The sequence below is a fragment of the Ambystoma mexicanum genome, chromosome 2p, assembly GCF_040938575.1.
Source record: "Ambystoma mexicanum isolate Mex_15411 chromosome 2p, UKY_AmexF1_1, whole genome shotgun sequence".
Lineage (NCBI taxonomy): Eukaryota > Metazoa > Chordata > Amphibia > Caudata > Ambystomatidae > Ambystoma > Ambystoma mexicanum.
In genome coordinates this window covers 900,485,130-900,557,218 of record NC_090923.1, presented here as the reverse complement: position 1 = coordinate 900,557,218, position 72,089 = coordinate 900,485,130, and the positions used below count along the sequence as shown (strand labels likewise).

The window sequence follows — 72,089 nt, the reverse complement described above, 5'->3', positions numbered from 1 at the left end:
CCTGAAGTCCTGTTAGTTGACATGGGGAGTCCGGTTACGTTGCGATGGTTGAATTGGGGGTAAGTCAATAAATACACAGAGTGGGTGCTTAAGGTCAGGGCTTGAGCTGTATTTTATGGTTCAATCTGGATTCTCAGGAAGATAAGCAGGACAATATGTTAGAGGGTATATGATTTAAGATGGAAGTCACAATGTGGTGATGTTATGGAATGTAGAGGGAGCCATTTGGGACGCCTGCTTGTCTGGGGCAATAAGGCAGCTCAGAGGAATGGTCACTGTTTTCTATCCCCCCTCTAAGTTAGGAAATCCTATTGATGCTATGCACATCAAATACTGGTTTAAAGTTTCTCTGACAAATTGGGCAAGTCAACTGTTGAATTGTTTTGAGTTAATAAACTAATTATATTTCAGGATATCATGATTGATTAGAATGAGACCACGTGCATAGGGGATTGTGTTTAGTAAATGTATCCAATGGGATTAGAGAATGTAGGGGTTGATTAGATTTCTTTGTATAGGGTTAGCCAATGGGGATTGTGGGATGACGTAACTGGTATGTGTAATTATATATATGATCTAATTTTGTGTATAAAAACTGTAACTTTTTTGAGCATGGTAAGGAATTGTTAGTATTAAGCTTCACGAGGCTGACGAACACCTTCCGCCTGTTGCATGTAATTAAATTCACTTTTCCAACAATGTGCATTCACTCTCTTTTTGGAATTGCTTTTCATATCAGGTTTTGGGTTAACCCTTCTACATTTGGTGACCCGCGACGTGATCTCCAGGCCTTCCGAGATTCCAGGATTTTCCTTGCTACACAACTCGGCTGCAGTGCTTCTCTGCAGGGACCAAACACATGCACGTCAAGGAGGGGTTTGCAGGTGCCATATTATTTAAAGTCCTGCCTGTTCCTCAAAGGATGGGTGCTATGGCCCAGCTGTTAAGGTCTTTTGAAGGGAAACAACACCAGAGAGATTCACAGGACCTATTTTATGTGAATGCAATTTGTGGGAAAACAGAGGGGAGGAGGGACAAGTTATTATTTGGGATTATCGGAGTGTGTGAGGTTGAATGCAGTCAGAGAGGTCATTGAGGATGAATGGGGTCAGAAAGGAAGTTGAGAGGGAATAAGAGAGAGAAGGGCAAACTGTGAGGGTGAAGGAAATGCATGGAATTGTGAATTGTTATATGGTGCAAGTCGTTTTTCCATTTTGACTTTGTTATTTTCTTTTCTTATTGGTAGTCAAAGTAGTGAAAGGAGATCTTCTCGTAGTCAAGGAAAGACAGCATTGTAGTTGAAAGTGCTGTAGTTGCGGTCTGCTATACGAAAGATCCGTGGTACTTCCCCGTCCCTGTAGAATGGTGTGTGTGCAGGGGTACACTTTGTCTTGAGTGAAGGAGATATGATGATCAGGAATAATGGTATAAGTATTGTGTTTTTTATTGATGCTGTGTTGTTCTTCTATGTAGGAGTGTTTAGTGTGGGCCAGTGATAGCCCAGAGCAAGGGGATTGTGGTGTGAGTGATTACGAAGTGAGTGATTACTGAGGGGTATAAAAGGTGGGGGGGGGTGTAGCTTTTGTTTAAAGAGTCATAGAATATTTTGGAGTACTGCAGGAATGGCCTTTGTGAAAGTTGAAGATCTATTTTTTAGAATAATAAGATGGGGAGAAAAGAGACTCTATTGAAATATGTGTCAGTCATCTTGAAGCACCACAGTGAGTAGGCACAGGAAATGAAAGGTAAGATGTTTAAATCTTGGGCCGAAGAAGGCACACATGCCACAGGTTTTCTGGAGAATATGTATACTTATTTATCAGCAAAATGCAAGGGGAAGATATTTGAAAACAGGGAGAGCATCCTTGAGATGTGGAAAATACTGAAGGGGAAGCAGAAGTACCAGAAGAAGGAGATTGGGTAACAGTTGAGGAACAGGGGGAAGCACCAAGCAGGGAGCAGCTACTGCAGACCGGCAGATTTCAGAACAGCTTTCCTGAACGAAAGGTAAGGGGAGAGCATGAGCATCCAGAGGTGACAGAACCTCATTCCTGAACAAAAGAGAGAGGGAAGAGACTGAGCCTTCAGAGGTGGCCAAGAAAAAAAACACAGGTAGCTGAGATTTCCCTACCTTGGGGAGCACTAGGTATTTTTGATGCCGAAAATAATTAAAACAGTGGTATGGGTGATATTTCAGTGATTCTTTTTTTGCCACATCAAAATGATTACAAAATGTTGGTAGTAGTACCCTTAAATAATGCATGAGAAAAGGTTATCTTGAAATCATGGCCATTGCCCTAAACAAAGATGTATGTATTTGCAAGTGTAAAACAAGGGCATATGAACACAGACACACACACACACATAAACTCATAACAGTACACCAATGCCCATACATGATATATCACATCAGTAGTTTTGTAGGAAAAAAAAGAATGTATTTTTATTTAGTGTTGTATTTAAGGAACTCATGGTGGCAACAGTAAAGACAGACACAAGTGATCACAGTTCAAGGGTGTTTATTTAGCAATAAATCGAGGTTCGAAAAATGCCTAACCTAAACCTAAAGCTAAGATGGGAGCAAGCGTCAAACCATCAAATGAAAAAAAAGGCCATTCTACTGGCGTTGTGTCAAAATAAAATGGCCTAAAGAAAAACCTATTGCCAGTTCCTTACAACTAATTATAGAAAGAGTGTGGAATATAGTTTGAATAAAGAAAAGAAGTGTTCCAAATAATAAGTCAGGATGTGATTGCCAGGGGTCTCCCTTCCCAATGATTTCAGCATGGGACAAGGTGGGACCTTGGCGCAGAGCACATGATTGAGCTTTCTCAGCACGAGCCGACAGTTCAGTTCCAGCTAGCACAGTACAAGCTCGAGCTGTCTGAGCATGAGCCGACAGTTTTGTTCCAGCTATCAGGTTCTTTGATGGTAAAGTCTCTTTTCATTAAAAAGTCTCTTGCCTTCAAGGCCTGATGTATCCAACAACGAAACACAAACAAAAGGTTATTTTCCACAGTTGACATTGGGTGATGGCTTCACGCCTGGGTCCCCATCTTCTGGGGGCTGACCTCTCACGTATCGTATTCAACCAATCAATTGAACAGTTTCTTTCTCAATGAACTTTGGGTGACAACTTTGCACCCTGGATCTCCCTTTTTCGGGCTTGGACCCCTTCTTGACCTTCGCTTTCCACTGCCAGGTTCACTCTTGCCAACTTTATAACACACTGTTCATAGGGACTTCAGCAAACGGGACTCATTTCCTTTAGCTTCTCAATCATCTGTCGGTCAAAGACTTTCGATGGTACAGAGGATTTTACAAGACCCCTGTCTGACCACTTTGACCTCTTTTCACCTCTTCCCAAAGGCTTCTGTTTATGGCAGAGCCTACCATCGGGTAATCGCCAAGAGTTTCCTGCCTGAGCACCCACATGTTGCGGAATCCACAATCGCTGATTTTCCCCGCTCTCGTCAATGGTATCTTTTTCTTTCAATGTTCAAATTAGCTGTTGGCTACTTTTCGTTCATCATAGCTTGGTTTCGTATCAATTCTCCCCTCGACTCACTTGCTGTGATGAACTGCTTGCCTTTCTTTATCCTTGGAGTCTAGGTCGGTACCACCTAGACCAGCGTCCTTCAACGGCTTGGTTATCAGCAGAGGAGGGTCTTGCATACCCAAGACATCTGCTGCAACATACGCTGGCTATTGTTTGCGGTCTTTTGATTCCTTCTGTGGAGGATTCATAGACCTTAGTTGGAAAGGGCAAGGTTGCTTCTCTCCTTGTCACCATCTCAGTCTGAACCATGTTTCTCCTCCTCTTGAACTGCTGCGCTGAGTTAGCTATCACGTGGTGCGGTCTGCCTTGCTTGTCCTGTGTTCTCGTGCAGCACCTTTTGTTCCTTTGGGGAAGGGAAAGGGTCATCAGGTGTGTGTGATTCTGCTCAATTTCCTGACTTTTCCTGACCCTTGTATTGGGACATGTCAGGTAAACAGCTGTGGTGTTAGTCCGTTTTCGTTCGTGTTGTGCAAAAGTGTTCGTATAGGAAAAGGGTGGGGGCAGTGTTTTGGAATATCCTATGTGGCAGGATGTGGAGAAGGTGTTGAAAGAAGGGGAATTCTGCGTCTCATCTGTCGGTGTTTCCCTCCCAGTCCCCAAGGACCACCCATCCAGATGATCCTCCCTCACTGGTCCACCCCGAGGAACCGGATCCAATAGCGATGGCTGTGTCCTGGCCACATGGATGACGGATCCAGGGGGACTAGTTAGGGAGACACCTTCCAGTTTCTCACATACCCTTTCTCCATGTGATGTAGCAGCATTTTTTTAAAATCCACATTTCCCTGGTCTTTTCCTTTTCGGTGTTCCATGGTGAAACAATGGGGTTGTAGGTCTAGCAACCATTGCATGACCCTAGGGTTGGAGTCTTTGTGTTGGCTAATCCAACTAGGGGTCAGTGGTCTGTAACGAGTGTGAACGTTTGTCCCAATAGGTAGTACCTAAGATGGATAATGGCCCACTTGATGGCCAGGGCCTCCAATTCCAACACAGAGTAATTTCTTTCACGTGGGAACAGCTTGCAGCTGGTGAATAATATGGGATTTTCCAATCCATCGCAAACCTTCGACAGGACAGCTCCCAACTCTGTAAGGGAGGCATCAGTCTGTAAGACAAACTCCTTAAAGAAGTCAACTACCTTTAGGAGTGGGTTCTGACACAGAGTCTGCTTCAAGGTGTTATAACATATCTCATCCTCGTCATTCCAATGACGTTTCTGGGGTTTGGCATTCTTAAGTCTATCTGTTAGCCGGGCTGTTTTGTCTCAAAAGTTAGGGATAAACCTTTGGTGATATCCTATTAACCCGAGAAAAGCTTTAAGACCTCTTTTGGTCTTTGGAGGTGGTGTATCTAAGATGCCTTTTACCTCCTGATGTTGTGGCTGTACATTCCCGTTCTCTACAAAGAAGCCAAGATATTTTTATTTATTTATTTTTATTTGTTTTATTTTTGAAATTTTTTATAGCACGCAAAACTCTGAGGTATGTGGGCGTTTTTTGCTTAAGAATATGGTTACAGTAAGTGTTTAAGGTTACAGAAGAGGAAGCGTGTGAGGTGAGTTGCAGCATTACAACGCAGAACATACGCCAAGTGCAAGAAAATATTACATAGTGATCACTTCCATTGGGCCTGACCCGTGTAGCCAGGCGGCAGCAGCCAACCGATGAAGGTCAAAATCAGGGGAAAAATACCACAGCATGGTGCCTACCCTATGTTGCTCGGAGACAGTAGCAAACAGATGCAAAGACAAAACCAGGGGCAAATACATGGTGCCTACCCCATGTTGCAGGGAGGCAGCAGCAGCAGCACACAGATGCAAAGTCAAATCCAGGGGCAAATACATGGTTCCTGCCCCATGTTGCAGGGCAGCAGCACAGAGATGCAAGGACAAATCCAGGGGCAAATACATGGTGCCTCCCTTGTGTGGCAGGGGGGCAGCAACACACAGATGCAGCATAGAGACAGTTTTGTCAGGTGTGGTTAGGGGGGAGTGAATGGGGGGGAGTAGCAGGATGGGAGGAGCGGGGCACACATAAGACACACAGGCGACCATAGGGAAGTGGGGGCACTCATAACACACAGGCAATCATACGGGGGGTGGAGGCACTCATGACACACAGAGACCATACAGGGGGTAGGGGTACTCATAACACACAGGCAACCATACGGGAGGGTGGGGGCACTCATGACACACAGGAGACCATACGGGGGGTAGGGGCACTCATGACACACAGGCAACAATACAGGGGGTGGGGGCACTCATGACACACAGGCGACCATATGGGGGTTAGTGGCACTCATAAACACACTAGCGACCATATGGGGGGTAGGGACACTCATGACACAGGCAACCATACGGGGGGTGGGGGCACTCGTAAATACACTAGCGACCATACAGGGAGGGTGGGGGCACTCATAAACACACTAGCAACCATACGTGTGGTGGGGTCACTAATAAACACACTAGCGACTATACGGTGGTAGGTGCACTCATAACACATAGGCAACCATATGGGGGGTGGGGGAACTCATAACACACAGGCGACCATACGGGTGTGGGGGCACTCATAAGACACAGGCAACCATACGGGGGGTGGGGGCACTCATAACACACAGGCAACCATACGGGGGGTGGGGGCACTCTTGACACACGGGCGACCATATGGGGGTTGGGGGCACCATGACACAGGTGACCATGCAGGGGTTGGGGGCACAAGCAGCCATAGGTGCCAATCCACATGTTGCAAGGCGGCAATAATAGGCAGGTGCCGAGACTGGTGCAGGATGTAAACAAAGAACATAGATAGTACATATCAGGTTGACTAGAAATTTTACGGCTGATTGGACCAATCTGCACTTAGCTGGATTAGTCGTTATTCCCGCGTTTCTGAGGACTTTCATGATGATATAAAGGGGGGAGAGATGATCCTCCCAATTCTTACTATAAATGATAATATCGTCAATATAAGCTCCACAGAAATCAGAATAGGGTTGTAGGATTCGATCCATGAGGCGTTGGAAAGTGGCTGGCGGACCATGTAGACCAAAAGGTAGGACTTTACATTGGAATAATCCTAGCGCCATTGAAAACGCAATCTTTTCCTTATCTGGACCGTATACGGGAACTTACCAGTACCCCTTGGTTGAATCATGGATAGATAGAAAGGGGAACTAGGAGCTGGTTTTCCACTGCGCTTGATGTTAAATATTCCGTCATAATTATATTGTAGTGGTTATATAGCAAAGCAAGTGGAAAAGTCACAATAATCTAAAGTGTACTAGGAGCTGGTGTTCCACTGCTCTGACGAACCCTCCTGATCAAAAGAACCACTCATTTAGTGAATCTGGCACTGATAGGCTGCAAAGTGTAGGGAAAAGGGGATAGCTTTAAACCCTATGAAGCTATGTCAGTCAGAAATTAAACAGACATTCCCAATTACCACAATGCCTAATTTATAGTGAGTGGCACACTGATAGTAAAACTCAAAACCAATTCAACAGTCGCTTGGAATTGTCTTTAATTTTCAGTCTTCAAATAAATAGTGGGCTTTGCCGACACATGTTTCGAAGTTGTAACTAAAGGTCCTCCTCAGTGCTTTTGCCACCACACTAACAATAATTAAATACAAAAGAATATAATCAAAAATGTACACAGACAAGTGGCCATCCATTAGTGTATCACAACATAGTGGAGCATAGAGACAGTACATAATATTCCCAAAATAATAAAGAACAAAAAACAAAACAAAAACAGACACAAATGAAAGATTGATCTAACATTCATCACATCTTTCCATTAAATGTAATGTCAAGCATCATATATTTCTATTACATGTGCAGTCAAAATAAATTATCCATAATATTAAATTCTGACTCATTGTCAAAAACTGTCTTGTACTCAAACACATTGGTAGTCCACCAACAATACTTTAAATAAATTGTGACACTGGTAATGCAAATACTGATTAAATTCACCCAAATATACTAATGTCCAACCAAATTGGGTGTAGACCGATTGATCAATGCAAACTGTATTGTTATCTCACCTAATATTTTTCACTGCGAACGTTCTAATTTGAACCACTATTCTTGAGAAAATCTTCCAACAATTTCGAAAATCTCAATCTGAATGGAAATAATTTATTACATTTTTATTCTAATTTATTCAAAAACAACTAATTCCAGTGTACTACCAGCACGACAAAAAACGGAATGATCCTTACCCAAATCGCTTAGCGCTCGTACTTGAAATGATATATTCCCTAACTTCAAATTAGTCTTATCAATGCTTCTTAATCACTGTTATATGGGGTTTTCTTCTAATGCACACGTCATTGCCAGAATGGTTCTGGAGTGCTTGCATTCCAGAACCATTCAGTTGAGTGTTGTTTGTCCCTGGTGGCCGTGAGCTCCGGGGGTGAAGAGGGTGTTTGTAAGGCAAGCACGCAGGAGTTGGCAGGATGCGGAGAAAGGAATTCACAGGATTGTGGGTTTAGTACAAAGATTCAAGGCTCTGGAACAAAGATTGCTGGTTCAGGAGACATGTTGTCGAGGAGGAACTGCAGGGTCATCCAGAACTTTGATAAAGACTTTATTTATAATCAATCCACATCAAGACTGATATAGCCCCATCCTGTTGCATGCCACATTGGTGAAACTATGTATCCTTTTTTGGTTATGCTGAATCTTTATCCTATCTACCCTGTTCCTTTGTTTTCTGCCCCACCTTTCCTTTCCATTTTCTTCATGTAATATATTGATGGGGGAGATGTTATATGGGGTTCTTTTCTAATGCACCCATCATTGTCAGAATGGTTCTGGAGTGCTTGCATTCCAGAACCGTTCAGTTGAGTGTTGTTTGTCCCTGGTGGCCATGAGCTCTGGGGACTCTGGAAATAAACCTGTTGACAGACAAAGTATCGTTTTGCCTCACCTTTGTAAGGTGGTGTCAGACTCCTCCGTTGCTGGTTTTCCCCTCTCTCATCAATTGTATATTTTTCTTTCAATGTTGAAATTAGCCGTTCCCTACCTTTCATTCAACACAGTTCGGTTTCTTATCAATTCTCCCCTCAACTCACCGGCTGTGATGAGCCGCTTGCCTTTCTTTATCCTTGGAGTCAAGGTCGGTACCACCGAGACCAGCATCCTTCCGCGGCTTGGTTATCAGTGGAGGAGGGTCTTGCCTACCATAGAAATCTGCTGCAACACACGCTGGCTATTGTTTGTGGTCTTATGATTCCTTCTGTGGAGGATTCACGGGCCTTGGTCGGAAAGGGCAAGGTTGCTTCTCTCCTTTTCACCCTCTCAGTCCACGGCGTTTTTCTCCTCCTCTTGAACTGCCGTGCTGAGTTAGCTCTCATGTTGTGTGGTCTGCCTTGCTCGTCCTGTGCTCTTGTGCTCCACCTTTTATCCCTGTGGGGAAGGGAAAGGGCCATCAGGTGTGTGTGTTTCTGGTCAATTGCCTGACTGTGCCTGATCCTTGCATTGGGACATGTCAGTTAAATGGCTCTGGTGTTAGTCCATTGTCTTTCGTGTTGTGTGAAAGTGTTTGTGTAGGAAAAGGGGGTGGCCAGTGTTTTGGAGTATCCTATGTGGTAGGATGGGGAAAAGGTGTTGAAAGAAGGGTAATACTGCATCTCACCCATCAGCATTCCTCTACCACTCCCCAAGTACCTCCCATCCAGTTGATCCTCCCTCACTGGTCCACCCCCAGGAACTGGATCCAATAGCAATGGCCATGTCCTGGTCACCTGGATGACAGATCCCCGGGGACTAGCTAGGGAAACAACTTCAGGTTTCTCACATGTGGTGTAATATTAGATACAGTAGTAAGAGTATTTTTGTATGTTTTAGACTAAGGGGTCGAGATTGTATTGAGGGCATGGGAAGACGCAGACAGCACTCAACAATGCAGTATGCCCAAGGCCTCCATAAGCATGTTTCCCAAGCCCCATGCAACCGCCATAGACATAGCCCATTCATCATCTAGCGTCAAGGCAAATGCAGACCTATGCACTTCAACAGCTTACAACTATACAAGCCTATGCACAGTCCTGGGATAAAATGACCATAGCACAAGGAACAGTAACATACTATACAGAGGAGAGTGTTTTAGGGGGCAGTCCCTTCCTTTTTCCGGGAACAAATACATGAGGAAAAGATGTATCATGTTTTTATTTGGTAGACATTGGTTGTTAAATTGGATGCAAGAGAAGTAGGGCACTATCAGAGATTTCAGTTGAATAGAGTTGAAATAGGTTCATATTTGTATGTTTAAAATGAGAATCATTGGTGGAAGCATGTAGTGGAGCATTCCAAATGAAGGGACGGGAGTAATTGTGTAAACAGAATCCAGCCTAGGTATAATTTTTTATAGCCTGTACACCAATGGGGTACGGACGGAAGATTTTATCATCAGTGGAAAGGCTTTTTTTACAATGTGGGAAGACAATGTATGTTTTATTTTGGATAATAGGTAAAAGAGTAGGTGAGAATATTAGACAGTGATGGAAGGTGGAAGGTTGAAGAAAAAGGATCACTAAAGTGACCCAGGGGAAGAGGGCTATGAGGAAAGTTGGTTTGAGACAATGGATCCCTTTTTTATTATTGGGATAATCTTGGGCACAAAGTATGTTCATGGGAGAGATTGATCCAGCAGACAGGGGTTTTGGTTGGAGTTGAGGTGGCATTTTTTATGCCTTTGGCAGTTATGCAACAAGGCCCATAGCCTGGGCATCTTGTTTCATGAAGAGGGTGCAGTGTGGATGTACGCAGGGAGAGTTAAATTGCATGGAGAATTGGCTGTGGCTTGTGGAGGCAGGATTGGAGGAAGTGTAGGGGAAGGGGCAGTGAGTTAGAGGTAGGGTTTTGATTGGATGGATTGACTATGAGATGTCCGTATTCCGAAGGAACATGGACTATATGAGACACAATGGGCCTCATAATAAGTTTGCCCGTCCGGTAGTAACCGCGCCGGCAAACTACGAGTTGTGCTTGCGAATGCCTTTCTGCCCATCAGGTCTGACCTGGCAGGCAGAGCTGCATCCGCGAGCACAACTCGTCGGATGCACCGGCGCCATTCATGAATGGTGCCGGTGCATCCCACCTCCCCATTCCCTTTGAGCCCTAATGGGCTCAAAGAGAAAGGGGAGTAATGAGTACTGGCACCCTGCAATGGGGACGGACCGGGTCCGCCGGGGTCGGAATGCCCCCGTACGTCCCCATTGCCGGGTGCCGGTAATTTCACTCGTAATGAGACCCAATATCTTTTCAAACACCAGGGGGTGTATTTCATTGTTTTTAACGAACGCAGAAACTGAAATGTGGAGTCCGTTTATTAACAGCACGAATATTGAGAAGGAGAATGTTTGGCTTACCTCCGGTCAGTGCAGAACTTTGGAACTATACACTTCAGATTTCTAGATTTTTTAAAACTATTGTGAGGATTTAAAGGTGGGTTTTTATGTTTATTTAGTTGATTTTTATTTGCATCATGTTTGTATTGTGCAGTTTAGAAAAGTATACGAGAGGACTATAGTATGGTAATATGTAAAACAGGGGATTTATACAGGGTTTATAGGGTACATTGGGAATATAACTCTACTGTGGATATTAAGCACCTTTATGAATTTAACACTCTGTGGAGACACAACATTCAAGCATTTGTTTTTCCGGAGCATTGTCAACGATTGAAACTCATTGAGGGCTCGCCCCTTTCCTTATATTTATCTCGTTATTGAGTAAACATCTTGATAGGATGCCAGTCATCAAAAATAAAAAATCATGTATTCAAGCAGAGTCTTTTTGTCGACTGACAGTAACAGCAGACGGAGCACCAGGAATGAGTATAATGGTACACATTGGAGCAGTAATTACCAAAGCAGATTGTGTATACCTACCAGCAACAGGTGAAGACCACATTGAATGGCACACTGTATTGTGCAATCAGCATCCACACATAGAGGAAAACGTGTAATCCGAAGCAGGCGAAATCAAGTTTGAAGTCCAGATACCTCGCCAAACAACAAGTAAGTGAGGTGCCTCATACCACGCTTTTAGCACAAGCAATGGCACAGCAACAGCAGGAAGGCCTCTTGAAAGCACCAGCACACTTTTGGATAAGTAATCCGCATAATGCACGACTTTTGAAAAGCATTAGAGCAGTGAAGATCACATTGAAGCCAGGTGTGATTATACCAAGAGTAAGGCAGTACTATATGTCAAAGAAAACAGGCAGATAGCAGACCATTATGCCACCATGAGAACAGGGGAACACAGCAGCATTTCCTGCAAATACATGGGTTGGTGCATGCAGATTCTGTATAGGTCACACCCACAGTGTATTCAGGTTTTCCAAAACAGCAAAGAGGGGTAAGGAAGGGGGGTTTACAAGGAATTAAATGGCAAATAGTACTGCCTGCAACTTTATTACTAAGGCTAATAGAGACCTTACTAGAGCCCAACAGTATGGCTGTGGAGAAATACAGAGTACAGAAGGAAAGCACATATTTCCCAGTATAGGGAACAACACAGTAGAGTTAGTAGCCAAAGGAGCAGTTTATTTGCAAATAGTGAGCACTACAACAATAACAGAACTAGTTATCATTATTCCAGATCTCTAAAACACCCCTTAGTGCCTCACCAGTGCACAACTATTGACCTGCAAGTACAGGTAGCACAAGAAAACAATTATTTGAGGACACGAAGGGGATGTGCAATTTCCCTTACAGATTTTTTCTGGAAAAGGGAAAAAAAGGAACTACAGGTAAAATACTTATGCAGAGAACTTTATGTGGGGTAGGATTAGATCAACTGTATTTTCCAGCACGCACACGGTGAAGGAGTACACTGAAGAAGTATTACAGGTATAGTATTAATTCAACTGCATAGCATACTACAGAGACCCAAGGATAACAGGTACAGTAGCATTTGTTATTACATTATGAGTGTATGTTGTTTTTATTTTGAGCATTGTTGAGTGTATACATAAGTAATTGAGAAAAAATTGTATTGTGTATTGTTTGGATTAGCTAGGGACAGATCATGACCACACATAGTAGAAATTAGTGGTAGGCAGATGCATGCAAACACCTCTCACACTTGCACGCAGAACCTCAGATGCAGTCAATTCAGCTCCAGTATTAGGTGAGGAGTTCTAGGGAAATCTTATGGATTTAGCAAAATATATCAAAGTTATCTCACGACAGCTCCAACCACATCTGCAACAGAGTATGTTATATAAGAACTTTTGTCCGCCGTTGGAATCAACAGAGACTTCACGAGCCATATCGGGTCGTGTTTGTGACTCGGAGTGGGACACCAGCACCAACCCACATCCGCAAGAGCAAGACCTGGTGGAGATGAATCCAAAGACTAATAAGATGAGTACTCGTATGAGATTTGTGACATTTCTTGGATTAGGGAGTCCTTGTGGAAAAATAGATGATATTTTTTCTTCAGTCACTCAAGGAGTAGCACACATGAACAAGAATGTTGTAATGTACATTTGCCTGTTGTTTTTCTCTTTTGTCTTTTGTCTTTGTTTATGTGTGATGGAAATTGTGCAGGTGGGGTTTGGAGAGGGTATGAATGAAAATGTTGATAATATAGTAGACATTTATGTAAGGTCTCATGATGTGCCAGGACCCAGAGAGAAAAGAAGGGCTAATGAGCAGAAAAAGGTTATCGAATTTGGGGGGGGGGGGGGTTGATTGATTGTTTATATATTATGTGCTTATACACAAGTGTTTCAAAGAGCAACCATGCATGGGAGGGGTAGACATCGGGAAGACAAGACATACGATCTTACTAGGCATGTAAGGGTAGTATCATTGATGCCTTGCTAGGCATTTTGGATAGTATCATTGATGTGCATTGTCACGTGGCAGAATATATGTGGGATGGCCACATGAGGCAGGTGGGAAGGGAGAGCTCCACAGATTCCTGTTATATTCGTTCCTTCATCCCCCACGCTTCTGGCCTTCCCCAGATTGTTCATTCCGAGTGAAATATCACATCACATAGAACAGTGTTTAATTCACCTTGCCCTATGCACACCTTCGTCTATGCAGAGTACGTGGCCTATTTAGCAGGAAAATGTGTGATGCAATTTACGTTCTCAACTGAAATTAGAACGTTCTGTATTTTTTCACAATCGATGTGAGCAGGGGATGATGAGCTGCAAAGCGTGAGTAATGAGGGGCTCAACGAAAAAGCAGTGACACAGATCAATGGTGTGTTCTGAGACTTGGAATATGTATGTCAGAAAATTGACGTGGGTGAAACAAAAGGAAAAACTCTTAAGATCCAGTTGCTGACACATTTTTCCTTGTGTTTCAGGGAGGATGGCACTGTAAAAGTGGACATTAATCAAAACTGCAGCAGGGCTTTGCAGCTTTCAGAACTTGCCAGTGACACTTCCACAATCCTGGCTGTGGAGACCTGGCTTATCTTCAGCACCCACAGGCTTGGCGGGGAGTGTGCAGTCTTTCTACGTTGCACTCTCCCATACTGGTCATGCCTGAGGCTCATCTTGTCATCTCCAACATGCCATCCCGAGTCACCTCGGTACCCCGGGTGCCCCCTCCCCCACAAAATTCTGATGGACTAGAGACTTCTGAGTGACATAAAATGTTAGGGTTTTTTTATGGAGACATAATCAGAATAATTATATATCATCAGCGGATTCAGAAAGGAACATTCCTGAACTGTCTATACTTTTCAGTAAAACAGAAGTGTTCATTGCCTACCTTCTTGCTCCGGGTGTTCAGGCTGCTGTAAATGCCAAATTGCTCCAAGTGACGCATTATGAGAAGCTTCAGTTTGCTAACCATACAGAAAACGGGTTCAATACCATTAAGGAGGAGATGAGAGTGATCCATCTGATGACAAGTTCAAAAGTGATAGACACTCAAGGCCCGATTCATGGAATTATTTGCGCAGGAAATAGAGAAATTGCGCACCAAACTGCATGCAAAATCTTATTAGTCGATTCATGGAATCAAATGCACTGGATTTTTTTGAGACTTGCATGGATTTTGCAGTGGCCCAGCATGCCCCAGCGAGCGCCCTAGTGCCTTGTGCGAGTCACCACGCAGAGTGTGGGCGTGACTTGCGCAGAGAGCTACGAAGGGGGGGACACAGAAAATGGGGAAGAACATGCAGAAAAAGTGGGTGTTACGAGGGACGGACTGCAGGCAGTCCATTGCACATCCACTATTGTGCAGAACAATACGTATTCATGGATCTGACCGTGCAACCTCTCGGCAGCGCAATGGCCACGCAAAGCCCTCATACTATCTGCCACCCGAAGGCAGGAATACAGACAGTTGCGCATGAGATTTATTGCACACAGGAGATCGGGTGTCATATTTAGGGGTGTGAGTACACATCCGGGGTTCTGATCTAACTTAGGGGTGCGTGTATGCAGTGCAGCAGGGTGCAGGAACTGTTAATTGGGTTTCACATGCAGATTTTCAGAGTTTTACCCAAGTTACAATAAATCGGACGCATGTTGTCAGGGTGCCAGTAACAGTTACGGGGGACCATGCACAAGGACCCTGAGATGCAGGCCTGCTTGTGGAGGACCCCACGCACTGTTTGATGGGTGCTTGTATTCGCACCCAGAGGAGCACGCAAAAGTAGCTGTTCAGGCTGTTTTTGCTTTGCGTGGGGGTGTGTCAGGGGCATTCAAGGCGCGACTTGCGCATACGGTAATTTTGTGCAAACAATTGCATGAATATACGGAGCGTGCATTTTTTATTCTGCATGCAGGCTCGCGCAGTGTTGTTCTCGGCGTGCAGCCCTTGCGGAATAAATGCACACTTTTCCCTGAATCGGGTCCTCAATCTCCTCACTGCTATGGAGGGCTATATCAGATAATTGGCAGTTCTAGTTGCACCTGCATCTGCATTCCCCCTAATGCCTTGGATAATGGCTCTTTGTCCCATGCTATTGGGGCATTATCTAATCTTCATATAGCCATGGAAAAGCTGGAATTCAAAGCGAAACACAGCTAGATTCTCTGTTTACTTGTGTACCGTCTTGTTGAGCATGATTGTCAAAATCCTGGTGCCTATTTTTGTTTTTCTGCTTGTCATTTTCCATTCTTGTCAGGTACTTTTGAGATACTGTTCTGCCAAGATACCTAGAACAGCCGCCATTATGTCAGTTACTCTGTATGCAGGTGAGGCCACTCACATCTTATGATATCATATGATATGGCATTTATAACATGCCTTTGCACAAGTGTTTCAAGGTGCGACAAGGCAAGGCAGGGGAACAGAGGGCAGACAGAGACAATGATTTTACTAGGCCAGGTGACATTGAGATTGCGCAGGGTAAGGGGCAAGGGGAACAGTGCAAGGGGGAAGGGGCAGTGCAGTATATGCGAACAACAGTAAACATAAATAGATAAATAGATAGAAAATAAAGCAAAGAAAAAATGCGGCATGCTGGTGGCAAGTGCAAGGGTAAGTGCAGACATCAGGTGTCAAGTGCTGGCAGGGGCTGTAGGGATACAGAAACACTCCCGAGGTGCGGGGGATGCCATGGAGGCAGTGCAGGGTGCAACTGGCAAGGGAGGGGACGTGGGCCCGAGATCAGAGGATAGCCAGGTGACCAGTGCAGTTTCAGTTTCATCCAGGAGTTCAGCAGGGGAGAGGAGGAGAGAAAGCAGAAGCAAAGAGGAAGGTTTTGAGGTGCTTCCTGAACCGGAGATGGTTCTCCTCAAGTTTCAGGCAGGCAGGGAGGCTGTTCCAGAGGGGGGCCCCAGCCGAAGAAAGAGATCTACCACCAACTTGTTGCTTGGAGAAGCGACTGACCCTGAGGGGGTTGGAGGCGGATGAGCGAAGTGCTCGATAAGGAAAATATTTAGGAAGAGAGAGTCGAAGGTATTGAGGCCCTAGGCCCCAGAAGGCCTTGTGGACAATGCAGAGGGTTTTGAACTTAATCCTCGCAGCCACTGGGAGCATGTGCAGAGATTTCAGTCCTGGAGAGATACGATCCCTGGGCTTGAGGCCAAGGACAAGTCTCGCAGTCCTGTTCTGGATGAGTTGCAGAGGGTGGAGTCTGAAGCAGGCAGATTTAGAAAGAGGCTGTTGCAGTAGTCCAGCCTAGAGGGAACCAGAGCTCTGGAGACAGTGAGCTTCTGGGAAAAGGAGAGGAAAGGAAGAATAACTCTGAGGAGGTGCAGCTGGTAGTTTGACTTCTTAGAGACATCAGAGATATGAGGAGAGAAGGAGAGTGTGGAGTCGAAGATGACCCCGAGGTTTTTAGCCTCACAGGTGGAAGCTGGAAGAGGGCCAAGAGAGGCCAGCCAGAGAGTGACAGGAAAGGAGGGAGCAGGTGTGCCGAAGAGGAGAATCCCGGTCTTACTAGCATTAAGGCAGAGATCATTAGCGGCACACCACTCCTGGATAACAGACAAACAGTCAGAGATGAGAGAAGGAGAAGATGTGGCCGAAGGGAGCCTGAAAATGAGTTGAGTGTCATCTTAAAGCATATTGGTGTGCAAACAGAGTCAGGGCTGAATTCGAGTTTGATTGGGGCTCCAGGTACTCTTTTGTGTCCTCCATCTGATTTAAATAACTATGTGGAGCAATGGGTTCATTGTGGGAGGGATGGAGGATGCTTGTTTCTTTTTGTCTTGTACATTGTAGCAGTAAGCTCATGTTTGTAGGGTGTGGGTCCCCAAAGAAGATTTAATCAAAGAGAGAGATGAGAATAAATTAGGTAATGCCCCAACAGGGAAAAGAGGTTTACGCTACAGAGGTTGCATTAGTCTATGGTGTGGCTGGTTTAAACACAATGTTGCAATCAACATATGTTTGGTATAGTTAGAGGAATTGATATAAATGTTACTTTGTGTTTTGGTTTTGGATACATTTTAGATTGCATTATGTAGCAACATAATAGGCGACAGTGTGAGCACAATGTTTTCGTGTAGAATATAACTTTATAACTTCGTAGCACATAGAGTCAGGTGGCGAGCAGCTATGTGCTTGTCAGAGAAGGGAGTCTGACAAAAGAGAAAGCAATTGTTAGGAGATGCAGTAATCTCATGTTGTGAACATGTGGTGACTCAACATGATTTAGGTCATAGATATTGTTAGAATATTAGGGTGTTATGAGATTTACCGCATACACATAAGATCTGCAGTCCTTTCGCAGTTAGAGCCGGTATAGGCTGCAGAATCATTGTCTGCAAAGGCTGACTTTCTTTAGCTCTGGGAGTTTGGATGAGCGGGTCAAGAAGTAGGGGGGAAGCAAACCGCATTGGGCAGATCGCGTTGGCAAGCAAATGATCTCTATCAGTGAAGATGGAATTATTTGTTATTATATTGGGATGTTATGCCCAGTTGGGTATCTAGGTACAAGGGGCAATCTTCCTGAGAGCAAAAAGTCCTGTTGTTACATGACATGGGGAGTCCGGTAAGATTGCAGGGGTTGAATTGGGGTTAGTCAATAAATGCACGTTTGGGTGCATACGGGCAGAGCTTGACCAGTGTTTTATGGTTCCATCTCGACTCTCAGGAAGATAAGTAGGACAATGGGCTAAAAGCCATATGAACTAAGATGGAAGTCGCAATGAGGTGACATGAAAGAATGAAGAGGGAGCAATTTCAGATGCCAGCTTGTCTGGGGTGATAAGGAAGTTCAAAGGAATGATCACGGTATTCTCTCCTGCCTCTAATTTAGGAAATCTTATCAAGGCTATGCAAATCACATAATGGATTAAAGTTTCGCTGACAAATGGGGCAAGTCAACTGTTGAATTGTTTTGAGTTAACAAACTAATTATATTTCAGGATGTCATGACCGATTAGAATGAGACCATGTGGATAGGGGAATTGTGCTTAGTAAATGCATCCAATGGTATTAGAGAATTTAGGGGATTAGTAGATGTCTTTGTATAGGGTTAGCCAATGGGGATTATGGAATGATGTAACTTGCATGTGTAATTATGTAAATTATCTCATGTTCTGTATAAAAATTGTACATTTGTTGAGCATGGTAAGGAACTGTTAGTTTTCAGTTTCACAAAGCTGACTAACACCTTCAGCCGTTTGCATGTAATAAAACTTGTTTTTCCGACAACGTGCATTCACTCTCATTTTGGAGTTTGCTTTCAAATCAAGTTTTGGATTAACCTTGTACAGGTTTGTGCAATCTCCAGGAAGTTTCAGCTACAGCTTCTTCTGTCATCAGAGAATCTTGAGGCCCCAGAAATTCGAAAGGTTATCAAACAGCTTAGGTTCGCTCGTGTGTGTGTGGCAAGACTTGGATTGCACTATGGCATCTCCAGTTGAGGTGGCACATTTTCTTTCTACTCTTTTTCAGCAAATGAAAACATTTCACAACATTAATCTATACATATCAGACATTTTGGCTTGAAATGTGCTTTTGGAAGGAATATCTATAGGTAATCACCCTTTAGTATGCCACTTCCTTAAGGATGTGAAAGTTCTTCAGCCTCCAGGTCCCAAATATACTGCTCTGAAGGATATGACTTTATTTTCAATCTATTCCATACTTGGTCACTCAATGAATTGTTGTCCTTAAAACGGATATCTGTCATAGTGACTGTGCTGTCTTGCCTAATCTCTTTCTGAAGAGCTTCTGATGTTAGAGATTTAGAGGTTAGTAACAAACCATTCTCTCCTTTTGGTGGTCTCTTTTTTAATGTTACTAGATGTACTAAATGTGGTTCTGCCTGAGAAATGATGTGTTATAAAATGTCTAAAACAACGCAAAAGAGAAAAAGCTGATCTCAGGAGAAGGAACAAGTTTCTTACCTGTAACTCCTGTTCTCCAGCATGGGTCTGGCATGGATTCATATGCTTGTGAATATTCCCCGTCGTCAGGCTGGGAATCCTCTGTGAAAGAAACAACAGCTTCACTTTAGCTTGAAAACTGTATTTCTCCTCTAAACCAATCGCTGTCCTTGGGGGTCATACTGCACCCGTTCATTGACAATCCTCTCCGTAAGCCCCAACCCTGGAGTATGACTAAGAAGAGCCACAGAGGGGAAGGCGGGAGGGTTTGCATGTGAATCCATTCCAGGCCCATGCTGGAGAACAGGAGTTACAGGTAAGTAACTTGTTCCTTCTCCAGCACGGAGTCTGGCATGGATTTACATGGTCATGAATAAAGATTACACAGCAGCACACATACACAACCACGGGAGGTGGCAAGGCTCAACAGAAATAAAAACACTCACCCCTGGAACAGACTCACCTCAAGTGACCAGGTTGCGTAGCACCGCTTGGCTGACCAAGGACTACTCCCTGGAATCCCTGTTGATGCAGTAGAACCTCATGAAGGTGTGCATGGACCTCCACGTAGGAGCCCTGCATATGTCGAGCAGGGACACACCAGAGAGAAAGTCTGTCTTTGCTGCAATGGCTCTGGTGGAATGGGTTCTGTTAGCCAGCCGATGACAGTGCATGATGCAGCCGGAGAGCCATCCAGAGATGGAAATCTTCGACAAGACCTTTGCATGATTCATAGGTCAAACACAATTGAGAAGTCTTCCGAAACCCCTTTGTGCATACCAGGTAAAATCCCAAGGCACGAACATCTTCCAGCGAATACAAGGCTCTCTTCGCTGGCGACGATGGATTCAGGAAGAAGACAGGCAAAACTAAAGGCTCATTGAAGTGGAACTCCGACTGCACCTTCGGCATAACGGTGAACCACCCTTGAAGCGTGGAAGAACAAGTACAACTGCTTGCAAGACATGGCCAGGATCTCCCTGAATCGCCGGACCGAGGTGATCACCATGAGGAAATCCATCTTTCATGAGAGAAACTTAAGCAGGGTGCCCCCATGAGTTTAGGCAAGACCACATTGAGTTCCCAAGCTAGGGCATGAGCCTTCACTGGTGGAAAAGTCCTGACGAGGCCTTTGAGGAACTTCTTGACGATCTGTGCAACCACAGGAAAGGCCTACCCAGTGTGCTGGTGTAACCAGATATGGCAGCCAGGTGGACCTTGATCGAGGCGTGAGTCAGTCCAGTCTTGGCCAAGGAAAGCAGGTATGGTAAGAGCTGTGGGCATGTGACATGCAGGGGGGTAATTTTCTGAGGCCGGCACCACACAGAGAAATGCTTCCACTTATGGCCGTAGCACGTCAATGTTGAAGAGGCTCTGGATTTGGCCAGGATGTTCTTACACTCCACAGGTAAAGAATAATGTCCAAATTCTAGGGCTGCAGGAGACAGGCCCTGAGGTTCAGCAACGCTGGGTCATGGTGCAGAATTGCCCCTCCCTCTCCAGAGAGAATATCAGGAAGAAGTGGCAGCCTGATAGACAGAGCCGCCGACAAATGTAGCAGGTATGGATAGCAGGTATGGATAACAGATTTGTCCCAGCCACGCCAGAGCGACAAGCATCATCCTGCAGTGACACTGTCTGAGTGTGTTGATCACTCGTAGCAGGAGTGGGAACAGAGGAAAAGTGTACAGGAAAAGTGCCTCCCACAGGAAAGAGAATGCATCCCCCATACTTCTTAGCTGCGGGAACCTGCTGGCGAACTTCTGACACTTGGAATTCATCACCGTCGCAAAAAGGTTGATCTGTGGTTAACCCCATTTTTGGAGTAGAAGGTCCATTTGGTTCTGGCAAAGCTCCCACTCATGGCAAGAATGTAGCTCCATGCTGAGGGAGTCTGTGATGGTGTTCTTCATGCCTGCCAGGTGAAAAGGGATGAGAAACGTGTTCTGACGAATGATCCAGTGCCACAGATCCTGGGCCTCCATGGAGAGAGCCAGAGAGTGTGTCCCGCCCTGTTTCCTGATGTAGAGCATGGTGGTGGTCGTGTTGTCCGTGAATATTCTCACCACCTTGCCCCTCAACGATGGCGGGAAGGACTTGAGGGCCCAGTATGTTGATGTGAAGGGTCTTTTCTTCTGGCAGCCAGAGACCTCTGGCATGCAACTGTCCAGTGTGAACTCGTCAACTTTCCAGAGAAGCATTTTTTAATTTTTTTATTTATTATTATGTTTATATAGCACCTTACGCCAAAGCGCTTTGGTGACTGTCGCCAGGTAAGAAGGGACTTGGAATGGGCCTCTTGCATGAGATGAGAGCGCACACCCCACCACTGTATCGCTCGTCAGACCTCCTCGTTGAGGGCGATCTTGTCCATCTAGGATCCTGAGACTTGCCTCACATCCCGAGACACCTCACATCCAGAAACTCCTCAGGAGGTCTTATCCATAGTCAGCAAAGGAGGATGAGGTTGATGCAGGAGGACATCATGCCCGGCAGCGACTTGACAGCTCGCACAGTAGCCGACCGCGCTGACGACAGGCGCTGCACCTTCCCTAGGATGGCTATCACCCTCTGTTCTGAGGGAGACACCAGACAAGTTACTGTGTTTAGTCGGGCTCCCAGAAACAGAGCGTTCTGAGATGGCTCCAAGCAGGACTTCGGATCATTTATGTAAAATCCCAGATCCGTCAGCAGACGCAACGTCCTAGCTGTATGTTGGCTCACCAGAGGTGGGAGCGGGAATCGGACGAGCCAATAGTCCAGGTATGGGCAGACGTGGATGCCCTTGTGATGAAGATGCACCACCAAAGGGGAGTGCCTTCAACTGATAGTGTCACCCCCGGACCACAAACTGCAGGAACTTGCGCTGACTCTTGTGGATGTGGAAGTAGACATCCTCCAGATCCAGAGATGCCAGGAAGCCGCCTTCTCCCAGTTGGCTGAGCACGTGCTGTAGCATGACCATCCTAAATTTCTGGGACTTCAAGTACACTACAGAGCCCCAGAGGCACTGGGGGATGGGCTCTAACATCCCCTTCTTCAACATGGTGTGGACATCCTGCAGCAGCTGCGCCACATGCGTTATTGTCGAGCCACTGGGGGAATATGAGGATAGCTGTGTTGGAATTCCAAGGTGTGTCCCTATTCGAGAGTGTCCACACAAGCACTTTAAGATGAGGTAACCATACTTTGAGATAAATGGGGATGCAGAATATACTCAAACATCAATAATCAGTCTGACTCAGGAAGTTGGCAAAGTGTGTCTGGTTTAATATCAATTATCTAAAACAGGGAGTATATCGAACATGAAGGAACTCGCTCGATCTTCTCACTCAATGCATTTCATGAATAACATAGCTTATATACTAAAAATTCATCATCATTGATGTCAATCTACATTGCAAACTTCAAAAACCTACTCAGGGATGTGATAGGAGTACAGGGAACCTCGAGGTATACGTTCCATTCTTGTTGGGAAGGTGATTGGGTCTGTATCATCAGGTGGGGCAATTAAGCCCTCCTCTACTGCAGGTTCCTACGAACGTCATCAAATACACATCGTCCCACAAACTGGTTATACAAACTATAGGGCTCTCTACTACGCATTTAAAATACTATTAAATTATGAAATTATGAACCTCTGACGTCTTCAATGTTCTCACTCCTCATCCAAGACAGGAGTTTCTTCTTTTCACATGTTCTGTAACTACTGCATGAAGATTCAGGTTCACAGTGGCCTTGACCTCCTGGTGCTGGGCCAACCAAGCCTCTCTTCAATTCACCTCTGAATGTCAATTGCTTTTCCAACTGCGACACACTGAAAGCATTTCTTTTCACAGGATCTAACTCTGCTAAAATGCGTTGTGGAATCATCATAGTTCATACATTCCTATGCATATACGTTGGCGCATCGCTGCAATCTATTCACAACGTCTATTCACTACATAGCCAGCCTTTAAGAATACTTTGTCTACTTGCGTTACTGCATCTGTGCATTTGTAAAATAACTTGACATCTACTTCATTATTTCTGTAGCATGAGCATCTTCATCTCGAGCCCAAAATGTTGCTCATCTTTAACAACTCCTCCTCCTTAAAGAATGTCTATGTTCTTCAGCCTCTTCTTCTGAGTGTGTCAGCTCTGCTCTGTATAACGTCACCAGGCTTCTCTTTTGCTCAGTATTCACAATTCCACCAGGATTTCATTCAAATGGCCATCATATTATCGTGAATGCTTGTATGGCTTCCTAAATGGGAATCTTACTTCCAAGATCCTTTTCGGTATCAGTATTTTCACCGGTACTTCACGTGTCTCACACTCGGGTTCCCAACATATAGGCAGCATGGGGAAGGTGCTTTGGGTGGGGGTACTTGGCTCCACCTCTACAACAAAGAGGACTCCCAACAACACTGAAGCATGTTTTAAAAATCTGAAGATGGCCTCCAGGGGTGAAGCTTAGTGTGAGGACTGTCATTGGATGCGGGCAGCATGACCCAAAGGACAGTGATTGGTTTAGAGGAGAAATGCAGTTTTCAAGGTAAAGTGAAACTGTGTCTTTTACCAAGGATTCCCAGCCTGACCACGGGGAATATTCATGAGCATGTGAATCCATGCCAGACCCCATGCTGAAGAATCAGTACATCAAAGCTATTGATCTTTTAAAAAAAACAACTTTGGCTGTCTCCTTTCCTACTCTGGCCCGGTGGCTCAGATGGCTTATGTTCCTGGCTAGAATTGATGTATCAATTTTTGGGCTAATTTCTCCAGGAGTGCTATATCTTCTAGATCCTTTCTAGTAGGGGATACCCAGCAAGATACATTAAGATCAGCTGATTGGTCTAACAATGTCACCTTTGAGTTGTTCAATTTGAAGCCAGTTCTGCATGCTTTGCAGACAGTGGTAAATGCACTTTAACCATGCCAAATCACAGCCTCTGTGGCTTGTCCTAAAATATCAATTTTCTTAGGTGGGTGTGTAGGAAAATCACACTTTTAATAAAGACTACTTAGACACTTTCTCACCCAGTATACCCTCCCTTCCAATATGTGTTCTCCTTCATAGGCAACAACATATGAAAACATCTGGGGAATTTGGATGGAGACTGTTGTTTGTGAAGCCTGTTTTATGCACTCCTGAAGTAAAGATCCTGCAGTGGGAGCAAAAAGGAGGAAGTGGATGATCAGCACTGAATATTTATAGACTGTTAATGACCTGGGATGCCGTTGCTCACTGTGCGAGTGTGCCTTTCTGTTTATCTTAACTCTTTAATACAACTTTGCTGCTGGCAGTTCAGTAAAGAAGATGACTGCAAAATACACACTCCCATTGTCTTTATTAAAATTACAATTTTCCAACACACCTAGCTAAGAAAATCGATGTTCTTCCTCATCTCCCAGCTGTCAAGCACTTTGCCTATCTGCATAGAGGGAGCTGCACAACCGCAACAGAAACAACAGTTGGGAGTGGCACAAATTAAGAACTCATCACACATTTACAAAAGAGCGGTTGAGTCTTACTAGAGCATCAGAAGTTCTTGTTACAAGTAAAGCAGAAAGGCATTTAAACTGGACAAAAGTACAATATGCTTTCGCTTTCTTTATACATGATTGTGTTAATACGTACTAGTGATGGTTTATGCAGTTAATGCATATTAGCACATGGAAATCGTTATTGACCTCTTAGACAATCAGAATGTTTAAAGTGCAGTCAATAACTATTGGTATTGACTGCACTCTGAACATTCTGTGTTCAGAAACAGACAGGAAACAACAATGCACTTTTTTGTCAAGAATATGTTACAGCAAGAAAAGTCGTCGCTGGGAGGACCCTTTTATGCTGCAACATGCTATTTAACGCACAAAAGAGAAAACATTGGAAAATGCTTTCACTTTCTTGCAGAGAACCCGTTTACTTTTAGATGACACCTAATGCTTGCTCATATCAAACATGTTCCAGTTCAACCAAGTTGCCATTAAAATGCTTAACTTATGAGGACAACCATGTTATTTCAATTCTTCAAACTAAAATCACATTTAATTAATTAAGTTTGTCTGTTTACTTAAGTCACTCTTCAAGTACCATTTTTAACTTCAGCAGGAAAACTCCAAAACATATATTGCTACTACCACCATGTCCTAATGGCCTTAGCTACCTCAGGAGGGGTCATTATCCCTTGGGATAAGGACCCTTCTTGAACTAACTTGGTGGTTGGTCATTATCCCACGATAACGACCCCTCCCTCGGGTTACAAGACTATATTATTTAAAGGGCGGTGCTGGCAAGTTTCATAGCGAAGGGAATGTGCATTTGTAAACTGAACGTTTCTTCTTTCTTTTTATGCTTAAAGGCACTTCTGCGTGGCTAGTGCAATTCATACAACTCTTTTAACGAGCACCGATTCTACCTAATGATATCCATTACTTAATTGTTGAGGAGCAATTGCTTTTCTGTGCATGCATACATTACAATATTTGTGTTATTGATAATTTTCGAACTCAGATTGGTGCAGACACATTCCTCACCACTTTTTGCTGTGGTTGTGCCACTCTTAAATGTTTGCAAACTCATCTATTTTGTTTTGTATGTTCATAAGGCGTCTTCTGTGAATACAGTCATTTTGTGGCACCAAGAGCCATGTCAGCAGTTATGTGTGTTAGGGATGTGGATATCAAAGACCATCCTGGTAATTATATAAGCATAGCAATGGTATTGCCGGGCCCAACACGTGCAGGGTTTTATGTGGGGAACCGGCTGATTCTCAGATGGAGGCGGATTGCCGAAGTATCCTTACTTGTGACTGGAAAGTAGATGCATGTACAGTGCTCTCAGGTTTGGGTCATGGAGTCTTGGGTTTATTCTTTGCGTTCTGGGACCTGCAATTCTGCGTTTCCCATTTTAAATGTACAACTGCGAGTCCCAGAATGCAGAATTGTGATGGCCAATGGGCATTTTATAGCCACGTCCAGACAACAGGCCTCACTAGCTAATGGGTTTTATTTCAGAAAGAAAAGGTCAGTTTTATACTTATACACATTTACAAAGGTGAATGATTGTTTGAAAGCAGAAGAATGAACCTTTTTTGTGTGAAAAATTGCACATTTTATTTACACCTATGAAAAACAACATTGCGTATGCCTGCTTCAAATAATGAAACAGGCAAGCAACGTTTATTAATGACACAGCCCACCCACAGCAGACTTCAGAGATGCCTAAAGTTGGTGAAGGCCACATGTGAAAAGGGCATCCTTCTTACCTCCCTAATCTAAAGACGCTTTTCTATTCTTTTTTGGACTTTATTTTTCCATTGTAACGGAATGGGTTATTTATAACGCGCTTAATACGCAGAGGTTTCTAAGCGCGACCCGGGGACCGAACCTCTGTTGCTCCACATCGTCAAGTTGCCCCCGAGCTAACCTCTGAGACATTCACCATCTCTGCCCTATCTTGTGCTTTGTCTGTATTGGCCTTTTTTCTTATTTTAGTTTCTATTTTACTTTTTGTTTTAAGTGATTATTGTCTGCTGTTTTGTGTTTTTTCTTTTAACTGTTCCCGCCACAATCCCCACGCACCACCATGAGGGACAGCAAGAGAGGGAAGCATTGGATGGGAGCTCCAGCGATGAGGACATCAATTGCACGGGTGCCAATCGCCAGCCCTCCATGCAAGAAGGCGAACACTACAACGGCAGAAGAAGTCAGCTGGTTGCCTTTTTTGGTGGCCTGACATCAAAGCCTAATGGAGGTGGAAGTTGCCTGCTGAACCTTCTGACAAAGGATTCTGCAGAGGGGACCATCTTAAGCGCCATCCCAGAGCCTCCGGGCAGCCTGCAGAATCCAGCGCCTCATCCACATAGGCTGGATGAGCTGGATGAATCCCATTGCCAGGCTCACTGGTCCCGGAAAGAGGGGACAGCTGGACACACACTATCCTCCAGCTCTTCCGGTGCCGCCACCTCTGCCCCCAACACCTCTGCTTCCTGGCACCATCACATCCACATTTTTCCTGGTGCCTCCACAACAATAGCTCCACCTGCTGCATCCCTATCCCTGGATGACTGCCTTGCGGTGTGTGCAACTTGTCACAACCAGATCATCCTGGGGGGCACCACCTTTAATGATTGGGAGGCCGCCATTATCCATCATATGCGAATCTGCCAATGGTAAGGTTTTGTTTTAAGTGGACATTTTTTGTGCACAGTTGCGTTTATAAATAGCTGTTTATCCAAACAAAAAAACACTAAAAAAAAATGTCAAAACGAAATCAATTGTTCTATGGAGTTGTTTTTTGTGTCACTTTTTCAATGTTTCTCCCCACTTGTTCCTTCCTCCCAAGTTTCACTTTCCCCCATCCTAATTCAGCCAAAGGGTATTTTCAGAATTAACACTAAATAGTATACAAAAGGTAGGTATCCATCTTAAATGAATATTCAATTTTTTGAGGAGCTTTAATTATTTCTGTGAAAATGGAATACAAAGTTAGCGTTACTGCGATAAGATGAAAATACCACACAATTAAAATGCCTCGTCACCGTCAAAATCTATATATACATCCCTCCAACTTTATTGTTCCTCCCATCCCCCTCCTATACAGAGCTTGCAAAATCTACTAGACCACTCCCATTGGTGAGGAGATTGTATGCACACACATTCACACACCCTCCATTAACACAACCCCTTGCAAGCAAGCACACATGCATGCATATACATACATACACAAACACACAACCTTTTTTCACGCTCAGCAAATCTCTTGCCAGCTCAGCTCTGGGTGCAAATTCTGATGCTCTCCAGATAGCCTTCCCCACACTTTGCAGGCAGGAAGAAGGGAGCAGTGTCAATCAAACGCCCCTCTCTGGTTAATGGCATGTGCAGGGCGCCAGGACCTCTCACCTCAATAGGCCTGGCTTAAGCACAGATAGGGCCTGTCACCCCAGATGGATGACCCATGACAGCTATCTTCTGATTGGCGCGATCATCCCAGATCCCTAAGCATTCTCTGCTCCTTAAAGGTGCTTATATAGAGGCCCACTTACTGTTTAGCTCACTGCTGAGACACAGTCCTACCCCTTTAACCTAAGGCCAAGGCGAAACATGTAACAATTAAATGCCAATGATGAGCTGTAAATCAATATGTTTTACCCTTGGCACACCCGTGTGTAAAAAGTTTCAAGTACTGAAAATACAGTTATTCCTGTTCATGGGTCTGGAACCTATGGATCCCCAGATGTTTTGGACTACACCTCCCATGATCCCTCACCATTATGCTGGCTAAACTCTATAGGAGTTGTAGTGGAAAACATCTGGCGAGCTAAAGGTTGCAGACTCCTGTGGGGAGAGAGGACACATTCCCTGGATTCGTCACAGAGGGCAAAACGGGGCCCACAAGGCTGCCTGATCTAAAATGCATTAGTCAATTCCCATTGTTCACAAACCTTAAATAGCACACGTCAGGATCGTTAACAGTGTGCTGGTGAGCCTCTGAACGTATTGCTAGTCTGTTGTTGGCAAGAATATTCTGTTCTGATAATTAATCCTGTGTGCACTGTGGAATAAATAGCGTGTGCATTCACTACTGCACAACTGCTGTAGTGCCTTTCTGCAGTCTCGCCTTTCTGTGGGGATTATAGTGATCATGCAAGGCAGCCAAAGCTGAAATGCATGTTGATGTATTAGAGTGCTGTGATGGGTCCGAAGAGAGCTCAGTGCATTAAACACTATTAGAGACGTGTAATCACATGCATGATTAAAATACCAAATTACGGCAAGGCGGGTTCTGACTTTCCTATGTCTGAAGTTGAGAAACATGTGCGTATATGTGCTTTGATTTGTAGAACAATGGGTGCTATTATCACCAATGTGCAGGGACGAGATAGGGGCTGCTATAAAAACTACTAGAGAAGGGGGAGTGGGCAAAGGAGCCTGGTGGGAAACTGCGCTTGCAAAATAAGATAAACACCCAGAAGGCAGCAAGTGGCTTTAAAAAGGTACGCGTTATTATATGGACAATTTCTGTATCAATCTAATGGTGAATGCTAAGCCACCCGACATGGCTACCGCTACAAATTGACCATGGGTCTGTATTTTAATTACACATTGTATTATTGCAGTCAAACCGGAAAAATCTCCCTTCAATACAAGGTACTTAAGTTTATCTCATTTACAGTTTAATATATGACTATAATGATATACCCTATAACCATCGTTATTCCTTATTTAGTAAATGTCATCACAATTGATGGACTAATGAAATTGTTGTTGCTCTGTTTCCTTTCCTTCTCCCTCTTATATTTTCCTCTCTCCTAATGATGAACCAACTCAATTGAACCTTGATTCCTTTCGCAACTGCTATGCATCAAATCCACAGTATTTAAAATTCTTACATATACATTTATATTGGCTGCCAATTTATAATTGTGTGTACCCACGTACCTATTCTGTTTGGTCTATTGTTTGGTCTATTTCAAAATTGAAACTGTGTTTTGCAAAAATGACTATTTTTATACACCTCTGTCAACCCACGGAGCAATTACCTCTGTATTTGGTTTTGTTATACCGCCTTCCCCAAACGGATATACTTGACCTTACCACCTACCCTTAAATCTATTTTCATAATAAAAAAATGTTCTTTCAATTGTTTTTTTCTTTTGCATAACATTATTGTTTGTGTTGAATTATACTTTATATTTAATATGTATCAGCTTCAGAGGAAGAGCAAGGAAGAGCAAGGAAGAGCAAGGAAGAGCAAGGACTGCTCGAAACACGTGTCAGGCTGTACACCGTTCCATTAAATAAATCTTCAATTTAAGCAGTGTCTACAAACTATTTGTGTTGGCGCAGTGAGACTGGAAAACATCCTTTAGTCTGCTATAAAAACTAATTTAGCTTCAGTATGGTGAAGGTCTAGAAATTGGTTCCTGTAGACAGTGAGTTGTAAAACCTATGAAGCCACCGGAATTATGAGCATCGGGAGAAGTGAATAGGTACTCAAATTCAAGACAGTTAAACCAAAGATTTCCTTCCCGGTTATCCAATAGGGCATTTGAGTGGAATGGGTCCTAAACAGAAGAGAGCGGACCAAATATCACAGGCGTCTGGCAAGCATATTTTAAGATAGGCTTACTTGACCAAAAAATGGTTTGCTTATTTGTACAATTCAAAGGTTCTTCTGCACATCATAAATAACAAACCAAAGGCCTGTGCACTTTCCTTGATAGTGCAGAGAATGAAACTAGAATAATTCCCATTTTACATAATGTGCCACTATAACCTTTTGTTTTAAAAAAAAACTGTTGTCAGTGGTTGTGTGATTTGTGTACTTTCCAAGTCAGTTCTATAAAATGGGATTTTGCTAGTTAATGAAAGTCCAACATTAACAAATAATTGCACCTTCCTTGTGGTAAGAAATGGAAAATAAAATGGTAAAGCGCAAATATTTCAGATTAGTTAAGAGGTGAAGCTGGGTTTTGCGCCAAATGTGTGATCCTGGGAATCTAATGTACTCTATTGCTTGGCCTGTCAATGTTTCCATCTCCTAAATCTTTCAAAATTGTCAGTCCTTCAGCAATTTTGTTCTCAAGATATAGGGCCTCATTACAACTCAGGCGGTAAGGGGTTTACAGCGCCGTAAACAGCGCCGACCCTTACCGCCTGAGTACGAGGTCCCTTAGCGCCATGGCGGATTTAACACCTGCTTTTAGCAGGTGTTCAAATCCATGGCGCTAAGGGATCATGGAGTTAATTACGCCACCGTAATTTATGGTGGCGTAATTAACGCCTTCCCCACTCCCATTATGCCCTATGGGGCAAAAATGGGAATGGGGAAGGGTAAATGGGGATTGGGGACTTACCGCCCCGCCAAGGTCGGAATGGGGCGGTAAGTCCGCCAACCACCATGGCGTAAACGTAGTTTACGCCATGGTGGTAAAGTCACGGCCCAGGCGGTAACTTACCGCCTGGGTCGTGATGAGGCCCATAATCTTCAAAAAAGTCTCACTCTGGGTTTCACGGGCTTTACTGTTGCTTCATCTGTAATAATAGTGAGCATTGATATGTTGAACACTACAGCTGCTTGTTTCTTTGCAGTTTAATGGCTAAACCACTTGAAAAGCATGTCCTCTTCTAATCTCAGTCTTTCTGGAAAAGGAGACCTTCACAGTAGCTTCTAATCTGCACACAGTCTCTATTCAATGGTATGTGTAGCTTTCTCATTGCTTGCAATCTGTCTCCGGGCTTGAGCACTTTCGTCGCCTGTGAGGTTGCTAATCTGCGTCCTCTGTCTATTCTGGGTTATGTGCGCTTTTTTCATATCATCTGTGGCCTGCATTCATGCTAAAGCCAGAATACCTTCCTTGTGACCGCTATTGATAAAAGGTGCCCTGTACCCTTGCCAGAACACCAGTATCCTCCTTGTAGATGGATAATGTTGCTCTTGAAATGCTACTTGTTTATTATTATGATTACAGCAAGATTGAAAAAGGGGAGGTTGGGAAAGGTAGTATCCATGATATTCTGGATCCCTTAATTTCTTTGTTCCGGTGGAGGGGGACCCCAAAGGTGTTCTTGCCCTAGGCGCCAAAATTGCTTCACGGGGCCCTGCTGCTTACTCCCATATCCCTGAACCCGAGATGCAATCTGCAGTGGTGGCTGACAGTGCTCATCCTCAGAAAGGGGTGGGATTGGAACAATCCACCAAGATCAAACTCACTACAGATGCAAGTAGTTTAGAGTGGGCAGCCCCTTTGGAGCACTGATCACTACGAGGACTTGGCATCAACAGAGTCACGCCACATCTCCAGATTGGGTGAGCGGGCAGTAATAGACATAAAACTGTGGGCTTAGGGGGAAGAAAATTAGGGCGTGTTAATGAGAATAGACAACTCCAAACCCTTAGCCTAAGCAAACGGGCAAGGGAAACTCGGTCAAGACTACCGGTTTGCCCGAGCAATGGAGACAGGGGTTTTGGCGGAACATCACATGAGATCCCTATAAGCAATACAGATCAGGGGCCTAGAGAATTAGGCAGCAGACACCCTAAACCAGGTATTCCTGTGTCCCCAGCAAATGTCGCGATTCACGCATATTTTTCAGGAGTTGTGTATTAGGCTTAGAACTGCTCTAGTGGATATGTTTGCCTCCTGCCGGCAGCACAGGTGAACCCATTAAACAGGGGTATCAGTCTCTAGGATAAGGGAGCATGGAAGCTAAAACTCTGGAGTGGGTCTGTGCTTTGGCGTATGCCTTTCCTCCAATACAAATGATATGCAGAGTGAACAGGAAGATCAGTGGTACATTAGAGGCCCAGCTGGGAATGGTTCCAGTCCTTGTTAGAGCTTTATTCAGAGACTTTCTGGAGGATTCTGAAATGGCCTCCACATCTAAGGGATGGTCAGGGACTACCCAGGACAAGGTTCATGTCATTATCAGTATGGAAATTGAAAGGTTGGCGTTGTCCGCACAGGTGGCAGAAACATTTCAAAACACAAGACGATCCATGATTCTCAGTGTCTATGGTCAACGCTGTGCTAACTTTATAGCATGATGAGGAAGTAATCATAGAATTGGTCACCCCTAATTTTATCACAAAGAAAGGACACCTCCCCAATTCTTGCACCCTAAATAAATCGGGTCAGAACCATCCTTCTTGTTTCAATTTGTTCTCCATGCATAGCACTATTTATTTGTAGAAAACGAACAGACATGTATTTTATAATACGATTGAATTGAAAACAACATTACATGTTAACACAACCTAAATACATTTGATTCAGGGACTGTTTAAAGCTCAATAGTGTATCTTTCAACTATAGAAAAGTGCACGTGCCTTAAAGTGCAATACAAACGCATACAGATGACCATTTAACTCATCAAAGAAGGAACATAGACAGTGTAGCCAAAAATCATTGGGTGTATCTGATTATTTCTACCTCAAATATTCAATGGATAAATGAGTATCTGATGAAGGTAAATTGTCAAGTCTTTACATTGGTCTGGCTTAACACTAACAGACCCACAACCCATTGTTTACAGGGTGGGAACCCATGTTTCCCTAGGGGGACTGATCTCTATCCACCCATGGAGGCAAAGCCCACTCAACAGGCAAAGTCAATATTGTCACTGTGTGTTTCAGCCCTCTACAAAGGAATAAACTCATCCACAGTGTCTCCCAATTCTTTCTACACAGGCCTTCATCGGGATGCAGCAACAAGGTTAACAATGGGATTATATCCAGTGCACTCCTTGGCACAAAACAATTCTGCAAGCAAATATCTACAACAAAGCAAAATCAAACAACTTCAATTAGACAACAAAAAAACGAAGTCTATTAACTGAAACTAAAGAACGTGACCTTACAAGGGACTGACATTTGTAGATACTACATAGGTGTATGTGGGCCAGAGTAGACAAAATGGTCTCTTTTCTTCAGACACATATTTACTTCACGTAGGTATTCAGATTAAGCACACTGTTTCACAAATTGTGTGCATTTGTATGAAAACGTATATTACTTCTGTTTTAGAAATCAATCAATCAACATTATTTTGATCAAATTGCATTACAGTGCGTGCCCAATTTCCTATCACGGGGCTAACCTTCGCGGATGCGATTAGTTGGTTACCATGCATCCACATATGAAATTTACGAAAAATGCCACCATAACAATATCGTGTGATTGCTGACACGGTCACAATAGAGCACTTCGAGCGTGTAAATAATTTAAAGATACTAAGAAGTCCTGTTAAGAAACAAAAGGATTAATTACTAGACAGCTGAATTTTACACCTATACAGATCTGCTAGAAGCGAAAGTTGCTTTCTTCTGATTTGTACAGTGGTTTCTTAATGTGTGTTTATGAAATCAATGTGTATTGTCTTTTTTCCTTGATGATTTTGCAATTATGTGTTTATGAATTTTGTATTCATATTAGTGACAGAGTTTAGTTGGAGGTTTGTTTTTGTTTACCGTGGTTGATCTATTTCATAATTTCTTTTCCTCCTCTTCCCCCTTTTTTTTTGTTATTTTGCTGTTCTTTTTAGGTAGTGAATTTGTGTGATTACTTTTTTTAAAAAAAAACATTGTAAACCTATCAAGATTAAATTAATTTTAAGAACAGAAACATTTTTGATATAATAAAATAAAATAAAATACATATTTTTCTAAATGTATGGGTCCAAATCTGTAATTTGGTTCTAGCTGTGATGTTGCACATCCTCATGGTGGCATTTTGAGAAATGATCTCATCGGAAAGGGGCCATAGAGAGGCGGCAGGACTTTTTTCGTAAATTTCATATGTGTGTAAGGGGCATGGTCCTGTCCTCTGTTTCAAAAAAACCCTAGTCCTAATTAAAGGATAGTTCCGGGACTTTTTTTTTTATTGTCCCTACGGTTCGGCCATGTGTTTTTAAGCATAAATCGGTAGATCGTAGAAAACTTTCCTATGGACCTTACCCGACTTTTCGTCCATTAACGCACTCAAAATCAGCCGCCATTTTCTGATAATCCTATCTCATCCCCCCATCGCCCTGGCTCACCTGCTTTTGCGGCACTAAATCAAATCCCCCGCCCCTGAAACAGACTTTATCAAAACATTCATATTCCCCGCCTCTATCCGTGACGTGACTGTGCTGCGTAGGCAAACGCGCCCAGGCGTCTTCTACGCGACTACACACAGAACCCGGAAACCAACACAGATTAGCTCACAACACAGCGCGCCACAATTCGGAATATGAAACTGTACTTTTAAATCAAACCGCAAGATTGTAAATTTGGTAAAGTACATTTATTGGACATCAAATGTTTAGAGAATATTCAGCGATTTGCATTTTTATTTGCTCACGTTCCAAAAAGTTCATTTTGAGGCACGCGATGTTCCTTTGCTGTACACAGGGTCTTAGATCATCTCACAATACAGCGCCACAATTCGGAATATGAAACTGTACTTTTAAATCAAACCGCAAGATTGTCCATTTGGCAAAGTACATTTATTGGACATCAAATGTTTAGAGAATATTCTGCGATTTGCATTTTTCTTTGCTCTCGATCCAAAATAGTTTGTCTTGAGGCAAGCGATGTTCGTGTGCAGTACACAGGGTGTTGGTTTATGATAAAATAAGCTCTTCGGTCGCACTGATAATCGCATGGCTGTTCCAACAACGAGGCACTAGGCCACCACAAAGGTCTGTATGTTGCATCTAGCCGTTAGTACCGCGTAAGGGCATACTTGTACTTGGCGATCGTCCCATAAAATGGTCAGGGTGGTAACGCTGTTCACGCGGAGAAGCAACTGGCGGTTATAAAAGCCATCCGCCGGTGTTTGGTACTCGTGACACATACAATAAGGATGTACCTGTTTTAAAAACATAAAAAATGAAATAAGTCTCACCATCAGATCTTTATTAAAATTATTCATTTTATATATTAGGTCGGGAAATTATTTCATAGCTAGGACAGTGCAACTGGGTATTATACGTCAAGGGGGGGCTGTAGGATACTGAGACAGTCCCCCAGTGCAGGAGTTGACAGGGAGGCAGTGCAGGTGGAGAGTGGAAGGGCCCAGGACCGAGGTCGCAGACAGTGGACCAGTTGTAGCAGGGGAGAGGGAGAGAGAAAGCAAAAGCAAAGAGGAAGGTTTTGAGGTGCTTCCGTAAAAGGAGATGGTTCTCCTCAAGATAGTGCGCGGTACAAAATAATATGCCACATAGAACGAACAAGTACAACTTAACCCGTCTTTAAAGCTACTGTATAGTAATTAAATTGCGGTATAAACTCATCTAAAGAGTTACTTACATTATATTTGCATTTTCCATTGTGACTGTGCGTAGGGCAGCCCCGAAATACCACTCCTTCTATGCCGTTATTTCTTCTAATGAACAAACATTAAATGGCTTTCGTTTCTGAAATTATATTCATTATCGTTTCTTACGTTATTGCCCCACACCCCCAAAAAGAAGTCTTTCGGGATGGTCCCGGCCTGTTAAGGTCAAATAACAATAGAACCTTATACTGAGTCGTGGGCCATTCCGGCACCCGAGCAAAAAATCAAAGCAGCTGACCTTCACTTTGAACGACCACACATTCCTAGTTAGCTACATTCAGTGTAAGGCCATCTCACAGGACTTGACATTTACACTCCATCTTTGCATTTTGTCTGCGTGAATTTGCAGCCCCAGAGAACCATAAATACGGAGACATTCTATATTTTTTGAAAAAGGATTTATATTACTGTTTGGTTTAATTTAATGTGCAAATGAACAAGGTTGGATAGACACATTGCATGTACATTGAGCAATCACTTTTATTTACACAATACATAGCTACACATATTCAATGGGCCTGCAACATGAGGAGACTCCAGAGCAAAGTCACAGGTGACACCCGGGTGGTTCGCACAACTGCACGGTGAAGGGAGGGGCAACGGTGGAGAGACACATTGCATGTACACTGAGCAATCACTTTTATTTACACATTACATAGATACACATATTCAATGGGCCTGCGACATGAGGAGACTCGAGAGAACAGACAATCAAATTACAATCATTTAAACCGTGATGTGTATTTCTCAATGAGCTCTTCTTTAGGTGGACATGGAACAGAGGCAATGTTGGGTGGCAATGCAGTTGTCCCCTGCACAGGTTCGTTCACAACTCCATGTATGTGCCTATCTAGGACATCAACAATAAGTCTCTCAATAAACTCATATTGCATATCCTGAAACACTGGTTTGATCACCCATTGTTTACTTCTTTTAGTGAAGGCCTTATTGTAGCGAAGCGTCCCTAAAGTTCCGATCGTCCTACTTTGTTGACGGCCAACATTATGGTTATGTGCCAAGACCGCTAGAAGAGTCCAATTTATCATGCCCTCCATGCCAAAATGCAATCGTTTTGGCCTGAACTTTAGGCACAGATTGTGGAACACCTCCAAATCTCCTGTGTGGCAGAATTCCGTGAGTCCCCTCAAATCTCTTGTTATAGTTTTATCAAATACAATCTTTTCAATGGCTTTGTGAGTGGGTGATGAAGGAATCAACCACTTCTTCTTCCGTGCCTCCTCTGTGGACAAATGGCCATGTTCACAATTGTGGAAATGTTGGTTTGTGGTCCAGCAGTGAACGTTGCTACAGTGTAGCATTACTGACCGCCATTTTTCCAGTAGAATTTCCAACGACCCTCCACATGTTTTTGAGCTCCACCAAAGATGGTTGCTGATTGACTTGGACCACTGTGAAATACCTTGCATATCTTTTTTTTTACCTGCAGCCGACATTTTTTTATTGATTGTTTTTGCAAGATGCCAAACGTCAAATTGGTGATTTATATTTTTGTACTCTTCTCTCATTGTCTTGGCAATTGAAACGTGTCTGTCCGTGGCTATCAGGTCGATCACCATTCCCTGCGATTGTAGTTCTTGCAATGATGCTACAAAGCCAACTTTCTCCATGGCCACTGAGGATGTACTTTGTGACACCTGCACGACCACCGAACTCACAATTTTCTTACTTTCCATGTCCTGAAAGTGGTAGGTGCAGTACTTGGCTGAAAATCCTGGGCTGTGGCACTGTCCATCACCGGCTAGCCTGAACCGTTTGCCCGCGAATGTACTATCAATAGACATTTTTTCCATTCTCCAAGCTTCGCTAATGGCTGGAAATAGATAATCGGTTTGGTATTTGTAGAACTGAGTTTTCGCAATGAAATGGATTCCCACAAACTGAAAGAAAGACTCTAACTTTTTAAAACTTGAACCACTAAAAAGTGCAGCCGCTGCACAAAGTAGATTGCCTGCTGGCAGTTGCCCCAGCATGGGTTGTGCAGACCATGAGAAAGGATGATATTTTGTACAGGTGGCATGTATTTTAAGGTTAGTGCCTCGAATTGCACGAGTCACATTAATCAATGGCTCCCCACATACTTCCCCACCAACCGAATGCCCACATTTCATCCGAATAATAATATCAATCAAACAACTATCGAATACAATGAATTTGGCCTCTTTCCTTATACTGTCACTCTGCATCCCAGCTGGTTCGGCCTGTAACGTTGAGGACATGTCACTCACATGAAAGGTAGAATCTCTGATATCGTCTTCCGCTATGTTCAGTGATATTGATGGTATTTCATTGTCGTCCACTTCATTCTCTTCCATTGCAACATCTGTTCCTTCTCCGGCGATGGGTGAATAAAACAATTTCTTCAACTTTCTCGCGGTCTTAGTTTTTGCGGGTGTGGATTCTGTGAATTGATCTCCGACTGCACCCGAACTACCAGGAGGACATTCACTATCAATGGCTGGATGTGGTATAGCTCCGTTGTCAATCACTTCATATTCTTCCCATTGGCACGATGCATCTCCAGTCTCAAGTCCCTGCCAAAAGGTTTGACAAGCAACATCTCTCGTTCGCTTCACTGTCTGTGTAGATCTAGTTTGTACACCCACTCGCAACTAGAGGACAGATTGGAAAAGGGATGTTCAGTTTAAACGCAACTTACAGTATTGAACTATTAACAGTGAAAAACAACATAATATAGTGACCAGGACACTAACCTTCTTTTGCTTTCTTTTCTTTGAAACTTTCTTGCCTCGAACTTCAACATCGGGACGCTGTTGCTCCGACTCGTGTGTGCATGTCTCCATTTCCTCTTGCGCTGCAACGACTATATTTTCATGATAAGCACATCCGTCACGCACTGACGCTCCATCGACTCCCTGAAACATAGAACTTTCATTAGTATGTATAATAATATTGAAAACACAAAATGTACTTGGGGACCAATACCCACGTACATCTCAATAGCAAAACACCAATGAACGCTTTGTGTAGAACATTCAAACGACAATTATTCACGCATTGTTGATCTAGTTAGATGGAACTGTCAAGATCCATACCTCGGGCTCCTCATAGACTTCCATTGATGATATTATTGAAGATGATGCTTCAGTAACTCCCTGAAACACAGTAATTGCATTAGTATGGTTTTCTATTTTGTTAAAAAGAACATACACTTTGTGCAGGCGTCAACGGCTCATCTAAATAGACCTGCACAAATGATCAGTTGTCTAAAATAAATAATGGATATCTAAATATGATTCGATTTGCTCGATCGTTGGAAGTGTCACCACCCAGAGATCTGCATCAACTACTAGGGGTGATGTTCTTGTAGAAGAAGCTCCGTCATCTCCCTGAAACATAGTACTTGCGTTAATAAAGAAAGAAGTATAGCGGATGTAATCACGTCATATGATTTCGCTTGATCGAACTGTCAGTATCCATACCTCGAAATGCATAAGAACATCAAGGGACGATGTAACTGCGGTGCACACTTCTGCAAGCTGTTGCGCCGACCCGTAACTGCATGCTCCCCCTTCTTCTTGGACTAATGCTCCATCGACTCCCTGAAACATAGGACTTTCATTAGTAATGAACACAATATTGAAAAAAGAAGACACATAGGAGGGCGACGACAGAAGGACATATCAATGGCTAAAAACGAAAGAAACATTGTGTGTAACAATCACGCTACAAGAATGCAAGATCTGATGATCTCCATCGATGGAACTGTCCGGAAACGTACCTCGACCATCTGAGTGACATCAACGGTTGTCGTCAATGCGTTGGACTCCTCAGCATCTCCCTGAAAGACAGTACTTGCATTATTTTGGATAACAATAATTATAACTGAAAACAAAGACTAGAGGACGAGTACAAGGGTGTACCATTAGGTAAAATAATCACACGATAAATTAAAACTATTGATTTACATGCCTAAAACAAGTCAGTGGCAGAATAGCTAAGTAAGATTACCCGATAGGCGCTTGAAGTGGCTGATGACTGCAATAACGACACGGATGGAGAATCTTCCGCCTTCATATTGAGTGGATACATATATGGGGAAATTATTGTTAGCTAATGCTACACACTACCGCAAGGCCGAGAGATAAATACGTAAACTTGACTCACCAGTGGAGGGATGTGGACGAATAGAGTGGGAATAGCGGTTGAGAGCAATTTTCGCTTCGCTCGCGGTGTGTTCTTCTTTATTAGCAATGATGTGGAGTACATGTCAGAGGTAAAGTGCCTGCTGCAGATGCGGTATCGATCACCCCTCTTGTCCGCAAAGACTTCTAGGACTCTACTTTCAAGCTCAGACGGTGGATATCCGCAATATCGGACCCATTCTCTTATCTGATCTATTGTCTTAGGGAAAACATGCATTATAGTACCTTCAGATTTACTATGAGTCTTCGAAGGGCAACCACCAATGGAACAGGCAGGCATTGTGGAAAGTTCTGAAAAGTAAAGATCAACAATTCTCTATGAATACCGATGTGTTAAAAAATAAAATGACACATAAAAGGTTCAATGCAAGGTTCGTTTTGGTTCTTGGAACTATACACGTTATTCACATGCGGATAAGTATTTGAATAACTTTAAAAAAATAGAAAAATAATTTCACTAAACTCAGAACATGTGACTAGTTCCTTGCATGTACTGTCTTGAACGAAAAGAAATTGGACGCAAAATGATTATGGTACATGGCCTTACCTTGACGAACAAACAGTTAGATGCAGGGATCAGAGTAGTTTCTTGTCGTAGAACAGGGAGCAGTTCACAGGTTGCAAACTGACGAGTTTCCTCGAAGTGGTCAAGGAAGTTCACAGAGACGAAGAGCAGATAACCAGCACCTTCACGGGTTGACTAGCAAAGCGCAAAGAAGTTCTCATTAGAAATATGAAGTGGGTTATAAAGAATTCGAAACAGGGGTGTGTTTGTGAATGACGTGTATATGTCGTGGCGTTATGCGGTTTGCAGGGGGGCGTCCAGCGTGAGGGGGGATGCTTGGCAGGAGACACGGGGTCTGGAGGTAGACATGGGAACAACAGCCCATGCTCTATAGACCACTTTGAAGTGTACATGCTATTTGGCACCTCTTGGCCTTTATCGCTCCCTGACAGCTCCACTTGCCAGCACAAGTACCCCGGTGCGAACTGCCTTTGATAGGGCGGGGGGTGGATTGGGGCGGTGGTCGTGCAGACAAGACTCGTTTGCCGCAGGGCCTCACCAAGGAGAGGCCATCTAACTGCATGTAAGAGGCAGGCTGCAGGATCTAGTACATGGAAGGCAGGGGGGTGAGTTTATAAATACCTCAGCCTCCCAGGAGAATATATGGGTGCAGTTCACCCTGGAGACCCTGGATGCCTAGGCAGTTAGTCAGCAGCAGGCTGGCCTGTGGTGGCAAGGCGGCACGGGCCAGAGGGGGTCATCTCTGTACCCGGTGCCCAAAAGGATGATTTATTATGATCAACCATATTGATTATTTACCTATAACCATGTTTTGTATCAATAAAATCCAACGGCCTTTTATTGCCAACGCTTGAACAAAGTGGTGTGGTAAGTATTTTTGGGGGAGGAGGCAAGGCCGGGAGGCTTGATGCCAACCCGCAAAATAACATATGTATGTCTGCTGCATATGGGTTCAACGGTTATGTGGATTGAAGGTGGGCGGCCAGCGTGAGGGAGGATGCTGGCCGGAGACATGTGGTGTGACAAGACAAGGCACAGGAAGACTATTCAATGGAGACACACTAGATTCATTTAAAAAATCAAAACAACCATTGTTAAAATATATGTTGGGTTTTATTTTAGATCTTAATTTCAATTGAACATAAATAATAAACATTACACATTGTAAAGTTCCGGTTGCAGCACATCCAGGGAAAATCCGCGGTATTGTCCACTGTCGCTGGGGAAATGTTGTCTAATGGCAAGTACCGCACAGGCAGGTATTACTCTCCGAACGCGGTGTCCAAGCCTCCCGTGAAGCCACCAAGTGAAGCAACGATAGGCCACCAGCGTGTACCACCTGTGAAAATGAAAGATGTAAACTGTATTAAAGTGACAAAACTTTCTGATCACTGTCGATTCAGGTAAAAAATGTCATTCTGCTTTGAAAAAAATTCTATCTAGAAAATGCACAATATGGAACCAATTTACATGCATTCGAATGATATGTAGATGTAATTGTATATGTGGGAGACGACCATGAAATAGTAGTGGCATCACTGACATCACAACCAGAGTATACTTACTCGTTACTCAGATTACGCGGACGAACAGTGCCGCGAAGTTCGTGCATAAGCACCATCATCATCCTCAACACGGTCCGTGAGAGGCAGGCTTCCCTGAACTCTGGCAGCTCGGTGATGCATTGCGGACTTGGCTCGCCTTCCGAAATGTAGGCCAAGCACCCGGAATTTTCACGGCAGCAGCAGTTCTCCTCCTCAGTTGGCATTAGCTCGCACCGATTGCACGTGCACCAGGTGGAGACGCCGTCCATGCGACATGGTCCAGGCTCCTCATCCGTTGACTGGTCCTCCCAACTGCCGTCCGAATCCCCATCGTTTCCGCGTGCTTGCCTTTCCAGTAGTTCTTCCTCGGTGTACTCGGGCTCGTACATATACGGCATTATTGTAGCCATTGTGTGGTAAAGAAAGTAAAATAATTTACAGAGATGGTACAGGTGTTCACAAGGCCTAGAAGCGGCGAAGGTAGCTGACCAGAGCACAGAAACGAGTCACAGAATACTCAAAGTAACACAGAGAGAAAAATGGAATCGAAAATCTGCTGCTGTGTGTTGTGAAACGGTGTGTTTATACTTATTGAGGAAAGAGGCGTCCTGCCATTTCCATGGCGACACGTCATTAGCTGAGGCGCAGCGATTGTTGACACGAAACGTGCTTTGGCGTTGGGAAATGGGCGGTACGCGTCTGCTGATGTCAGGCTCAGGGGCGGGGGATTTGATTTAGTGCCGGAAAGCAGGTGAGCCAGGGCGATGGGGGGAAATGATAGGATTATCAGAAAATGGCGGCTGATTTCGAGTGCGTTAATGGACGAAAAGTCGGGTAAGGTCCATAGGAAAGTTTTCTACGATCTACCGATTTATGCTTAAAAACACATGGCCGAACCGTAGGGACAATAAAAAAAAAGTCCCGGAACTATCCTTTAAGTTTGAAGATACCAGGCATCCACTTCAGATGTTTTTCTGGTGGTGCCTCAATGGTGCACCTTTTCCTGCAAATAAAGCTCCATGAAACTATTTTATGTAAATGGCCAGGTTGCTTGCACATAGGAGTAAAAACAACGGTGTGGCATGCACCTCCTCCACATCGTGTACATCGAATGCATACCCACGGCAAGAGGTCATGAGCATCCAGAACATTGAGGAGCTTACCTATTATTTCAGCGCTACACTGTTCTGTTGCCTCACAGTCAGCTGATATTACCACAACGTGCGGCACAGGGTAACTAAGTTGTCTCTGCTCCGCCTGGAAGTCACTGCTGCTTCCGGCAAGCACCTTTCTCTATCACATCCGCTATGACAAAAGGGAAGAAGGCCAAGGGGAAGTAGGTGGCCCCGGCCACTTCAGTGGTGAAGAAGCTTGAGTCTAAGATGGTAGTCAACCCACTCTTTGAGAAGAGGCCAAAGAACTATTGCATTGGCCAAGATATTCAGCTCAAGTGCAATCTGACCCGCTTCGTTAAATGGCACTGCTAGATCAGGCTTCACCGGCAGAGGTCCCTTCTGTACATACGACTGAAGGTGTGTGCGGATGAGCCTTTAATCACCTCAACCCAAACAGGCACACCAATTAAGAAGATAGTACACAGTTGTACATAAAGAAAGTTTATTGTACAAATATGCGGGGAGAGGTTAGATGGTGTTGCAACACCAAACTAACACAAGTCTCAACAAACCACATCACTTGACATCGGACATAACTTTTTGCAACAATTAAAACACTCACAGACACTCTATTACAACCCACTCCCCAAATATGATTGGACAGAAACCTCTTCAAAGAAATCCCATCTGTACCCAATTCTTCCATTTTCATTGGCCAGTTTTATCTTGATAGTCATCTTCAGTTCATATTCAGAACACACCTCTTCTTACAATTCATCCATAGTAGGCCATGACGTCAGTACATGGTTAAACATTGGTATTGAAAACATCCTTCTTTACTAGCAATTAATGGCTTAAGGCCTTTAACTGTAGGTGTGTATGGACCTGGTGCGCTTAGATATTTTAGCAAATAGAGGCGGCCTGAATAAACAGGATCTTCTTCTAACTACTGATTGTGATGTCAATATCCCCCAGACTACTGGTGCTTCCAAAGACCTACTAATTTATGCGCCCACAACTCCATAACATAGAGCCTCTGATGACCTGTAAAAAGAATTAACCGGTGGATACCCTGGCCTCGGGTTCATTTTTATTACCAGCCTAAACAAATGACCAACCCCCTCTAGCGACTTCAATACAATGAGCGCATTAACATCTGTTCCCTTGTGGGGCTGTTAAATCATAAACCTTGTCCTGTTTATAAGCTGACCTTCTTACTAGATGGCTCATTCTGCTTTCCGTCAACGAATGTCCCTGCTAGTTAAAATTCATGTGCAGCAGCTAACTACGGAGATTAAAATGACTGATTCACTAATGCTCTGCCGTCTGAAAACTTGAGAAAGTCAGTTTAAAAGTGAACATGCATTTTGCAAGAGTCCCAACTACCATGTTTTCTACAAAGCACCCCACTGTATAGATTGTGTTCATGTTGAATTTGCGTTTTAATATTTTATCTTTCTACGTGCGTGACGATCTTATATGTATACATTCTAAACAACTCTACACTAAATGTAACATATCCCATCCATAATTACAGGCACTCGATACACATGGATTTGCAAAATTGCGCCCCTGGGATTGCTGCCACCCCCACATCAATATAGTGCATACAACATGAATCCCTCATAATGATGGGGACCCTTCCTGGCCACCCCAACAGGTGGCCCCTGCATTCAACCAGTTCACACAGGCACTGGACAGGCAGACCGCAACTCAACTTTTAAAGCTGGCTCACAAATACAGACCGGAGACTAAACAAGAGAGGAAGCTGAGGATCTTAGCTCGTGCAGAAGAAAAGGCTGCCGGGAAAAGGGGATGCCCCTACAAAAAGACCACGGTGCGTTGTGCAGGTGTGAACACAGGAACCACCTTGGTGGAGAACAAGAAGGCCCAGTTGATGGTAATCACGCATGATGTGGATATTATCGAGCTGGTGGTCTTCCTGCCTGCACAGTGTCGTAAAATGTTTGTCCCATACTGCATCATCAAGGGTAAGGCAAGGGGGGGATGTCTGATTCACAGGAAGACCTGCACTTCGGTTTCCTTCACACAATTTAACCCTGAAGATAATGGTAAGTTAGCCAAGCTGGTGGAGGCTGTCAGGACCAACTACAGTGACAGATATGATGAGATTCATCGTCACTGGGGTGGCGGCATCCTGGGCCCCAGGTCTGTGGCCCGTGTGGCTAAACTGGAGAAAGCCATGCCAAAGGAACTGGCTACCAAGATGGGCTAAAGTAACCATGTCTGTTCTGTACATATAAATAAAATGTGACATTTGCAACAACAACAAAAAAACTGGTTACCCCTTATGCCTACTCAGGGGGAAGAAAACCAGGCCGCCACCTTTGAAGAGAGGCCGTTCCCATGTGGTAGATGTAATATACTGCATATAATGTGGTACCAAGTGGAAAGGTTGAACTTTTCAATCCTATTCTCCATTTCGGATAATACAAATGTATACTAAATCAAAAGTAAAAACAAATATGCATTAGCATAACTATAACATGTCAAAATAAATGTAAGTCTTTATCAGTTGAAACCTTGATGAATATGGGAGATGCCCCAGAGGTGTAGGGGACCAGAGATAACTGATGAAGGGGACCCACAAAAAGTAAGTAAGACCTGAGATAGGCTGTTTTGTGAGGCAACATATAATCAGAGATAGGCGAATTGGCCAGACTCCCCACAGATGTAGAAGACCAGTGTTATGGGAATTAGTGGGACTTCTCACAAGTGCCTGGCACACGAGATGGGGGACTGGGTAAAACAAAGAGATATACACTTGGGATGCCAGAGATAAAGGGGTGAGTGAGATTCACTACAAGTATTTATGATAAAAATAATAGATTGAGTGTGTCCTCCTGCAAGTGAATGGATGGAGGAATGGGTGAGCCACTATTTAAGGTACATTAATAGAGGAATGGGTGAGCCCTTCTTCAAGGTACATTATAAACACAGGGAATGACGGAAGGGTGACCTTCCATGCAAGCAGATGGGCTCAGAAAAAAAACAAGTGTGATCCCATCCAATGTCTGTGACCAGAGATGCGGGAATGAGTCAGATCTCCTAAATGTTTCTAGCAGAGAGAATTACATTTTTTTAAAAATTGTATTTAATGCACGGACCTAGCTCGAGCGCAGTTGTGCGCTGTACGGTGTGTGGGTAGCCAGAATTTGCCCTCCCATCTTTTAACAGTAGCACAGTACTTGAGTTCTGTATGTTGGTGTGTGCGCCCCTTAGAATTAGTCCTTTGTCGCGAATAATGAGTGAGGCCAGACCGATAAGGGAAAGAGTGATACACACACACAAACGCATGCGACAAAAGCTAGAATAAGTAGAGAAACGCTGTACAATTATTTGAGAGTAGAGCTATGGAAGAAGTGGCCCTCCAAATGCACTGCATAACGGTGTGGAAAATGTGAGGCACCACTTCAATGTGTTATGCCAGTCCTGATGGGAATGCGCGAGCCATTCATGCAGCGCATGCGCCCTGTGATGTGGAAGGTGCTAGGCAGCGCCGCATTGTACGAGACCAGTGACGTAGTGAATGTGAGAGAAACCTGTGGAGTGCATGAGGCCCTCGATGTGAAAGTCAGAAACAGCAGTGCATGAGGCAGGGACGTCATTTAGGGGTCGCTGCGACCTCTGTGGTCTACCTTGCTACCCCTAAAACATTTTTTTGTTAAATGTGTCTTTTTAAAAAAAAAAATGTATGCATGCTCCTGGGCTGTGGCCAGCACCATGTGGCTCTTTGCTTCTGGAGATTCCGGCACTCTTGTTCAGGCCTCTACAAAAAATAAAATAAAAAAAACAGGTGTTCCACAAGTCTAACTCTTTCAGCAGTGATCCTAAATAAGAAAGAATGGGAAAACCAAATAATTTGTCTTTCTGGAATTCTATACAATAATTGCTAGACTCATTAAAGGTTTATTTCAGGCACACTTCAGGGGGTGAGTCACTGAATTAGTCTGTTCTTAAACGCCTCAACTCAGCCTTTCATCCTTCTGAGGTCGATAAATGAGTACTAACACAGGTTGGGTGATATTGTATACTCATTTTTTCTATATAAAGCGCTTAAGCGTAAGTGCTATATAATAACACATCATTATCGTATGCCCATGGACTTCTGCTTGCATTCACAGTAATTTGGTAATCTGGCCCCATACACACAGATCTTAAGGATACATATGGCGATCCATTCTTGTATGAAATGTACATCACATTATAGTGTTATCATAACCATATTTTTCGTAGTGTACTTAGGAACAATGCTATGTGATGCCACTTCATGTTTTGTCAAGGGGTGAAAGGTCGTATTCCATCGCTCCCGCAATAACTCTTCGGGGTGGGGGTCAGATGACATCACTTCCTGTGATGTCATCAGAGGCAAGGGTCGTGTGATGTCACTTCCGCTACCCCTGGCATTTTGGTGAAATGACGTCCCTGGCATGAGGCCTGTAATCTGGGAGTCAGAGACTAGCAGAGCGGCAGGGCCTGCAGCCAGGGCTGTGGGGTAACGTCAGAGACACCAGTGTGGTGCACGAGGCCTGTGATGTCAGAGTCAGAGACACCAGCGCAGTACAAACGGCTGTGATGTGGGTGCCAGAGTCACCGGTGCATTGCATGAACCTGTGACCTGGGAGTCATAGACACAGTGCTGTGCATGAGGCCTGTCATGTCATGAGGCCTGCACGGGGCCGGTGGTGTGCGCAGTGGTTCTACTCACATGTTACGGTATCCGCCCATTGCTGCATGGGGTGCCATGAGTAAGTGACAGAATAGAATGAGCTGAAGTAGCTTAGAGACTGGGTGACTTCAGCGCGTCCCCCACCTGCAGACAATCCACCCCTCCCGACCCTTCCCATTGTAATGTTGATCCCTGCTCCTTGGAGATGTGGATTAAGTAAAGGCTGCGAGGTGAAAGGATCATCTCCCCCCTAAGATTACTGCTCTGGGAATCTGTCCCGGGAAGTCACTGGGGTCTGCACGCGATGGGCCTCCGCCTTGCAGACAGCTTGTGTGTGTGCCGGCCCTGCGGCCCCGGGGCAGCTCTCCCTCTCCTGGTGTCAGGGCATGCCAGCACTATCGGATTTCCCAGGATCCTCTGGGACTCACGGTTCAGACCTAAAGAGCAAATAGTGCACCACAGGAGGTAAACAAAGGGATGGCGTTCAGAGGTCATCGCCCCCGCAGAGCCAGGCCCAGGCGCTGCATGTACACAGCCTGCAACTATATCACCAGAACTTCAACATGATATAAAGACTATGGGCCTGATTCACAGGTCGTTTTTCAATGGGATTGAGCCATTATAACACGCTTCTGTGAATCAGGCCCCTAGTGTCATTTCGGCAGAGTGAAGGCGGTTATGCCCACCCCAGCCCTACGGATATTATACCAGTGCCATTCATTTTCCTAACAAAATGCACGTGGGAAAGCACATTTCCCCATAGATTTAGTATCATAAAGGAAAATTGTCATTTTATTACAGCCGACACGATGTCCTTCCTAAATAAAATTGCATGAGAAATAATTAATAATAATAATTTAGCATTTATATAAGCGCTACGAACCCTCAGGCGCTGCTTATCATTTCCCACAGTGTGTGGTGCTCATTTATCGACCTCAGAAGGATGAAAGGCTGAGTTTGGCCCTGCCTGGATTCGAACCTGCGACAGCAGGCTCTGCACAGATGTCAAAGAGAGCTCTCTACTCGCTGTGCTATCTGACCAGCATATTTAAATGGTTTTTGAATACTGTGGAGGGAAAAACAATGTTTTTGACAAATACTGTGCCTTGAAAAAATGGTGTCCAGCAGGGATACTGCTCTACGAACAATCCAGCTGTGGATTTTCGTCTAGCCATAAGGGACATCTCCCTTTATTATATATCGCTTGATCGATTGTCCCCACGCTGCATTAAAAGATGTTATTACAGCCAGTAATGGCGTTATCAATAGGGTAGAGAACGTCTATTCAAAATACTGTCCCATTTTATTGTGCCCTGCATAAACACAGTGCCCATCACGAAAAGTGCCCTACTGGAAATTATCACCATAAATCCTCGATCAAAAGTCATCAACATCATGAACACTGTGCCTTCAGTATTTGTGCCCATCCTAGTCCTTTGCTAGTGAACAGGATGGTTGCCGGAAATACTGAGCCAATGAATTATTCCTCATGCAAATTGCACCATCAGAAACCATGCCAATCCAAATCAAAACTGTTTCCTAAGCCCTGCACATCCGAAATAGGGCCCATTCAGAAACCTTGCCCAGACAGAAGATTTGCTGTCTTTGGTCCGAAACTATGGAATTCACTCCCATTGGGAATAAGGACTCTTAAATCATTGCCCCAAATTCGGGGGCTTTGAAGACCTTTCTGTTTGGATAAGCCTGCTGGTGTGTCTCTCTTTTCGTTCTAGGTTGCCTCACTTTTCGGATCTAGATCATGCTTCCGATCAATGATTGTTACATCTGCGCCTATATACGGTTTATTCTGTTATGTGCGTGTTAAAAATGAAAAAAATCAAATCAATCATAATTTATGCCCATCCATGACATGTCATTAGAAATTGGACCAAAGACAATTAATTTCCATCCAAATAGAAATAATGCCCATCATAAATATTGTGCCATCATAAATGGTGACCATCCTAGATATGTCCTTTAAAATAACGCCCATCATAAAAGCCTGGCATGAAAATTCATCATCATAAACAATGGTGTCCAGTCATAATATCGAATAAAAAATTTCGAATGTCAAAAAAGTCGAATAAAAAATGTCGAAAATAAAAATGTCGAAAATATAAATGTCGAATTATTTTTTTTTTCGATTTTTTTTGGCTCTAGTTTATATAAAAAAAATAGGTAAAAACAAAAAAATAAAACAAATAAGGGGGGTTGGGGGGAACCCCCCCATTTCGAAAAAAAAAACGCCATAAAAAATAAATTCGACATAATTTTTTTTGACATTTTTTTTTCGACTTTTTGACTTTCGAAATTTTTGATTTCGAAATTATGTCTATAAACCATAAACAATGTTGCATCAAAACCCATATCCATCATCAATGCTACTGTCCCACCTAAAATCATGGCCCCAAAAATAAGGTACATGGGGAAATCATGTCTGTAGTGAGTGCTGTGGACACGTGGATCCAATCGGACCTAGGAAGGGAGTTTATTTCTAAGGATATCACAATAAGCAGCATTACAGTTATTGGGCACTTGTAGATGAGCTGGCAGGACCCATTGCAAGAGATGTTCATATTCACAAGCACAGGCTTGGGCACAGCCGCCTATGAACAAAATGTATTTTTATGGAGCACTCATAGAATTAAATAGAAACTACTACTACTGGGGCCTGGTGAAGTTCAATTTCCCCTGTAGCTGGAATTCGCCAGGATAGGGGATCCAATTCAAGTAATGGACTTCCTGAGTGGGGAGGCCAGGCAGGGCGAGTGCCCTCATCGCCATGCACTGTCCAGGGGGCGGAGGGTATGGATCAACTGGACCACCTGTCAGAATGAAAAGCACATGCGTGATTATTATTGCGGACAATGTTGTGCCGTCACGATTTTTTAAGGTTTTGATGTATTAATGTTTTTTGGGTCTCATTTAATGAGTGGAGGGTTTTTTGCTGTGAAAACAAATGTGGCCAGATTTTAAATCCAAAGAAGGGTGTCTGATGTTTCTTCTGCCATTGTGCTGCCCTCTGTGAAGCCCACAAAATTCCACCTGGATGATACGGCACCCCAGAGCCCATTGCATCCGAAATTGGCCATTCTCATACATCTGAAGGTGGAATAGTAAATAAAAAAACGCTAGGGGTGTGTGACTCCCAAACATATTATAGGAGTGAATAATTTACTAATCTTACTCCAGCCCCATACATTTGGGGAAAGTATTTTGTTTCTGAGCCCCCATAAGAGGGCGTCATAAAACCGGGCACAGAATGGCATAAGGGAGTGACAAGGCATAATAAAGCATTGGAAGGCATAACAAAGTATGCAAAGTCATAGCAAAGCATGCAAAGCCCTAACTTGGCAAAGCATTTTTTCAGTACTACGTATGTATTCATGTATTACCTCTACCTCACCCTACTACCTTCTAGTGCGGCCCCAAACTGCATACCAGGAACCCATTATTTTTTTTCAATGCTACCCATATGTCCCGCCCCTCTCTAATAAGAACACAACAGGTGAAGCCACCAACAATGCATTTATTAAAATGTTCCTGCCATCGTAACAGGAACTCTGGTGGGTGCCTGGGCTGCCTGCTGCTGCAACGATCCTCTTTCTGCTTGGCTAGGAAGTACGACTATATTAACTCCCTTCTACCTACACCCCTTGCTGGGCTCCAGGTGTTTGTGGGAAGGTGGGAGGATCTCCTGAGCTCCCTGCTGGGCTGCGGGCTCAGTTGATGTGTTAAAGGGCTATGCAGCAGTCCAGCATTGGTTCCAAAGGTGAAACCCCGCCATTAAAGGGTTGCCGGGTTGGGCGGGCGCAGGGGCAGCCAGGAAAGAAGAAGCAGGTGGATGCCGGTTAGAACAGAAAGGGGTCAGGTGCTGGTTTCACAGGCTTGGGTGCTGCGGGAAGGGAGTGTGCTGGTGCCAATGTGGGAGCTTAAATAAGAGTCCCTGTGGGATGAGAAGAGCACTGGTGTGTGCCTTGTCCTGCCTGTATTGTCACCGCCACGCCTGCACCACATGCCTGGAGCCCTTGGACCGTGTTTGGAGTTATTTTATGACTGGATCTCCTGCTGCCCGCATTGGACTCCGCTGCAGTCGCTGTTGCACCATCCCCGAGCAACGAAGGAGCCTTTTTGCTGAAGTTGGGTGCCGGGGATGGTGGACTGCAAGGTAAGGTGGGTCGGGTGGGTGCAGCAGGGTTAAGCCAGGAGCGGTTTGTTGGGACCTGGGCTCGGGGCAGTGGGCCGGGTCAAGTGCTTTTGGTTTTTTTTGTGTGGTTTGTGGCTATCTGGTTGCAGAGCGTACTGGATAATTTAAGCGTCACTATGCATGCTTAAGTGTTGCTGGCAAACGAGTTTAGAAAGCGATATTGTATACTGGTGTTGCATTGGGAGTTTTCTTTCGCAGTGCGCTTGCTTTGGAAAGACTTACGTTGAGATCACGGTGTGAGGGCATTTCCAGGGTGAGGGACGCGTTAGTCTTCTTGCGTGCTGTGTGCAAATATACTGTTGTGCATACAGAGGACATCTCGCTTGATCTACGGAGACAATTCAAGAGACGCAGTTAATTGGTACAGGACGGGGGGAGCTCTGACCAGGCAACTAGGTCCCCATGGCAACGAGGCCCAGGGCTTGAGGGTGTTTTCGGAAATGATTCTGCTGCTTAGATATTGCATTAGACAAGTGGAAAGCAGGATTTTTGCTACTAGGAATGATTTTCACAATTTTGCACAGCTATGTGCAAAAAGACAAAGGAGAAAGTTTTGTGATTTGTGTGCACACGTGCGCATAAACAGGAGACAAAGGGGGAAAAAGTCTGAACATTTTGTGCATATGTTGACGAGAAAAGGTGGAGAAGTTCTTTGATAATTACATTGAGTACAGGGGAAAAACGAAGGAAGCTTGGTTGATTTTAAGAGTCACTGTAGAGAACAGGATTTAAATAGGGAAACCTTTGAATTTGAAAAAGGCACTGCTGTTAAAAAGGGGGAGGATGGACCCAACCACATTAGTGGCCATTATTGCTCTATTACATTGGAAGGACCTGGGAACAGTACTAGGATCACTCCCAGGTAACGATGGGACAGAACAGACTAGGAGGACACAGGTGGGGGGGGCAACAGAGTGGAGCCCCCACCCTCGAGGCCACAGAGGAAGAATGTGGCCCCCGGGGTGGCCTTTCCCCTGGCTAAAAAGAGGAAAGGGGGTAGTACGACTGTTCGGGAGAATTCTCAGAAATGTGCTAATTCCATCTACCTTAGAGACCCCAGCAACTTTGCTAGATTTTGAGGACTTGATTTTTTTAACCTGGAGAGTGTGAGACCCTTTTTCCCACTCTCTCATGTATTTTAATGTGATTTGGTACCACTGTGTTTCTTTTGGTTGTGGAGTCTGACAAACTCCATGGGCATCATCTTTTACATTGTGTCACACAGCACCTTCAATGCAGTGACACAGGGAAGTCTTTCAGATTTCTGAAAGGTTTAGATACCTTCTCTGGGATAAACTACTGTTTCCCAGAGCAGTAAAGTGAAATTGACTTTACTTTCTAGACCACGCACACACTATCTTACAATAGGGTGTTGGAGGGGTTACTTAGTACCCCCTTTGTCTAGCTTCTCATGTAACATTTTTATGTTACCCTTTCCTCATGAAATGGCTGGTGGAAGTGGTTTACTTTTTACTATCATTATGGGATTTTTCCGCAGGCTGCATTCGCAGCCATGGTAAAGGGTACCATGTCTTAAAACTGTGGCAAAAATGGCTGTGAATACAAAATATTGCAGCACAAATGCTGTGGTTTTGCTGCCACAATCATGTAAAGGATGCGGGGGACCCCCGCCCCGCAACCCCTGGACCCATTATACCATTTAAGGGGAGCGGGGGACACCCCCGCTACCCTTAAATGGTATAATAGGGGTACACCTTTACCGGGTCAAACCACAGTGTTTTTTTTTTACTGCCGACTTTTTTGCCGCAATTTTATTACCGGATACCCAGTAAATCTCCCATGCGTGCCATTTTTGTCCAAATGGCCCTGGGCTTCTTTTTTCGCCCATTTCTTTGTGGAAAGGTACTTCTTGAGATTTACTTTGCACGCCAAACCAGGTGTGGTCCCTTTGTTCATTTTGCCTTTGGCGGGATTTACGAGTGAAGCCCGCCTCTGGCTCCAGGGTGTCTGGCGGGGGCAGGAAGCAAGGGAGGTGCCTGAAATTCCCCGTGCTTAGTCTCCTAGGAGACAAGGATGCACTCTTAGGTGATTGGCCAGCTGGCTGTCCGGCAAGGACAGCCCCCTGCTGGGTGACTGACATCTATGCTGCAATGAATGGGAGCAAGCTGCATAAAAGGTGTGGCTTTTTTTTTGCTTGGAAGGCAGAGTCGACCACTGGATGAGGAATCCAAAGAAGAACTTGAAGAGGACGCCTGCTGCAACTCCGGGACCGTTGGTTTGCAAGGTGAAGTCCTGCTGCTGAGCTGAAACTCCAATTTCGTATCGACAGAGAAGCCCCTAAAAGGACGGCTTCTCTCTTTGAGTTGGTGGGACCAATCAACTCCAAATTAAGCCACATGGACATCCTCTCAAAGCTGTTTGAGTTTCCACTGCAGTCGCTGCTAGAACCAGATAGCCAGGAGGAGGAACACCTGTTTGTGTAAGTTGCTTTTAAGCTGGCCAAGAGCTTCAAGAATATCCTCCGAACTCCCAGGAAGCGGGACTGACCGAGCATGAGCCCCCACAACAGAGTGCAGGACCCCAGATGCAAGGAAAGCCCATCTCAACAGCCAGGCACCGCGGTGATGCTAGTTGCGGTAGATGCAAGGAGCTGAAACACCGAAGTGCCACTTGTTTGAAGATTGCCGATTGTGAGCGTGACCGTTACATTGCAGTGCAGTAGTCCCCAGACGTCCTCCCTCTTATCCCCATGACTGAGGCCCAGGAACAGCGAGACCTGCACAGGAACAGAAGTCATCTGCTGCACTTTCTCATCAACCTAAAAGTACTGTAAAGTCTAAGAGAACTTACCTCTTGTTGTCTAGCCACATGTCCTTGTTGGAGACTTGCTTGGTTGCATCTGTAAAGTTTCTATCAGCTTCTTTACCAGCTTCTTTACCTGACAAGCCTAATCAACTTGTGGCCCTACTTTGATTTCTTCTATTCTACTTAGACTTTTAAAACATTGTGAAATACTTTTTACTTACCTGCAAGAAGTGCTTCAGTTCACCTCGACTTTTGCCAACTTAAACCTTGGCTGGCCTGGCTCCCTAAATGACTATTTTCTTCTCTGTTTAAGTGTTTCTGCCTGCCTTAAAGGAAAGGGTTAACTGACTTTGCATTGAGGGGTTATTGAAAGTACTTACCTGCTTGAGAATCCTTATGCGAATCCTTGTTTCATTCTAATCCCTCTTTTCTTTGACACTCTCCTAAGAAAGTCTGAATGCAAACAGTGATATATTATTGTCTACAGCACCCTAGCAAGTGATGTCACCTGAGGGTGTAGGTAGTGTCTGCGAGCCATCCCAAATGGGTATCTGCTAATTCAGTAAACTAAGAGTGTGTATTAATTTTGAAGTGTATTTCTGTTTTGCTTAACATTGCTCCCTTATGAAGAAGGCTTACTATACATTCAGGGTCCAAGGTAATAAGGGTGTCACAGGGGCCTATTGGGGTTATGGGGTACCAGGACAGGCGTGCACCAGGGGTATGAATCATGGGTAGGGGATGGGTTTTGGGTGGGGCACCTCATCTCAGGGATGGTAAACCCAGCCCCACTGGGGATGTAAGGAGGGGTGGGTACCACCATGGGTATGATGATGGCTGTGCACACGGTGGGGGGAACAGTTGAGCATGTTCAGGTGTTGGTGATGGTGTTAAACAATGTAGAGCGAGCAAAGGCTCCAGAAACAACAACAGCAAACATTGTGGCCACGTTGGTGGGGGGAGGGCAGGCCTCTTCTCCAATTCTGGCAACAGTATTGGGTATGTTAAGCTGGCACGTGCCTCTAGAAACCAATGAAAAAATATGGAAGGAGAAATGCATTGCATATTTTCACTCTTGGATTATAGAAGGGTGGGGGAGTGTAAGGAGGCAAAGAGTGAGGGGAAAGACAAAACATTCAACGTGGAAAGATCACTGGCTAACCGCATAACTGGCTTTTCAATATTCGCAGCCCTTCTGTTGGAAAAATGTCCTGCACTTCATCAAAAATTGTGGCCACTCACTTTGTTTTGAAAAGGTATGATGATTGTATATTTGGTGCTTGGTTGGTATATGAGAGATTTAGGAGTACAAAGGCAAGCAATTCTACGCTGGACTGGTGCTGTATGGCAATGGACCTATGGGCTAGCTGCACAGCAGCGCGCCCATCCAACAGCAAAGGGTTCACGTTGGGGCGCCCGGCTCAGGCCTTTCAGAACAGCGGGGGGAGTAGGGACAAGAAAGGGTGATGTTGGGCATACAGCAAATCCTCCTGCACAAGGCCAGGCTCTAAATTTAAGCATGTCTGTTCATTCTGTGGGATGTCAGGACAGAGGGAAGCCAAATGCATCAAATACAGCAAGGAGCACAAGTAGGAATGGGGCACTTGTTGTACCACTGGTGGGATTACCCTTGCCCATACGAGTGGATGTGTTGAGGACACAGGCAAATGGGTACCCTCAGGTGGGAGACACAGGACTGTTAGTAGAGGGATTTTCATAGGGCCTGAGGACCAGAGATCTGCCCGATCACGACCATCAATACTGATGGACAAAGTGGCAAAGTAGGTCAAGTTGGGGAGATTTGCGGGTCCATTTCCTGTACCACCCCTGCAGGGGTTAGTATGCATGCTCTCCACTGTGAAGTGTCCCTAAAAAGGAGCCAGGGGGTTACCAAATTGAGCATCTGTGAATGATGCCATCAATAATGACTTGTAAGCTATGCCTCCTTTGACTCAGCCGTGACACGGCTGCGGTGGATGGGAAAGAGGGCACTGCTAGAAAAGACAGACATTGAGGCTGACTTCCGGTTGCTGCCGGTACACCCAGAGGATTATCACTTGCTGGGGTTCCATGTAGGAGGGAAATTCCATTATGACAAGCGCTTACCTATGGGGTGCTCTATCTCATGTGCTTACTTTGAGACATTCAGCACATTTTTTGAGTGGGTGATCAAGAAGGAGTGTAGGGGGCGCAGGTCCTGCATTACCTGGACGATTTCCTGTTTATGGGAGGAAGGGGCACAGAGGAGTGCGCATTCTAGAAGGTGGCAGAGAAAATGGCGGTACCTCTGGCAGCAGAAAAAATACTGGGCCCCACCACCTCCCTTTGTTTTCTGGGCATTGACAGTGAGGTGGTCGAATGCGGTCACCCTGTGGATAAGGTGTTGGACTTCAGGGAGATAGTGTCTGCCTGCCTGAGGGCTAAGAACGGGACTCTGGGCAACTGCAGTGTTTGGTGAGCCAGCTGAATTTTGCTCTCAGGATTCTTCCTATGGGGAGGCCCTTCTCTCGTTTCATAGCAGGGGCTATGTCAGGCCTGACAAAATCACATCACCACGCCAGGTTAACCAGAGACCAGAAGCAGGACCTGGGGATTTGGGACAGTTTTCTGAAAGATGTTAACAGAGTGCAGTTCTGGCCAGGGGAAATAGAGTGCAATGGCCAGTTGAGCCTGTTCACAGATGCAATCGGGAGCGTGGGCTTCAGAGACCTCCTGGGCACCAAATGGTGTGGACAAGCTAGCCAGACGGATGTATGTGATTATTTTGAATGCAAACATTTCAAAGACGAAAATCTTGCATTCTAAATGTTCGTATTCGAAATAATCACCCGACTACTAAATGGGTCCCTTTACTTCTGTGGATGGGAACTGGCGCTGCAGGGTCCTTTTCTTTTTTGTTTTTTCAAGACTTTTCTGTTTTGGATGCGGGGGCCATCCCAGCAACCCCTGATTCCATTATAGCGAACAAGGGTGTGGGGGACACCTCACAACCCCCACTTCCCTTGTTCGCTATAAAGAAACCGAATGGTTGAAATGTTAAGCATTTCCAGCTGTATGTTATTTCCGGTCCAACCATCCCACTACTGCGAAACATGAGGACAATCACTGCCAGCTCATCCAGACCCAGACAATAACCAGGAACAGCAGGCTCCTATGAGTACACTATACACTCACCTCGCCTACCCCTATGCTTACTCTCCACTTGACACCAACAAACAATAGAGCGCAACTATACCCCTCGATTAATTTCGGCCTAGCTGCATACATACGAACAATTCTCCACGAACACCTAAACAACCTGTTAGAACGCAGCTATACCCCATGAAAGAAATCAGCCTAGCTGCACACAAACATCCTACACAGGCCTAATGCTGCCAGAAGGCAGTCTCGGAGACCAACCAACTGACTGCTTTGACTGACCTCTCACTACCACCGCACCTAGTGTTATGATGCAGTCACCATCAAGCAAATCACACCGGCTGCACACATATTGAGCGTACCCAAGCACTGTATTCTACCTACTCTCTCAACTGACCCGGACTATTGTCCCGAGTGCATTCAACCTACAAGCGCTTTGAGATCATACCAATGATATATAGGGTGCTATATAAATGCTAAATAGCATAACATACATTCTTTTTTATTTACAATATTTTTGGTCATTACTGGCCAGACAGCTGGAAGAATCGAGGGACTGTGCAAAAATATAATATTTTGGAGGTTTTTCCCATTACTGTAGCTTTGACTATTTGGGGGAAGGAACTCGGGGAAAGGAGGTCTTGTTTTGGTCAGACAGCATGTTGTTGTTAGTATGCTCAATCAACAGCCACAGGGTGACATGCCCAATGGTGCTGAGGTTGCTGAAAATATTGGTGTTTCTGTCTCTAAGGGCCAACATTCGCTTTTGGGCAAAACATGTTCCAGTTGACCTTAACCATGCGGCTGATGATCTGTCCCGTTTCAAACTGCAGGAGTTCCAGTAATGGTTGCCAGGGGCGGACCTAGCAAGGTCATCATTGCCAGAGATAGAATTGGAAACTTGGTGCCCGAGGGTTAGCTTCTTTGATAAATGTGTTGGTGTGAAAAAACACAAACAGGGCATACGAAAGAGCATTTGGGGAATTCAGGGAATTTTGTGTACGGCAGGGTCTAGAAGACATTTTCCACAGGAATGCTACGAGAAGATGCCTGGGTCACATGCATACAGAGGGGGCAACAGTAGGGCCAGCCAGAACAAAGATGGCTGCCATTGGGTTCTTTGCACGATTACAAGGAAGTTCCCCACCGTCCACCGATTTCGCTATAAAAAAGGCTTTATCCAGTTGCAGGAGGGCTGCAGCACCAGCGGGGATAGTAGGAGACCCCTAGACCTGGAAAAAATAACAACAATAGTGCTTGTAATGGGGGGGAGGGGTCTGCAGGGATGACTGGGAAAGGGCGTTGTTCAGAGCAGTCTTTGTAACAGCATTTATTGATGCCTTCAGGATTGAGGAGTGGTGGGGGGATCCACAACCAACTTTTCGGGAGGACTGTCCAGGGAGGATCAGTCATTTGAGGGATGTGTCCTGGCCCACATATGGTTAAGGAATGCAAAAACGGACCAAGAGAGAAAAGGGGCCAGGGTGACAATGACAACACATACTATGTCCGACATCTGCCCTGTAGGGGGGCTACAGGCATGCCTGGGGCTTGGGCGGCGGGTGGTCAAGTGGGCCAGCTGTTCTTGCGAAGGGACGGGTCGTGCGTATCCAGGTACCAGTTCAGAAACATCTTTTGAAAAGCTTTGAAGGAAGGATGGCTCGAGGGGATGGGATTTGCCCCACACTCTTTTAGAATTGGGGCAGCCACCACGGCCGCAGATTACGGGTACGGAGAAGGACAAATCAAAGTATTAGGGCGGCAGAAATCCCACGCCTACAGGAGCTACGTCAGGCCGCACTTCTTGTGTTAGGATAACAAGGAGGGGTGGGATAAGGATTAGGCTACCGACTGGTTTGCCGTTTCCTTTATTTTTTTAGAGTGTGTGAAAGGATACGACTAACGTGTTCTTTTTCGTGTCACTTTTGAGGCAGGAGATGGCAAAACCGGTGGCGTGGGTCGTGGAGACACTCATTCATATGAAGGATGGAACAAAAGAGTGTGAGAAAAATCGGGGTTGCTGTCTGACTTGGCAGCCATGGACATCCACTGGATTTATCGTGGGGTGTTGCAAGTGTGCCAGGTGCCTTTCTTGGTGAAAGGACCAATAAGGAGGGGGCTGCCGAGCCCTGTGTTGGTGATTTTACACATTGGGGGGAACAATGTGATAAGGGTGGGAAGAAAGGAGCTCATCAAGAACCCATTAGCTTTGTTTCCCTGGTTTGGACGGATCTGCCCAGGAGGCATTGCTCGCTTGCTCTCAGATCATTCCCAGATTGAACTGGGAGTGCCCGGACCTGCCGTGCCGGTTGAACATGCAACATTGTCTAGATTCTAGACTTCAAAAATCTGATCTTCAGCATGCAATGAATATCATGTGTAATGGTACCATTTACTTGCACACAGCGATCATTACACACGATGTTCATTGCATGCTGAAGATCAGATTTAGCATATAGTATATTGTTGCTTCTTTCCTTCTACTGTCTCACATGATGAGCCTTGTTCTAGAAAGACTTGGTAATAAGCTGCGCAGTGTAAGGATGGGAGGTAAAAGTAGTTAAAAAAAAGTCTGCTCTAAAATGCAGCATTTTAGCCCATTATTTTAAAAAAGTCCTGGGAAAATCCAGGGGAGGGGGAGAACCCCCCCCCCCCCAAGCTCCTCTTGATTGGTTCGGGTGCCCTCACTACGCTCGGTCGATATGCCATATCTGGGGGAAATATTTATGCCCCTCCACTTAAAAAGCCGCCGCTGGCCCTGGGACTGTGCTGGGAGCAGGGTGGGGGAGCCCAGGGACTGTGGGGGGAGCAAGATGGGGGAGCCATAGGATAGTGGTGGGAGTAGGATGGGGAGAGCCAAGGGTCTGTGGTGGGGTGGGGAGAGCCAAGGGACTGGGCCAGGAGTGGGATGAGGGAGTCCAGAGACTGTGATGGGAGCAAGTGGGGGAGCCCAGAGACTAAAATGGAAGCAGGGTGCAGCGATGGCGCGCAATAAGTTCATAGCTATTTGGACTTACTGTCCGTTTGTTATTTTGGGGGTCCTGGCCTGCCCACATTTTGCACAGGGCGACCCAGGCCAAAAAAGTTTGAAGACCACTCGCCTATACAGATATTCACTAAAAGCACTGTACTTGAGTGAACATAAAGGTCAGGCCCTCGCTGGCCATGCTCTCCTTTGTTCTGATTGGACTGCTTTGCTAGTTATGCACTCGACCTATGCTTACCTGTTTTCCGTATGAATACACATTTCGGGCCAAAACGTAGATCACACAGCTCCAGCTGGGTTTGCACTGAAAGTAATTTGATAAATCATTCTTTTTTTTTAAAGGTAGAGCGAGAGTCCTTTGTCCCTGGCAGGACACAGTTGAAAAGGAGGGCTCATTAGGAGAGTCACCTGTCAACTCCCCCTTGGATTATTTAGGAAACCCATTGTTTTCACTTCAAATCCACTGCCAGTTCGTGCTATTCACTCCCTCCTGGAAGCTCTCACCCCTGTTGCAGGTCCCGCAGCAAAGCCTCTGGTGACTTCCTCTGCCCCCCACTCCCCTCCTTCCCTGGACTGGCCACCTCTCTCGCAGGTGTCTAATCCTTTGAAAGCCAAACTCTTTTATCTGCAGGGCAGGGCCGGGCCTGTCCAACCACAGCACCGGGAGCTAATCTCCTGTCTGGCTCTCACAGAGCAACTGTGACCTGTGCGACCCTCTTGTCTGGTCACCTGGAGACCAAGGGGGGCGCCATCATGGGTTGGCCAGGTGGAGAGGACAGCGTCCCTCGGGCGCCACCTGCAGGATAACCGCCTCTTACTAGACGTGACTTGATGTTGAAGCCCAAGCCGTGTGGCGTGACGCAGTATGGAATGCTAGTCAGTGCTAATTTCAAGTCAAGAAAGCATCGGTTCCCCCATTTCCCTTTGTCATATGTACATTTTTTTAAAAGCATGATGCAGCAATTGTTTTTCCATAGTTTCGGTTTATCACAGAGTTGTGTTTTAATAATGAAACGTTGTATGTGTGAATTTTGTTTTACAGCTCTCCGCATTTAAGCAATGTGTTCGAACGGCGGTGATAATGGCAAGCGGGAAAGGCCTGCGCAAACGTTTAGCCTTCTAAATTCACTACTATTATATTTGGCAATACCATATATTTTAACAGCATCTGGATTTCGGACGAATCAAACATGAAGTACTATGTTGAACCGAGGTTTTATTATTGTTTTTATAATGTGTGGCTGAAATCACCAGAAGCAACTGCGATAAGTGTTTACCTGCAAACAGCAACAGCAATTTTAATAAAAGACATCAAATTATAAAACAAAGATGAGTACATGAGTTGTGGGACAGTGGTGGCGGAGTGTGGCGTTAGAGCAGTGGTCTTCAACATTTTTCATACCGAGCCCCCACCCCATTTAGTAAACATATTGTTTGTTGCCACCCCCTCCCACCTAGGGGTTGGGTCTTCCCATCCTAGAGGCCCAAAGGATGTGGGGGGAGGGGGACCAGGATCTTTCAGATTTTCTACTGCTTATATTTTCTATTGAAAACAGTCACCTTCATTTTTTTTAAAAAATATTAAAAACAGTCATCTTAATCCCTTTATAAAGCGTTTGTCCACCCATTCCCCAGACATCCGTCGGGCCCCCACTGCGTTAGAGGGTCCGACCTTGTGTTGGCAGATTTGCCGCTATAGGCATTTTCCACCATTAGACGGTTTAGGGGTAATTCGGGGTTGGTCTCGGGTGCAGGGCGAATGTATGTTCACTGCTGGATGCTTGAAAGCGACTAGCGTTTGGTAGCAACGTTCACATCACTTATTCCCTGCTCTTCAGCTCTGGGTTGTAAGTGTTTACTGCAGCTCTTTTTGAATATTATCGCCCAGGTCATTGAAGAGTGTAGTGTGAATTACAGATCCTACACTGTTACTTTTCGTGGGTGATATAATTGAAGGACAGCATATTTTGCTACTCAGTGATGCCACGATATATTCACTGGGCCAGAGTGGGTTCACTCTGCTATCAGCAGCACAGTATGTCGTCACAATATCTACTTCTGCATGTTATCATATGGCTTTCTGCCAGGAGGGCGGACATGGCCTTCATCAGCCCGCCAGCCTACGCTAAGGCAGACCTGAGCGAAGCCAGGGCTCAGCTCAGGCTGTGGGCCGTTAAAGGCCATGTCTGCCCTCCTGGCAGGGCATGAAAGCCATTTGCACCCCAGGGTTCTTCCGGGGTTGCAAATGGCTTTCAAAATGTTTCATCGGGAGACCCGCGCTGCTAGCAAAGCCAATCTCCTGATGAAAAATTCAAAGAAAAAATGCCTGCCACCATATAGAAAAGGGCCAGACAGGAGGAGCGCCGGGACCGGAGCACAATGCTCCCTTCCCGCATGTAAGTGGAAGGGGTATGAGGGGAATTGAGTCATTTAGGGGCGGGGGGGGGGGGGGCTCCCTGTTGCCACCCAGCAATGAAAAAAATGAAAAAAGCACCACCCACAGAAGGGTCTCAGTGGCTGGGAAAGCATGCAGGGATTGTGTATTCTCGCCCGATATTCCTGTCACCTGATTGACTGCGCGCCCTTTCCCTTTTACGAATGGGTCATCGTGCTCAGCTGTAAAGAAATCATAAGTACTCACCGTAGTGACTAACGTACTCCTAGTCCATAGTCTCCTTTCCTCCATACTGTATGGGCGTCCCTCACTAGGGACGGGAAACAGCAAAACCTTTTTCACCAGAAAAAATTGTCTTCTCCTTTAAATTTAGATGCGTTCTGGGGCGCAGCCAAGGGAGCATGCGCTCCCCTGGCTCTTCCCACCGGTACCACTCCTCAATCCCCTTTGATGTGTCGACAATATTACAATTGCCTAATGACACAGGAAAGGATCTATGGACTAGGAGTATGTTAGTCACTACGGTGAATAACTTCTAATTACTCCTATGTCCTGTCCCCTTTCCTCCATACTGTATGGGCGATTACAACTGAATGTAGCCCCAGGGAGGAGATGCCCCTCTAAGAAAACAAATTCTTCAAAACTGCCTGGCTAAATGCTGCATCAGACCTGGAGCTGGCATCCAAGCAGTAGTGCTTGCAAAAGGCACATGGGGTAGCCCACGTAGCCGCCTTGCTGATCGTCTGCTATGGGATGTGTCTGAAAGCCACAGCCGAGGCCTTGGCTCTGATGGCATGGGAGTGCATGTTTTCTGGAAAAGGTGTGTACTGCCCCCGCTATGCCTCCTTGATGGCCATAACCATCCACCTTGCTATGGAAGTCTTGGATGCTTGACAGCCTGGTTTTGATCCTTCAAATGTGATGAACAAGGTGTCCGATTAACGGAAGCTCTTAGTCCTATCCAGATAATATCTCAGCGCACGCCTGACATCCAAACAGTGCAATACCTTCTGCACCTCATCTTTTGGGTCTGCAAAGAATGTTTGGGAGTACTATCTCCTCATTCAGGTGAAAGGAGGAAACGACCTTAGGAAGAAAGGCTGGGTGCGTTCTAAGCAGCAGCTTGTCCCGGTGAAATGTTGTATAGGGCTCTGAGGCCACCAGGGCCTGAATTTCACTGATACGGCAAGCCGATGTAAGGTCCACCAGTGGGGCCGTCTTAACGGTAACCAGCCTGATGTCTGCGGATGACATGGGCTCAAAGGGTTTGTGCGCCAGGGCACCCAGAATCATGTTCAGGCATATGTAACCTGGTTAGACCATCATCGGATTGAAGTATAAAAAGATGTTGTCACCAGAGGTCTTGTAGGCCCCAATGGCCGCAGATACATACGGCAGGTGTCTACCTGCACACCTGAATGAACCAGATGCACTGGGATATACAGTACATCGTCCAACGAGCATGTTAATGGATCAATCTTTTTTGTTTCTGCCCAATGACAAAACTTGGTCCACTTGCTCCTGTACTCCTGGTGGAGGCGCTTCTAACCCCTTGTATGATAGCGAGGTTATCCTGTGACAGATGCAGATGCTTCAGGGTAACCTGTTCAGGAACCAAGCTGCAAGGGCTAACTTCTGCAGAGCCGTTTGACCCACTGTGCACCCCTGCTGAGAGAGTAAGTGGGCTGGGACCACCGGGAGGTGTACTGAGGGCTGATGCAACAGACGGAGAAGTTCCGAGAACCAGGGTCTTGCGGGCCACCATGGCGCTATAAAGATGAGACGAAGACTCCGAGACTCCCTGACCCTGCAGATGACCTTGTGAACCAGGGGAGTCGGGGGGAAAGGCGTACGTGCTCATGTTGTTCCACAGGATCTGCAATGCTTCGCCCAATGAGCCCCTACCCTGCAGCGAACTTGGGGCATCTCCTATTGGCACTGGTGGTGAAGAGGTCCTTCTGAGGGTGGCCCCACCCACTGAAGATGCCCCGGGGGTTTTCTTCATTCAACTGCCACTCATAGTTGTCCATCCCCAGCCTGCTGAGCTTGTCCGCCTCCAGGTTGGATTCCCCTGGCAGGTGGACCGCTGACAAGTAAATGTTGTTCGTCAGTGCCCACTCCCAGATGTTGATCGAAAGCCTGCAGAGAGGCCGGGACCTGGTACCGCCCTGCTTGTTGATGTATTACATGCAGATGGAGCTCACACGGAAATTTCAAGTGGATGTCGTAAATTACGTCTGCAAAATATACAATGCGATGATGCGGAGGTTAACCTCAACAGGTCAAATATCATGAAACTGTTTAAATGTGTGCCGTCGTTACGCACAATCGTGTCAGACGACATACGCATTGTTGAGTATGCGACCGAAAGAAACTCAGACCAGGTCCTATTACACATCAACTCTGCAAGCGTGCGTAGCACGCTCTTAAAGGCGGTTGATGAACTGCTATTCTTTGGGTTTGAAATTTCTCAGGAACCGGATCAAGATGAGCCAATTCGAGTTCAAAGATCAAACATGGGGAAAAAACAACCATCTAACCCAATTGACTCGGACACATTAAGACAGTCAATGAGTATCTCCGTGTCCTCAAGTCCAGGTCAATTCTCAAAAAGGAAAAATACATTGAAAAAAAATATTCAAAATCAAACAAGGACACATCATTAGCCATGACTAGCTTCAAGGGGAAAGCCAATGGTACTTTTATCCTGGAACACACGTGGATATAAGCATTTATTCAATGATTTTGAGATACCACTTGAAAATATTTTCATCATTTGCTTGCAGGAAACATGGCTATGCACACCTCCTATCTGTGATGGATTCACTGTTCTATTAAATACAGAAGTTAAAAACACTAAAGGTCGTCCCAGCTCGGGCCTAATCACATTGGTAAGAATAACTCAATCTTGGTCATCTCCGATATCACTAAACCCAAATCCGTACGTACAAGGAACTATCATACATACCTTGGAAAAAAACACCACAAAGAAACTTCATTTACTAATTATAAACATCTATTGGAACCCATTAAAGATCAGCACAGATGCCATAATTTCGGCAATATCACTACTAATTGACGACGCAATGATAACCTATAACAACTTAACAGTTATCTGCTGTGGCGATATGAATTTCACGTGGTTCCAACAAAATCACTCGTCGAAACAGTACCAGCAACTTGAAAACGAGGCGCTCGATGAAAGAGCAAAAAGATGGCAAACCGCCATGAGTATCCGCCATCTTGTAATGTTAAATGGAAACGTTAAAGGAGACGTGCCTGCCAAACCAACCTGGTATCGAGATGCCTCACATAGCATTCTTGACTAGGTTTGGCTCTCGAGGAACCAGGTGCCCAAGCTAGTGGATCTGCAAATAAAGCAAATGAACTATAGTGATCACAGCCTTCTTCAACTACGCATTAAGGTGAACACGAACTTGCAAACACATTCATTCAAAGCTTCACTAGAAACCAATTGTCGTGGAAATCGTCTACGACTAAAAAGCAATCAAATTCAACGAATCGGGGAGAAATTAATGATTGAGCCAGAAAATCAAAGACCTGATTATATTCCATTGTTAACAGATTTTACCATTCCTGAAAAAAATTCATCAAAGTCTGGTCAGACTCATCGCCACATATATTGTAAAGTATTACATGAAGCTAAAAAGGCTTTGCGGAAAGATCTGAGATTGATAAAGAAGCGAAATTCCAAGTTGGACGCCCAAAAAGAACTAAAGACACGACGCATGAAGTATCGAAATTGGACAAAGTCACATGCTGCCATAATAGAGCAAGATCGTGCAGAGCATATGTTACAATTAATTATGACTAAAAACACATGTGACATATGGAAAATCCTGAATATGGATCTCTCTAATTGCAACTCAATCCCAATAAACACCATAACAGGCGATGTTTAGAATAGGCACTTCTCTCTGGTGTTCAAAAAACCGGAATCTGAGATTCCAACACCAAAACGCTCTGCTGATACTCAATGGGATGTGCAGATGGACCATGAGGAAATCGTCTGTGCTATTAACGCTCTAAAGATCTCACGTGCTGCTGGACCTGACTTGATCTCAAATATCGATCTAAAAAAACATCCAAACGAATGGGCAGACTTTATTGGTAAGCTATTCTTAAAAATCAGTCGGTCAAAAGAACTGCCTGAATCTTGGACATCGGCAATTGTGGTGCCAATTCACAAACGAGGCAGTTGGGACGATCCAAACAACTATCGCCCAATTGCCTTGCTAGACACCATTGGAAAGATCTTTGGGTCGAATTTACGTATCAAACTCGCAAAATGGGCCGAGATGTCACAAATCAATGACATCCGGCAAACTGGATTCACGAAAGGGACCGGAGTCGACGTAAATCTGCTCATTCTTACGATTCTAAAGTTGGAAACCTTAAATAAAAATGGCAAGATTCACCTAGCTTTCAGCGATATGAAACAAGCTTTCGATGGTGTGAATCGAGGCTTATTATGGGAAAAATTGTCAAAATGGCTATGTCCAGCATCCATTTTAGAGCCTATCATTGCCCTACATGAAAACACTTCAATCAAAGTCCGGCTAAACAACAGCGGTTTGTTATCAAATGAAATAGCTACCCACAAGGGTGTTAAGCAAGGTTGTCCCCTAGCTGCAGAATTATTCAAACTATTTCTAGCAGATTTGCCAATCTACCTGAACAAAGTCATATGCTTCCCACCAAAAATAAATCAAACAGCAATTAATTGTATAGTCTATGCGGATGACCTGGTTCTGGTAGATAAAACCCAAATTGGCCTACAATGTCTCTTACTAGGCTTGAAATCCTATATGGGCATAAACCAATTGGAAATAAACTCACAAAAAAACAAGATCATGTCCATTGGAAATATTAGAAGCAAAAAAGATAAAGGTTTCAGGTGGAAAATAGAAGAAACCAACTTAACATCTGTCAACTCAATAAAATACTTGGGGATTCAATTTAACAACTCCGTCTGCGAACAACAATGGACCGCAGAACTAACATCCAAAATGTCGAAGTTAGCAATACAAGCTGTAAAAATCAATAAAAATTTTGGAAAATTTTCATTGGAACCCGTACTAAAATTCTACTTACAAAAAGTAACCCCAACAATAATCTTCGGGGCTGCGGCGGGTTGGAATATAAGCATGCAAACTTGGCATGCCTTGGAAGGTCACTTTTGGCGGAAGGTTCTGCAGCTGCCACAGGCAACGCCGCTATCTAGTCTGCGACAAGAACTAGCAATTAACTCCCTTCATATGAGAGTGGTCTGGAACTCAATCTCAATAATGCGAAAAATGTCCCTCGATTCATCGGAATCGGCTTACAAAATCTTTGCCACAAATGGCAGTTCAAAAAAAGGCGACCTTCTCAATCTATGGTTTCACAAACTGTCGGCTTTTCTTACAGCCGCACAAATAAGCAATCAAGAACTGCTCAATTGGCCACAGCTTGCAAAAAAGAAATTTGAAAACTGGGCATGGATCATAACCAATGAAGCAATGTCAAAATTAAAATCAACTGAGGAAATGAGAGGCGTGCACAGGAAATTGAACGAACCAGCGCGATATCTACTGCACTGTCCTTCTCGTCATCACCGAACTCAATTCTTAAGGTTGCGAGTCAATGCTTTAAAAACGAAAGGAACTCTTTGGCAAAGAAAGGATAAATCTATCGACGATAATCTCTGTCGTTTCTGTAAACAGTCAATTGAAACAGTCAAACATCTGCTAATCGAATGCACTCAAACTGTCAGACAACGCTCACTACATCTAGGAAATTTTGCACCACAAGATGAAGATATGGAGCGATGGTGGAGGCGGATCATTTCAGGAAGTGACATAAGACTTGTATGTGCGACTGTGAATTATTTTGACTCGATTCTGAAAATGGACTCTCTTAACTAGAATTATCAATAAGAGTCTGTTTTAGAAGACTGGTCGAACCTATTTCTTCGCTATGAAGTGATTTCTTCTGCTGAAACAAAAGTTTGTCTCTTGAATTCAAACTGAAGTTTTTCAATAAAAAAAAATATATATATTTTCTTTATCAATTTTATAATTTGCACGCGATCCATCAGGAAGAATAACAAAACATGAACAAACATGTAAATAACAGTGTGAATCAAATGATGGATACTTTTTCAATTAAACCTTTATACAGCGCTGGCCCTACACAGAGGATCTTGGAGTGCTTTTCAAAGTTCAGTGAAGGTGGAAATGATGTTTCAATTTTACAGAATAAACAGGGTAGATAGACGATTGCAGGAGACAAAGCCTGGTGGGAATATATTGGAGGAAAGAGGTAAGGTTTCAGAATTTTGTGGAAGGTGGTGATGGCATGAATGGCACACAAGCAGAGTGGAAGAATTGGCAGGGGTCGGTGGTGAAGTGCATTTGTGTGCCTCATGGAATTGGTGAAACCTTTTGTAAGACGAAGGTTATTCTGTATATTTGGTATGGTTTTGAAATTAAATTTGTGCGAAACTATACACAGGTTACAGGTTTGGATTTGGAAATGTGTATTCAAATTAACATCTTCATTTCCACTGGCAGTAATATGTTAAGAGTTAGGCCTAACCTCATGGGAAGTCCTAATAGAGTGGGAAAAAACTCCAAATGTATTGCAAGATCATCTATGGTGTCTTTATTATGAAGTATTCATGATCTTTAAGGGAGGCAATACTCAAATATTAACTCATTTTATGAGATCGTGTGAATCACATATAGAGGTGACTTTTGGGATTACCAAAGAGATGTTGGACACAATACGCACTAAAGCAAACATTCCTGGATTTACTTTGGAATAAAAAATGTACTTGCAACTAGGAGGTATTTCCAAGAAAATTAGCAACTCTAGTACAACTCACCTGTCCTAAATAAAGAGCATTTTATATAAGGTTTAAATTAAACTTGTTACCCACGTTGGAATCCAAAATCGTACTCTCTCACCTCCCTTATAACTTTGTTCATCACATCTGTAATCTGTTCCAAAATGCTTTCACTCTCTAGCAGTCCCACTGCATATGTTCAAGTGTACCTTTCGAGTGATCACAACCCCAGCAAGGGTCTGACCAGCTTAGCCCTTGTTTGTATAAACGTTCAGGTGTCTAGAAAACTTCATCTGTCTTGCTCTCTCACCAATATTCATGGACATCCTTGGAATATTTTTACACAGCGCCTCCCAAAGGCACGGTTTTCAGCAGTGTAGGGAGGAGCTACGATGCAGAGTTATGTCATATGCCAAGTGTCGAAGTTCAGGTAGATTTATGCAATGGGCAAACAGGGGCAGAGCCTGCACTATCAGCAGTGAACTGGCAGCAATCCTGCATGTGGTCTTCAGTGACCCCCATGGTGCACTTGCTGACAATGTCTTCTGGTGAACTTAGTTTGCCGGTCAGACCTCTCTTTAGTGGTGTTCTGCAAGTGTACACCCCCTTTAAATGGCCAGGTTGTGCACACACACCTGGGTGCGAACAGCGAAGGGCCTGCGCAACCTGTAGTTGACTTATGGTGGTCCTGCACACAGGCTCTCTTCAGTTATGTGTCTCGAGTGTACTCAAGTGCTGGTGTGCACAGGCACTTTAAATGGCCAGGTCACATATATGCACTTGGGTGCAAATGGCGGGCATAGTTTGTAAAATCAGCAGCAAGCTGCCATATGTCCTGCATGCAGGATTCAGGACATAAAAATCAATTATCCAGAGTAGGCCATTTTAGTTAACAAGCACACATACCACAGCACCCACAAGAGACATGCTTGAAAGCCCAACTCCAGGTCTGAGCCAGTGAACATTGTATTGTGGGCATGCAAATCATCTCAAAAGCAACGTTTTTCTACATGATGCTGAAATCACCTTGTGTTATCCGGCTGCCTATTTTATACAAAGCTTTATGAACCCAATAAAGACAAGTCTCAAGGATGCAGAAAACTACATACCTATTTCACAATCATCACGAATCATAAGGGTGGTGCAGACAGACATCCCTGTGCTTGAAGCATTGAGGACGGTTTACCAGATGTCATTAAGAGTTATGGTGGGTTTAAATATGTATGGGGAAAACATTCTACATGAAAGCTGATAACAGGCCATTTCAGCAAACAACCACACATGCCACAGCACCACCCAATGGGCAAACATGGAGTTCGCCACCATTTCTGAACCACTGAGCAATGCATTGTGGGTATGCAAATTAGCTCAAAAACATGCAATTTGGCTCCATGTTAAAAAAGTGCATCTTACAGAGAAGCACCTTTTTATACTAAGTGTGCACACAGAACTACCTGGCTTCCCATATATCGAATGAAAATAGACAAGTGACACACAGTAGGTTATTTACTTTTAAATGTGTTGTGTTTGCTTACTTTACATTCTTA

At 44.5% G+C, this 72,089-nt stretch overlaps 1 pseudogene; it reads left to right on the top strand.

Moving 5' to 3' along the window:
- The first annotated feature begins 43,702 nt into the window (after nt 1-43,702).
- On the top strand, nt 43,703-45,746 carry LOC138565954 (large ribosomal subunit protein eL8-like; annotated as a pseudogene).
- The last annotated feature ends 26,343 nt before the right edge of the window (nt 45,747-72,089 follow it).